Here is a 72,089-nt window from a genome sequence, read left to right as displayed (position 1 = left end):
AACCAATCAATCAATCAATCAATCAATCAACAAAACCGACCAATCAATCAATTTTCACATTTTCTTTTTATATATATTTAATTTATATATTTATTTTTTAATTTTGGGATGAAATATGACCAGGACAGGTTTTTGTGAGAATAACCCTATTACTTTTTATTAAAGGTACAATATGTAATAATTTTGTCCGCTAGAGGTCGCTAGAAGCCTATTCAAAACAAAAGCTTTTAGAGCGGAATCTTGGGACATGTAGTCTCCATCTCAACGGACGGTGCAAAAGATAGGGATTGGAGTCGGGAATAACTCATATTCATGGATTTGATTATTAACGTTACTGTAGTATGAAGAAGAGCAGGAGCGAGTGTTGAGGGAGCTGAACGAGGAGCTGGAGCGATTGCACAACAGAACAGACACAGTCGCCGGTGCCGCTTCCGCTTTTCCGGTCATGAGTATGAGGTAACGCAGCTCTGTTTATCATATTAGATACATTTGAGAGTGTTGAAAATGATGTTATAACGTTACTCTGTGCGTTCGCTCGGCGGCTGCTGTGAGACACTGTTACACACTGCAGTAAGATAGATCCATTTTACAATATCAGATTAAATGCTGGATGGCTTGTGTTGATAAATGGCATGCATTTAATTTAAAAACGTATTGTATGATGGAGAAAATGCTGTGTTACTGTTACTAAAAATAAAGCTGCATCTGATTATGCTATGTTAGCTACTTCACAAAATTGTGTTTTCTCTGAGGCATGGTAAAGCATGGTAAATCGGAAAAAAAGACTAAACATGTTGAGCTATATAACAATAATTAGTTTTCTGTCTATAAATATATCAAAACAGTTGTTCCCTTGTCTATTAAAGCATGTAAATATTAAAGTGTCTTTGGTGTTTTCATGGTTTCTACAAAATAAAACCGGAAACCGAGGGTAACGCGGGTATGACGGAATTGACAGGCGACTCCTCACACGTCCCAAAACCTTGGTTAAAGTTGCAAATTTCTCACGATTTACATAGTTTGAAACATTTGGGATATTGTAAGTACTCAGGTGAACAAAGTATATAACACTGGCCTAGTGGTTTTTGAATATTTTACTGCGAAAATATTAAATATTGTACCTTTAACCTTATTATTATTATTATTATTAATATTTTAATCCACATTATACCCATGTGGTCTGGTTATATTCCAGGAGAAAGTCAGCTCCTCCTGAGAAAAGAGATACAATTAATAAAATGCAACGACCCCCCCAAACAGTTAAGCTATGGGTTTGATAAACCAGCATGACTCAAAGTGTTCTGCGACCACACTGTGCCTCACAGGGGACATACTCCCATATCCAAGGACAACTGCACACCGCAAAATCTCCCCTAATTGCTGACATCTTTCCCAGCTGGCATAAAGTCTCTTAATTAATAATGAATACACCTACAATGCTTCAGCTAATTAGCTTGACTCCTGCAAGCAGCCGCACGGCTTCTCTCCCGTGTGTCGACGCTTAAAGAAAAGGGGCATTTTAGGCGTGTGTGGGCTGAACGCGCATCAACACTGGAAGTGAAAGTAGCGCGCATTCAGCACAAAAGTGCAGCATTGTCAGAGCGGGGCGATAAATGGACGAGCAGTGCACGAATGATCTCTATCCCGATGAGCAGAGAATGCCTTCTGATTTATGGGGGAAAGAGCCGGTCGAAGAGAAAATGCTTGAGGAGGCTGTTCCTTGTGCATTCTCTCGCGCTGCAGTCCTCTTTTACTAGAAGAACATGCTATGTGTGTGTGTGTTAGGCAGTTATGCTTGAAAGGAGAATAAGGAGGCCTATTAGCAGGCACATAACCATGGAAAAGCACACTTCATTGTTCGCCTACAAGCTGCATGTTTTAGAGATTTGACGAGACTCGCTGCAGGTGAAGGCGCATCACAATAACGCACATCCCCACAGGACCCTCTTCGCACCCCCGGTGATGGATTGGGAAGGCTAGTCCTTGGGAGTCAGGAGGGATCTGGCAAGGACAGGATACGGCCCTGTGATCGTCTCAGATAAATACACAGTGAAAGACATGTCATTTATCGCAGGGCCTGAGATGGATGCGCCTTGCTCAATGGCCAGGAAGCATGTTTAAAAACCCATTTCATTATTATACCTCAAAAGAACCTTTGGGAACCATTGACCTTCCAGATGCATTTAGAACAACCGGCGCACTGATGACACTAAATGTACACTAGGGTGGCCATCCATCCGGTTTTAGGTCGGACAGTCCAGTTTTGAAATAACATAACATCAGCCTTGAGCTGGATGCTCATTTGTCCTTCTTTTAATATCATCACTATTCCAATGGTGTATAATTAATAAATAAATGATATTTCAATGGTTCACTTTAGACACTATTTACTATAAGTAACTACATGTCAACTACTAATCATTAGAGCATTAGTAGACTCCCAGTAGACTGTTAGTAGACAATAGTTTAGGGTCAGGGCCTGACGTTAACCTTTTTTGCTCACCAGTCACTGTGGCTAGTGGTTTACCCAAGTTACTAGCCACTCAGCATTTTTTACTGGCCACAATTTTGACTTCGATACCATGGCTGAAAAACTGCCATATGAGGCAGTTAATATTAAAAATATCTATAATTTGGCAGCAGGTATATTAGGCTGAAATTCAAGCCCCGTAACACCTACAGTATTCATTCGGAGCAAATGAAATGAGTGAGCGAGTTTGTGTGTCACTCGCTGTCAGAGAGATGAGACAGAGAAAAAGCGCAGCTGGTATCGTGTATCTGTTCTGTGGAAAATGAGTGTTGGAAGCATTTTAGATTTTTCAATATCGATATGTATAGAAAAATATATATTTTTAACATTACATTGCACTTTTAGTTTATTATTTCAGATGCCTTTTTAAAAGACTACAACTGAAAAATGTATATATTATACAGTCAAACCAAAATGTATTCAGACACCTTCAACATTTCATTTATTAATACAGTTTATTCACTATAGTTTAAAAAAATGGTAATAAAATATGACAAGATCTCAGAGTTAAACTGTGTCAGAAAAATAATAATAATCTTAATTATGCCAGATAACACTTAAGCAAAACATGGTCAGGTCAAAGTGTCTGAATAATTTTTGGTTCCACATTTTTATCAGTTTTACTGGTAGTCCACTGTGTGAAGAATTTTTGGGTATAATATGTCACAGTTACTTTATTATGCTATCCTCACTTACATAAATGAACTATAGTGTCCTGCACCCACTAGGAAAAATATATAAAAAATATCTGAATAATTTTTGGTTTGACTGTATATAAATTTCAACCCGCTTAAGTGGCTAGTAGAAGTGAGTGCATTACATGCCACTGCTGAAATCCACATGCATTTGGCGGGTTGGCGGGGGTGTTAATGTCAAGCCCTAGTTAGGGTTAGTTGTTAGGAATCAGGTTAGTAGAAAAAGTTGACATGTGACAGTATATAGTCAGTAGAATTTCTGTTGGGGGAGCATCACAATGAATCAGGTGAATCAATTCCATTTATATTTCCATTTCAGCTTCACTCTAAACAATAAAACATTGGTTCAACAAAAAATAAATGTTAACAATTTCCACTAGAATTTTTAACTTAAGCCAGTTGTGAGAATTACATTAATTCAAAGCAATACTTTGAGTTGATCCAACATAATGTTTTAAGTAAGGTGAAGACGTTTTTTTTTTTTTTCACAATAAAAACACATTTCTAAGTAACATGGGCTTAAAAATTGTCAACATGAATGCAACTGTTTAAGTTGATCCAACATAATGTTTTAAGTAAGGTGAAGACGCTTTTTGGACACAATAAAATGCATTTGTAACATAAACTTACCGAGCACCGCTTGTCACCATGATAGTAAATCTCCAAAAACCCACATTAACACATTAACTCTTCTAAATTAGCATAACAAAACACTAATTACTGCTAAACCTTACCACACTCTTAGCCCGGATTTTACATTTGCTTAAAAATATAATTACAATATACTTAAAATATTTAAGCTTGGTTGCATAACTTATAAAATATAAGTATATTCTACTAATCTGTGGGTGTATTTGAATGTGTTAATAAATGTAAGTTAAATGCACTTAAATTACAAAGTTTTTCTCCAGACCACGCCTCCTACACGCTGGATTGCGACAGGTAATGACGCCATTTTGTTGTGGTGTGTGTGAATTCAAGGAGGTGTTGATGAGCAGTTGGAACATTTGTTTTGGCTGTTCTACAGATATTTTTTCCAAACATTTACCTTTTTATAGTTTTTCACCAAAGGAGGAAATCACAATCACAGCTCTTGACCCTTGACTTTTTAATATTAGATTTTGTTTGGGCAGTTTTAACTGCATTAAAACCAACCAGACAAGCAAAGTTAAAAGATGATCAGGTGGTGTTGATTATGATTTCACATAATCATTATTTGATCTGAATCACTGAACTCATTTAGAGCCCAATCTCTGAGTTAGATTTACATTACAGCAGCACTGTGATTCTACAGCGGAAGATCAACTTTTACATTTTTTTTTTTAAATATATATATATATATATATATATATATATATATATATATATATATATATATATATATATATATATATATATATATATATATATATATATATTCTTTTTTTAGGCACACACAGACATCAAGAATCAGCGTATGAATCTCAAAAACGGTGACAAGCAACATATTCTGATAAACTGATCAACTCTGAACATTAGAAAACAAGCTACTAAAAAGTCACAGAAAAACAGCAAAATTTAAATAGTGAGAATAAAGAAAATTACTAAGACAATTCAGCTCATAATTTATTCATGCAGCAATGCATGATGGGAGGCATGGATGAATTTTGATTGGTGGCAAGTTAACTTGCTTAGTACATTGAACTTAAATATACTATGTGTAATAACTACAAAGTAATTAATATTACAAAACATTTTAAGTTAAATGAACTCAAATTATTAAGTTCACATTACTTATTCATTAATTAATTGTTAAAAAGTTAATTGTTTCCTCAATTTTTTTAAGTAAATTCAACTTATCCAGGCTAGCAGTGCATTAATCTTGTGCAAAAAAACATTATATAACACTTAACTTTAGCATTTACTCTCCCTTTCAAGTGCTATGGGCAAAGCATGATGGGAAATATAAATCCTAGCCCAGTTTCACTTAACTTAAGTTTGTCTAAATTAAAAGAAGTGTTCATACAACTCAAAACAATGAAACACATTTACATGTCATCAGATTGTATTTTACATTAACAGAACTTAAAATTAAATACATTTTTGATTAACTGAAAATGTTAATCTATGACAAGTCATGATAGTATATTGAATCAATAGGCATAATTTGTGTCATCCAAGCTCAATAAAATAACAATTACAAGTAAAAAGTCCAACAGCATTTCAGAACTTATTGCACAACAATATATATATATATATATATATATATATATATATATATATATATTTAAGTAATGACTAAAGGTCCCCTGAATTAGTTTTTAGAGTGTTGGTTCGGCACTAGTTATACCATTCTTGGCCTGGAATTCGCAGGATGGTTGGTTAACCGTGCTGGTAGAATGCGTGTAGTGATGACGCCACTCAGGATTGGTCACTTGTCTGTTGCCTGACTACCATTTTCTCTGTAGCTGGCCAAGCGCGCTATTGGAGAGAAGTAAACGCAAGTTAATAATAAAATTAAAAGAAATATCTGATCATCCTCCATAACGTGGTCACTATGTACATCTGTAAACTCTTGCATTATTTGTAAATGCCATTTGTTAATGCCAGATCATTTAAAAACAAATGCTGGAATGCAAAATTGGAAATTTTCTGGAACAGGATCCAGTAGGATCTGGCTCAAATTAAACACTGGACACAACCGATGCTGGTAGGTCAATGACACATGACAGCTGTAGTAAGTTTGGATTATATTCATACTACATACTGTACTTAGTATGAATGCAAATAATTACTGTGGTGAAATAATTACAAAAAGCCATCGTGTGCTCCCTCAGCGATTCAGCTTTTTGAAGGAATCTGATAAATCAATGATTCTGAGCTATTCATAAAGACTATCAGTTTCTTCATTCCTGAATCAATCAGCTGTTTTGAACATTTGGTGGAATGAAACAATTAAGCATTTCCCCCAGCATTTCATATTTTCTTATTCAATATATTTTATATTTAAAACATTAATCTCATAACATTTTAAACAACTGTAACTTATGTAAATTAATTCATGGCTGCATAAAACAGTCTGTTTAAATACATCTAAATGCCACTTCACTTACACCTTCTGTGTCACCTCTGCAGTGCAAAGATGGATTTTGTTGATACTGATTTAATTTGATTGGTAACAGCTCTATAGTGTCTTATTATTCTAATTCATTATAAATAAGGATTTAAGATTTTTTTAAGAAAAGGTTTGAAATCTGCCCTTATAAAGGTGAACAAAATACCCCAGGAAATCAATTGTTGCCCTGAATGCTTATAGGTTTGGAGTTATTTTCCAGCTTTTATCCTGGCTTTACTGAATCCTGCAGTGTTCTACACCCTGGTGTTGCTACTGAATACTGACACTATCTCTGATCCCAGCTTGATATGCAGACAAGACGTAAACCGTTCATATTTCCACGAAAAGTGTAACACCGTGGCTCTGCAACTCTGTATATTCATGTGTCTCTTCACAGCAACATTGGTCAAAGTCATAGAATCATAAATGTAAGCAGTTATCCTGAACTGCATTGTGCTTTAGTTGGTGAAGGCTACTTTTTGGTCACTTTTAGCTTAGCTCCTATTCTGACCATAACCTTAAATCCATCCTGCCAATCAACAATTATACTACTGCTTTAATACTGGCAGCTGTTTTTTTAATAAATACACAATTTTTCTTACATTATCTTTCTTTTTTACATTAAGTATGCAGTTTTTTTTATTTTTTTTTTATATATATATCAGAATAAGTATAGTCGTGAAGATGTACTGCAGGCTGATGCAGTTCGGCTAGGTGTTTCTTCTTGTTTTGCTGATGTGTATTTCTGCAAATGTGCCATATGGCTGCTTGCTGAGTTTTCTAAAACTTGCAGAACTGTACACATTTATCTCTTTGTTCTGGCCTCTGAGTTTGAAGAGCGCTTTAATTCATCAAAGACTGTCAGTGTCACAAAGCTGTTTTGTTTTAGCCACAGATACACAAATTACCCCTCCAAATACTGAAGTACTATTAATTAAAGAAAATAATTCAAACTATTTTGATTATTCCTATACACAGCTTGACAAACAGTGTCACTGCAATGATTAAATATAACAGTCAGAATATGTGCACAATGCATAAATGAATGACCACCACCATTTTAGTGTAGATGCAGGCGACACTTTCTACACTGTAAAGAAATATTTTCATGATTTATCACATTTTTTTTTTTTGTCAAATCAACTTCAATAATTAATGTGGTTCAGGTAACATAAAGTTTTGAGATTCTGTTAATTAAACCAATCGCCTTTATTGTATCAACTCAAATTTTTAATTTTAGTGAACTCAAAATTTTAAGGAAACAAGTTAACTTACTTTTTTTTTTTTTTTTTTTTAAGTTAAACCAACAATTCTTTACAAAATAGGGCCTGGAACCATTTTCCATCCATTTTTAACAAGGTTTATCAACATGTTACTAAAATAGTGATACAAATTTAGTTTAAAACCCTGATTTGTGTGATTTTTTAAATTAATTTTTTCTACCAATAAGCATTTGATTGAGCAGAAAATGTGGGACAAAAATTGACTTTTTTTCACAAGTTCAATGTGTTATGGTATTGCTTGATATTTGATGCGTTTAAAAATGAGCTACTTTTAATTTTAGGTTAATTGTGTGTTATTTCTAACATATTTTTCATAAAAATAACAACAAAAAATGCACATCATTTTAAAAGTCCATGCATCAGGTACTGGATAACTATAAATATATTTATTTTTCTAAACTGATTAAAAATAGTAGGCCTATTACTTATGAAATTGATGATCTAAATCGATCATAGTAATCAGTTGGGATTATCTTTTGACTATTAACCATACCGTGTCTTCTATCAGCCTGCTTTAGTGTTAGTCTTCTTTTTTTAGTGTAGGTGTTTCCTATGACTATTCCTGCATAATAAATAAGTAGTTAGTTCTGACTCACCACATCCAGAGACTTTTTTAAATGTCAACACTGTGTTAATAGCTACAAATGTCAGGTAGAGCAACATATAAATATTCTCCTTTCATTCTGGCACATGCGAACGCTTCATGTTTTAAACATGTGGCTTAAACATCTATTAATATGTTCGTCCACTCCTCAGTGTTCCATCCATCTCGAACGGTTGAACAGAGTCGCCGTATATATATATATATATATATATATATATATATATATATATATATATATATATATATATATATATATATATATATATATATATTCCTCATCCTATGCCAGTGTTTGGCCATTCATGAGAGGGAAAAAATGAAGCAGATTGAATACAATGTATGAAAAGCGCCGTGTCTCTGGTTGCGATGTTAGAGTGACAATGCTGCCTTGTTGCTATGGAACCCCTCTGTTGCTAAGCAATGAGTTGATGATTAGAATTTTGAATCAGGAGGAAGAGTGGTATTTTCTTCGCCACTCTGTTTCTCCATGTATGGTGCTGTGCGTGACTGTGTTGATGAAAGGCATGTGGGTCTGTCCTTACTCTAATTCGCTTGCCTTTTTCCAGCATGGATTAAGCAAACATTTACCTATCAATATAGCATTTATTGATATTTGCTCAGAACACCCAAAAAAGAGACAGGATCAATTATCAAAACATAATATATATTCCACTACACTCCTAATGGACTGATATCTTGTCTTTAGAATAAAGCAGATTGCTTCACAGCAAACGCAGGAAGATGAAACAGCCTGCAGGAGCCTGTAGCGCCAAGAGAGGGAGCTCTAGGGCACCTCACATAATCATACCTGCGGTACGGGACTCCTGACCTGTATGTATGTATTTGTTTAGCGCAAACTGAGACGTAGTTATATTATGCTCCTTTATGCCGTGAAAGCTCATCAACTTCTAAACTAATTGGGGCAATAAATCCTTGGCAATCCACTGTTATGCCGAAGACTTGCAGCTATACATCATCCAGATCGACTGCTATGAGTTTCCTTCACCCCCCACCAGTAAGCACTTTCAGCTCTCTCCAAAGGAAAGAGGTTCAACACAAACACTAGGCATTACCGTCATCATTACCTGCAGGAGAGATACATTGCTGTGTCAGTGAAAACCTGCTTAGGGAAAAAGCGGCGGCCCACGAGAATTCAGCCCGGGACGCAGTATCCTTGGCACTTGTGTTCCGTCAGAACTGCTATTTTTGCTGTTTCTACCTGTTTTTTCCCCCTTTTTTTTTGCTGTGTCGGGCCCAGACTCTGTGTGATCTGCCCACAGTTTCGCAAAACAAAGGCATTGGGGGAGCGGAGTGGTCCTCTGAATGGAGTAAGCGTCTCGAGAGATGCCACCTGCCTTACATTTGTCATTTAAATATGTACACAGATGATGATGCCATCTGCTAGTGCAGTCGGAGAGGGAGAAATGGGTGGAAACGCACTGAATTCTTGAGGTGGTTGGTAGTGGGTTGTAGGAAGGGGGATGAATTCAATGAAAAACGCAAATGAATTTAAAATGTCAGGGTGTTCTAAAGGAGCAATGGCGTGAAGAGTCCTATTGAACATCTGACAGCTACTAATTGAAATGATCTGCCATTTTGTGCTCTGTGTGTTTCTTTAGAAAAGCAGCATCCTTTGCCTTGTGCAAGACGCAAGTCTCAGTATATGCAGTGGGAAAAAAAAATCCTGATGAGTGGCCTTGTTTTTGGTCTTTTTTTAAATGTTCAAATAAGATGAAATGTTCCCATCAGTACAAGTTTGTACAAAACCGACAGAATTTATAATGTTGCGTAATGTTGCATCATTTATAATGTGGCATAATGTTGATTATGACAAAATATAATTTCCACTTATTCTTAAAAAAGCTAAATCTGCGTTAAAGTGAGATGTTTAAAATTAAAGTGAAAGGGGCTATTAAAATACTCACTGTTTTAGTAATATAGCAACCTGACTTAAAGAATCAGTTCACTTCAGAATTAAAATTTCCTGATAATTTCCTCATACCCATGTCTTCTAAGATGTTCATATCTTTCTTTCTTCAGTCGAATTTTTTTTTTTTTTTTTTGAGGAAAACATTCCTGGATTTTTCTCCATATAGTGGACTTAACTGGGGTTCAACGGGTTGAAGGTCCAAATGTCAGTTTCAGTGCAGCTTCAAAGAGCTCTACATGCTCCCAGACGAGGAATAAGAGTCTTATCTAGAGAAACAATTGGTCATTTTCAAAAAAAAAAAAAAGGGTAAAAATGTATATAATTTTTAACCACAAATGCTCATATTGCACTGCTCTGCGATGCGCCATGCATTACGTAATCATGTTGGAAAGTTCATGTGTGACGTAGGCGGAAGTACTGATCCAGTGTTTACAAAGTGAACCTACAAAGACTAATTCAAATGGCCTTTACAAAAAAGGTAAAACAACGATGTAGGGTGATTTTGAAGTTGGAGGAGAAAATGAGATGGAGTTTTTCGCCCTACCGCAGTACTTCCGCCTACGTCGCGCGTGACCTTTCCAACGTGATTACGTAATGCATGGAGCATCACAGAGCAGTGCAAGATGAGCATTTGTGGTTAAAAAGTATTTACATGTTTATTTTATTTTATTTTTTTAGAAAATGACCAATTGTTATATTGTTAATTGTTAATTGTTGTAAGACCCTTATACCTCGTCTGGGATCATGTAGAGCTCTTTGAAGCTGCAGTGAAACTGTAATTTGGACCTTCAACCTGTTGAACCCCAGTGAAGTCCATTATATGGAGAAAAATCCAGGAATGTTTTCTTCAAAAACCTTCATTTCTTCTCGACTGAAGAAAGAAAGACATGAACATCTTAGATGACAAGGGGGTGAGTAAATTATCAGGAAATTTTCATTCAGAAGTGAACTAATCCTTTAATAATATTTCCTGTCAAATCTATCAACTTTTGTAACTTTATTTGTCATGAAAATGCATGGCATCAACTTAAACAAAACTAAATTAAACGACTGTAAGATTTATGGTTTAAACAGCTTTACAGCTCAAATAATACACAGTTTTTGACAGAAGAATTAATTTCTTTTTATGAAATTATAAGATTCACATTTCTGCTTCACATACTCAGTTTCAATGTAAATATCTTTTATATTTAAATACATTTCACGAACTTTCCTTGTCTTCTATTGTTAGGACAGATTCCAAACACTTATAGTTGACTCTGCATATTCAACTCGTATAGGAGAAAGTATTTTAACATGAAAACATTGGCATACTTCAGCTTTAAAACACTTTTTTGCATTGCACAAACAGTTTGCTGTATTTCTGGCTTGTGACCAATTTGTAGTATACTGAGTTTTGCTGTTATTATTAGGGGCATTTTAAATATTTTAACATTTAACAACACAATTTCAAACATTTTGGTATGATTTACAGTGCTTTCCTCATAGGGACCAAACATATGTCCCCACAAGGACAAGGATTCTACAAACTGCCATCTTTTTAGGGACATTTTGTGCCGTGATGTGGGGTTTTCCAGAACCACACACACACAAACGCGCATTTAATAATACTCCATCAATTCTCGGTGTACTGTTTGTTTGTGGTGGAGCAAGACTCTGTGTCTGCGGTCACGGGAGCAATGTCTAAAAGCTGTTTCAGGACACTGGCTGGTTGCTTGCTGGCTTTCTACAAAGTCTCACAATGTGCTTGTGTCTTTAAAATGAGTTCATCCTAGGTGTCACTCAGATTGTACAGGAATGTTCCAGGTTCAATGCAACTTCAGCTCTATGTGTATACTCTGACATGCGGTGGATTACAACAGACAATAATTTCAACTCATTTGTCAGTTTGTAAAAACAAGCAAAAATTGTGCTTACACTAATGCACTTGTCTATGAGACAAGACATTGTACCAGGATAAACAATAACATACAAATTTACAAAAGTATAACCACAAAAAATATAAACATGCGTTAACAAAACTAATGTAATGAAATATATGCCTCTACCTCATAGTAAAAAGGTAACTGTGAGATATCGCCTTCTAACCTTCTCGATGTCAAGTCAAGTCAGATTGTGCCAGAGCAGCTTCACAGTAATAAACAAGAAAATAACAGTTTTAATAGAGCAAAATTCGTCATGAAACAAATTCAATTTCAGCTGTAAAGCAGCTCTACAGATGCAATAGTGTCGTTTTTCAGCATAAGTCAGTTCAGTGTTGATTCAGTTTAGTTCAGTATTGGAGTTCATCAATTCAGCTATGCAAAGTTATATCCTAAATTTACTTAACTTTCTACACCATATAAATAGCCAGTTACTCCTGTCATGAACATGCAAAACCAGTAAACCCTCTAACAGTAATACCGTGTTTATCAACATGTTCTCCAACCAATACGCCCATATAGGTCATTTGTCACTTCCCTGAAATACGACCCATAGGAGTGTTTACTAAAGTTGTGTCCCTATCAACAACAGGACACTTTCATTTTAATGCATTGTTCTGCATCATATTTCGGGTTTCGCATAGTTCAATTGGCAGAGCATTGCAATATATAACAATATGCAATCAAGCGATCATGGGATCGTGGGTTCGATCCCAGGGAACGCATGTGCTCATGAATTGCATATGCACTATAAATCACTAGGGTAGGTTTAGGGGTGGGGTGGGTGTAGTGGGTGTAGTAACAACACTGTCATTATTTTTATGCCTGCTACAGGGCGCATGACTTTAAAATATAAATATAGGTCATAATAAGGTGCTTGAAAAATGAACCATAGGGTCATGAAGGACAAACGCTTTGTCGCATCCAGTGTAGACAGCTTTTAGCTGTTGCGACTTGAGCGACAATGGTCACGTCTGATGTAGACACGGTGTAAGGATAGTAGAAAGAGACATCACATAAGTATATGTAACAGATGTAGGCTAGTAAGAGCTGTGCATGTAAACCTCACTCCCCAAAACCTCAAGAGGCGCTCTAGCGACTGATGCTAGAGACTGCAGTTTTTAGCCTATTTGTTAGAGCACCCATCCCACACAGGAAAAGGACTTTGCGGCGGATCGGCCGTGGAGATATCGCGGCTTCCGGAATGTATCCCCAAACGGACCCGTATCTGCGTCTACTTGCGCGCAGTGACGGATCCGCAGCGAAGGCGCTCCACTCTGCATCCGCGATTAAGACCTTACAGGACCGTTCTGGATCCGCAAATTGATACAACCGTTACAGTAAAGGCACATGCATGTCCGTGGATCCGACATGGGTCTGATTGACAGTAGATCCTCTGGGCGGCGCCAAAACGATTGTGACAGTCACGCGGGTTTGGCGACTTGAATGCTGATCCGCCTAGGAGTCTCCTGTTGTGTGGGATGCCAGCGGACCTGGGTTCGAGTCCCACTTAGAGTGGGAGGTTCAAATCGGAGGGGTTACAGTGGTGGCACCATACGGGAAAGGAAGTGATGTTTAGGGGGGTGAGTGTAATAGATGTAAGCTAGTAAGAGCTGTGCATGTAAACCCCACTCCCCTGAACCTCAAGAGGCGCTCTAGAGACTGATGGTAGAGACTTTATTGTTAGAGCACCGACTCCCATGCAGATGGGCCTGGGTTTGAGTCTGCTTAGAACGAGTGGTTTGAGCCGGAGGGGTTACATATACACATAATGTAGTACATCGAATAAACTCCAACCATTTTTTGTCTGCCTAAAAAAGTAGTCCAGCCTTTTTTAGGCACTTTTTTGAGGTGGGGGTTGGTTGAAATCAAGTTCTGGGGATTGGAGGGAATCTCCCCCTCAATTGAAATTGCATTCCAGGGAGTGCATCCACATTGATTAAATTTATGTTCCATTGGCGGGGCAGTCAGAATACCAGCAACGTGAGAAGTGCGAAAAAGTGAGGGTACACTACAGATTACAATATAGAAGTGCTGCTACTGTGTATCGGTGCATACCGGCCCAATACGAGCATTGGTTGTACCGAAATCTTACTCCCCTTGAAATTTTGACTCCCCTCCTTCTGATTGGTTCATTCAGTGGGGAGGCTGTCATCTCACCTAATCCTAATCCTACCCTCATAGGAAAATGCAGTGGAGTTATAAACTCACGGGGAGTCGGATTTTGATACCACACCGGAACTTTCTTTTTAGCTGAGGGAGCGCAAGCGTTCATAAGGAAGATGGCTAACATTCATACCACTTCCTAATGATCAGAGTAGTAGGAGAGAAGGCCGAAACACACTTTCACTCTAAGAGCCTCGGACACGGGTAAGTGGTTTTATTTTGAGCTGTGGCATGGAAGCTGAGGGAGAGCATATCCAGGTTGGTTTCATGGAATCCCGGGTTAAAAATACGTAGCGGCAGGAGCGTGCGGGAGATTTCAGGCTTCGCTGTTTACAACTAGCCAATGAATGTACTTTGACATCTCCTGGGAAAATTCTTGCTGGTTGCCTTCACAAAGCGCACAGGAAAATGGCTCCATTTTTTCCTTTTCTCCACAAGCAGCGTTTCTCTCTCTCTCTTCTGTTTTTATGAGGTGGGGTGAGAGAGTAACGGAACTGCAGGCATTTTAGAAATGAGGCGGGATGCCATGCAAACATGTCAGCAGTGAAAAGATGGGGGTGAAAAGTACCACTGCACAAAGAAGATGGAGAGGATACACAGAGAGATGGAAGACTGCACTCTCAGTCAAGTGCTCAGTTAGTAAATATTTCAAAACTGCGGTCAAAAGAATGATGTTTCATTTTTTCAGTGGGTCTGGATGGCATCTTAGAGATATTTTAAGACAGCACAGAAGATGGATGACAAACAAAGGAAATGTCAGAAGATACGGTGTAAAAAAATCTTAAAGGGACAGTTTAAGGTACAGTAAAATGTACGATAGCAGAACAACATTTAAGTCATAATGAATTGAGGTACGAATGGAACATTTTTGTGAACTGAATGAACTGATTCACTTATGAATCAGACATTCCATTTCTCTCAAGAACTTGTGAGTGTTTCAAGAAGAACTTTTATTTTTTTATTTTTTCTCGATGATTTTGTTCATCTGGACTCTTGGAAAATGTTAACCAGTGGCCAACTCTCATTCGGGAGTTTTCCTGACAAAATGTCACAGCTTGTATGTTCTTCCCATAACCACACCTCTGTATTTTTAATGCAACTAAAGAATTGTTGACATGCACTCCAACAGCAGCCATTTTAGAGTGTATATATTTGTCTCTGAAAATCGCAGTTATCACAACACAGTGGCTGCAAAAAAACTGCTCTGCTTTAGAAAATGTTTTAAAAATACTGTATTATTCAATTTAAGTCGGTATGCTTTTGTAAATGGTTGAACATTGATAAAGGTTTTGAGTTGATTGATTGAAAGCAAAGTATTATGCACAATAAAAAGAGTGTACATGAAGATATTATATCACAAAAGTGATACAATTGAGAATTATTCTTTTTTTATGGTGGTTTTCCATCCACCTTTTTTTCTCTCAGTTGTAGTACTTGACAGGTGTTTTTGTTTACTGTATGTTTATGAAAAAAATGAAGCTAAAGGTTCATTTTAATATTCACATTGTACTGACTGTAATTGATTTCAAAAGCAGCTAACAAGTGGAGTGATCTGACTAACCCCTCATCACCAAGGCAAATGCTCTTTGGAAAAATAGTCAGCAAATAGGAAATGTGTTTTTGAGCAGAAGTTTGAATCTTAAAACCTCAGATTACTGAGCATATTATTAATAAACATTTCTCAGCTTATATGAACTTATTAAAAGAGGGCACTTAAAAAAAAAAAAAAAAAGAAAATGGCAGAAAATGCTTTGGATAAATAATGAATTTCATGACCAATTTGGCTCATTTTCATGTATTTCCTCTTTGTAGCTATTTGGTATAGGCTTTATCCAATTATTGGAGCTTGTGTAACACAGGCGTTCTCACTTGCAAATTCCGCCAATGTTTACAAGGTTGTTTTTCTCATAAATGTCTCAGTCTCAGACAGCACACCCACAGTCTGTTCACTGACCATCTGATGCATATTGCAAAGGTTTTTTTTTCTTCTTCTTCTTCTTTTTTTTCTTTTTGGGATCTGGCAAGCTGTATTCTGATTGGTGAGCTTTACAGAACTTCCAGAAAGTAAAGGCACAGGATTAGGTCTGTCTGGAAACAAAGATTCTTTGTGTTTACTAGTGTCCGGCTTGATCCAATGAGTAGAAAATAAAATAATCAGTGGATTTACTAAAGTTTGCCATGTTCAAAGATTTGTTGGAAGCATGTAGCAGCAAGTTAAATAGATATCCACAAGCTGAAGTGTATGTTTGTGAAAAAGTCTTCACTTTTACATTTAGACAAATAGGCATCATAGATAAACCTCTGATGATGTTGAAGTACAATAATTGTAATTAACTGAACTTTTTTTTCTCTCTCTCTGTCTTTTCTGCAGGTCCTCCGGTCATCGTTGGAATGAGTATAAATATTGCCAGTATTGACTCCATTTCAGAAGTCAACATGGTTAGTAACACTAATTTGGCATTGCTTTTGTTATTATTCTTAAAGGATTAGTTCACTTCAGAATTAAAATTTCCTGATCATTTACTCACCCCCGTGTCATCCAAGATGTTCATATCGTTCTTTCTTCAGTCGCAAAGAAATGAAGGTTTTTGAGGAAAACATCCCAGGATTTTTCTCCATATAGTGGACTTCACTGGGATTGAAGGTCCAAATGTCAGTTTCAGTGCAGCTTCAAAGAGCTCTACATGATCCCAGAAGAGGAATAAGTTCTTATCTAATGAAACTAATGAATCTAATGAATCTTATCTAATGAAACTATTGGTCATTTTCTTTAAAAAAAATACATACTTTTTAACCACAATTGCTCATCTTTCACTGCTCTGCGATGCGCCACACATTACGTAATCACGTTGGAAAGGTCACATGTGACGTAGGCACCGAGCAAGTGTTTAGAAAGCTAACGTGCAAAGATTAATTCAAACAGCCTTTACAAAAAAAAAAGTTAAAACAACAATGATGGACAATTTTGAAGTTCACCCTACACTCTAAAAATGCTGGGTTGTTTCAACCCAAGTTTGGGTCAAAAATGGACAAACCCAACCAATGGGTTAAATTTTTAAATGCATTTTTTAACCCAACGGTTGGGTTTGTCCATATTTGACCCAAATTTGGGTTGAAACAACCCAGCATTTTTTAGAGTGTACCGCGGTACTTCCGCCTACATCACACGTGACCTTTCCAACGTGATTGCGTAATGCATGGTGCAGTGTAAGACGAGCATTTGTGGTTAAATAGTATACCAATTTTTATTTTATTTTATTTTATTTCAAAAATGTCCAATGGTTTCTCTAGATAAGACCCTTATTCCTCATCTGAGATTGTGTAGAGATCTTTGAAGCTGCACTGAAACTGACATTTGGACCTTCAACCCGTTGAAGCCCAGTGAAGTCCACTATATCGAGAAAAATCCTGGAATGTTTTCCTCAAAAACCTTAATTTCTTTTCGACTGAAGAAAGAAAGACATATCTTGGATGACACGGGGGTGAGTAAATTATCAGGAAATTTGAATTCTGAAGTGAACTAATCCTTTAATGTTGCTGATTGTTGTTATATATACAGTACACTAATATAATGTCTTTACTCTGTGGTTTACTCTTCAGTCAAAATAATGCTTTGAATTGTCTTCATTTCTTAGGAAATTGATATTAGGAAAAGCATTCAAATGAAGATAATTGAAAGCAATATTGTGGCCTACAAGAGTATTGAGTCAGTATGTTGTTTGGAAAAACCAAAAACATGTTGCTTTGTTTCTTGCATTATCCTGTTTTTATACAGTATATTTCTAATATATACTGTAAAATAATAATTAGCATGTTTGACATCCTAAGTTTGCCTATTAGGAATAATTTAGCTGTGGTTCCTTAGAAACATACCGTGTTTAAAGGCTGTTCTATTGAGTCTTCATGGTGTTCAGTAAGGAAATGATCAGTATGCATGATTATGTATAACTGCGGTCATGACCAATTATGTAGCACCAGTAGACCTTTTGGCTCTGGACCATCACCTCAAGTTAAACACCACCCTGGAGCCCTTAAAAAGCAGTTTACTTAAAGAGCAGTCGTCTAAATTTCTGCTGACAACTCCCTATACATACTTACTGTGGAGACCCCATGCAGACTTACTGCATTCATCATTTCTTCATGCAGAGTCAGGGACTTTGGTTTTATTAGTGCCTCGGCTTCAATGACTGCGGCCTGAATCCATAAAGTACCCCAGAGAAGAAGTGCTGCACCTGGATCGGTTTTCCTCGGGTTACTGTTAGATAATAATTGTTTGACAGCAGGAAATATGATCCTAGATTAGATTTCGTATTGAGGAACTTGAGAATACAACTAGAAAAAAACTGCTTGCTTGGTCTTAACAACTGCTTCTTGGTGCTAAGCAGAGCATGAGTCGTTCCCGCTTCCCCCCGCATATCTCTTTTTACATTGTATTTTTGAGTCTGAACCATGGTACGATTTAACTTTGGTACACTGAAAAACGACCACGGCATTTATCATCAAAAAAATCATTGACACCATAGATGTGTAGAACACGTACTGGTTAGTGTCACTGGCGACAATATTTATTTATTTATTTATGACAGTGTCTTAAAATTGAGGCATTTAAATTTCTTGTGTTTTTACACTGCTGAACTGTCTCATTTTCAACCAGAGGACCGGTCAGCTTTGGCTTGAGGGCCACTGTCCTACAGAATTTAGCTCCAATACTAATCTAACACACATGCCTGTAATTTTCAGGTAAGGTTTGGTGTGTTTGATTGGGGTTGGAGCTTTATTGGTCCCTTTGGATTTACCACCAAAACTTTATACATTCTGCCACTGATGCGAAAAATGCAAGATAGCAGCGAAAAGTCTGAAGGGGATTTTTTTTAAAGAGACAACCAGTAATGATAAATTCACTAGTGTTAGGAAAGTAAATTATACACCATACATAGCACTTTTCTTTCATAATGTAGCAATTATTAGCAACTGTGAGAGTGGACTTGTGTGCCTCTGTGTAAATTAGATGGCTGAACTTATGGCACTTCTGGGGACTTCAGTTCCCATAGACCCCTGAGGCATGCCTTGTCCTCATCATCAGAAAGGGCCCATCTACAGTCATCACAGGCAGCAGTCTTCACCTCACTAAAATAAACCCAGTCTAGCAGATGTGTGAACAGAAGACACTGTGCTCAGAATAAATTAGCTCCTTGTTTTATAGGAAACAATTAATTTTTTTTTTCTCTTTCTTTCTTTCTTTTCTTTTTTTTTTTTTTTTTTACAGAAAAAGTAGTAACTAAACGTTTCTTTCAAAGAGGTTCTTTGAAGAATATTAAGCTAGTTCATTTTACTGCTCTGCCATTTCTCACTGTCCAGTTTTGCCTCTGAGAAAACGGTTGATGAGACGTTCAAAAAGGGATTTGAAAACTGGCTACTGGTTAAATATATGCTTCATTCAAGTGTTCCTAGGAAGTCCCTAGAAGTTGCAATTATGCTGTGATGTGTATTTGAGTGATTTTGGCCATATATATTGTTTTTTTTTTTACTTCAGGCAGTTCCTTTTTAGTGCAAGTACATTAAAATAAAGAGAAAAAGATGCCCTCTCTGATGATGTCATGAAAATGCAGATTAGCTTATGACACTACAAGAACATGTGGCATAGGGCAAATACACATCATTACTGTTACAAATAATTAAAACAGAATTTCAAAAATATTTTGATACTTATATTTGGTAACACCTTAGATTAAGGAACACATATTCACTATTAACCAGGACTTTTGCCTCAATAAACTCCTAATTACTGCTTATTCGTAGGTTGTTGTAGTTGTTATGCTTAGGTATTGGGTAGGATTAAGGGATGAAATATGATCATGCAGAATAAGACTTTATAAATACTAATAAACAGCCAATATGCTAGTATGTCAGTAATTGCAATTTCGAGAGTGAATCGTGCATTCATATGTGGATGTCACTTCCAAAATGTTACACAGCGTGTAATTGGTCGTCGGTCCTCTAAGCAGCATGAAAATGAATAGCATTTTTTTTTTAATAGATTATAATTACTAAAAAGCTGTCACTCATCTCAGTTCATTGTGATCTCAGAAAGTTCCATTATAGTCAACAAAGCTGTCTACACTGCACAATGAGGCTCGTATTTGCATTGTGTCTACATTTGTTTATTAATGAGAGGATTTGCAAGCATGCAGAACTCAGCACTGAACACAATCTCAGACTTTTTGAGCGGCGAATGGATTCTAACTTAAACATTTATGATTGGCCATTGCATTTGAGAGATCAACCAAAATGTCTGTGATTGGCTATATTGCTCATCTCTGCAAAAACATGTTGCTATTCTGCAAACAGTACAAACAACAGTACAGTACATAAAATGCATTCAAACTAAATTGCACAGCCCATAATTTGAAGAGTTGGAGCTCAAATAAAATCCACATTAGAATATTGTGGTGGCATTCATGTGCACTCATCTCATAATGCAATCATTCTGACATGTACTGAATGTAAAAGGAACACCTCGTATATTTCCTAATTAAAAAAAAAAAAAAAGAATTGTATTTACTAGAAAATAGTTTGTGTTATTAATCTAATTTATGTGAGTTTCACTGCTGTAAAATGAATGGTTCTATTCCCATCTAATATTTTTAATATTATTATTATTATTATTATTATTATTTTATTTGGATGGTTAATAAATGTTTCTTACTAGAAAAAAAATTAAACAGTACAGAAAAATGTTGTGAAAAATGTTGGCCTCCTAACGTTTTATTTTTTAACGTCAACATTTTCTGACCATTTATTGAGAGAGAAAAAAAACTTAAATACTTAACTCAGAGAAAGAAAAAAAAAGAAACATCCCGTCAGGATAAGATTGCTGGGAAAGTTCGTAAGACACTAACAGTTTACAGGCAGTAGACAATTACACTGTAAAAAGTAATACGCTCTATCTACTCAATAAAATTGTGGCAACAGATTACAAGCAATATTATTAATTAAATTCAACATATAATAATTAAGTTAGAATGAATCCAATTAATTCCTTAAAAGTCAGCCATTTCAAATGTGTAAAATTAGCAAACACCATTACGAAAACCCCAAACTGACATAAAAAGCAGATAGTCAAAACACTGATCACAATAACAGTGACCAAATATTTTCAATAAAATCAACATCAACATCTAAACCTCTGTTAATTATTGTGTGTTTCTCTTTCCTTCAGTGATTCTGCTTGTTATCATCGGGTGTATTCAATGTTGGCAATAAAAAATAAAGAGTTCTTTTAATTTGATTAATTCTAACTCAATTCTATTTGTTGAATTTAATTAATAATATTGCTTTTAATCTGTTGTAGGGTCACAGTTACAATAACTTAAGACATTTCCCCTGACTCTGAAAAACACCAGAAAAAAATAAAAAGTGGCCAGGGACCCTAATCATCTGTGTGAACATGCTATAGTCCTGCTGCAGGGAGGCATGAGGCATGCAGATATGGCCAGAGCAACGCAATGTTTGTAATGTAAGATGCCTAAGACAGTGCTACAGGGAGACAAGAAGGTCAGCTGACCTTCCTTACAGTGCCAAACCATGTGTAACCATATGTCCCTCTAGATGTGCTCAAGAACTGCAAGTGCTTTGGTGGAAGAGTGGGGTAAAATCTCACAATAATAACTGACAAATCTGGTGCAGACAATGAGGATGAGATGCACAGGAATAATAATCACAGACTCATTATTCCATTTCTGTTCATCAAATGTCGGTGACATTTGTTGAGTTTATGTCTCAGTTGTTAAATCTTTTTGTTCATACAAATATTTACACATAAAAAGACATTTTCTGGAAAAAAAAAAAAAAAAAAAACAGTTGAAAGTGGGAGGATGTTTCTTTTTTCTGCTGAGTATATTTTCAGGCTCTATTTGCTACCTTGTTTGTGGAAAGTGTCTTTTATTTAACAGAGCTATTAGAAAAAAAGAGTCATAAAAAGATAGATATCAGAGACAAAAAGCAAGAGAGATGGTGGAGAGAGAGACAGTGATCTGATGCTATGTTTTCTTCCAACTGAAGTCCCTCCATTTGGGGCCACTGGAGAATATCCATCTTTTTCCAGGCAGAAGATTTTTATTTTAATTTGTTCAAAGTATTCACTCAAGTATGAGGTTTTTGTCCTTTACTTTTTCCACATTCATATAACAAGTAATTGATTACTGACCAAGAAAAACTGTAGGGTGGGGCTCTATGAATTGATTGTTGATTGAATTTTGAGATGTGGCCATTGCTCTAAAAAGTGGAGGCAGATGAAAACAAGCTTGCAGGGACAAGCCGACCGAGTGGAGAAGTCCTGCATACTATATGTAAACAGAGAGAAGTTCCCTTAAAAGGGTAACAAGAGACTGTGTCTTGGTATTGACAGTATGGGGAATGCCATCAGCGTGACCGGCGTCTGAGGCACGTGTAAACAAGCAGCAATAATCATTAGGAGGTGGCAGTCCATGACGTCACATGCGGAGCGCCCATGAGTATAAAAGAGCGCCTATGTTACATGTGATCAACTCTTCTGTCTGAGGGAGATGTGCAGGCAGGCCTGAGAGCAACGAGGGAGCAGCAACAAGACACAGTATCTTGTCCCCTTTCTCAGGGAACCAAGGTTACAGTAGTAACCCAAGACATTTCCTTTCGAAGTGAAACTTCGATTCTTTGTCTTGGTATTGACACTATGGGAAACCAATATCCACTAAGCCATGCTGATGGAATGTCTGCCTCAATAGGCTGTGAATATAACATATTGGGCATGGCATAAATTGACTACGGGTTACCCAGCTGGAGTCAGAAGAATGTTAATCCCATGGGCGCATCTCATGACTCATATAGTGGCGCTATAAGCCAATACTCCCAGATACTAGGAAAGATCCCCAAGCTTCTGTGCTTTACAGCAAGGAAAGTCCTGGCTGTTACACCTTCTCCCTACCTTGCAGGACAGGCCTCAGCCTTATACGGCCCCAAGAGCAGAGCTCTAAGGGAAAAAAAATCCCCCACATAGCCTCAGCTAAGTTAAGCATATTTAACCAGTATTTGACAAGGCTCTTAGGGAACAGCCTACTGCAGGGGAGCCTCTACTCCATTTTAACAACCCTAGAGTGATTAGGAGAGAATAGCTCATACCCTAACTTGAGTAAAAGCATAGAGATATTTCTCTAGGACTTACTATAATTAATAGCTAAACTATAGAATTCTACAATGATAAGGAGGGATGCTATCTGCGATCCACCTCACTCCTCAAATCAGTGTGTAACACTGACCATCCCAATAGAAGCACCCCACCAAAAGGGAGCATATATCCCTTCTTCAAGACTCAAAAACAGTTGGGAAGGGAGGTACACAAAGCAGAGGGACTCTTGTTCACCCTACTCTACCCTAAGGAGTACTTGAGCATGCTAAAAATCTTTGTAATTAACACCTCCCTTTGGTATTGCCACTCATCCAAGGGGGAGAATGCATCCTTACCCTTTACTCAGGAAAGGGAGGCAAACAAGTGTAGGACATAATGCAGTTTTCCAAATAACTCTCATCATCCAGGCTCTAAACCCCAAGGAAGCCACAGGGGAGCCTAGGCCCTACTTAAAGACCCCAATTAAACTGGGGGAGAGCAGCTCATACCCTGCCTTGAGTCACTCTCAAGGCACTTAAGACCCATTATAGCTAGCGCTTCATCTTTTTCTTTTGGCACTAGACCATAGGCAAACTTCCTCTAATTATTAGCATTATCACACCAAGGGCTATAGTAGAACACCCACCAAAGCACCCATCCAAAGGGGAGCATACATCCCTACTTCTAAACCCAACAGTATTTGGGGAGGGAGGTAAATGAAGTAAAGGGAATCTATACTGCTCTACATAACTCCATTCACCCTGCATAACCTTCAGCCCTCACCACCCTTTGGCAGCACTTCTGAGTGAAAAATGGGTGAGTTCCATGGTGTGCAGAGTCCTACAGGCCTGTCTTGCCTCCGCATATGCCTTGCCATGAGCCGCAAGGTGGTAAGCAGAGAAGGTGGACTTATTTGATAACATCTGCCTCTACTCATCTGTGACCCCACAATTTACGGCTGCTGCGCTGCTTAAGCAGACACGGGGCCCAAACCGTGAGGTGAAAACACCTGACTTTCATCCCACAAGAAAAAAAAAGTCAGTCGAGAGGGGAGCTCTCTCATGCATTGCCATAAGTACCTCCAACTCTCTCAAGACTCAAATGCTTTCTGTGCAAATGCTGGATTTATATCCCTCGAGAGAAAATAGAGCAAAAACAGAGCTTCTTACCGCAAATGCAACGTAAGAAGTGCCAGCTCCCTCTAGAGTCGAACGCATTCCAAAAGACTCTAATATTACACCGGATTGCATGTAACTCAGGTGATCTTTTATACTCACGGGAGCTCCGCATTTGACATCATGGACTGCCACTGATTATTAGTGTTTGTTTACACGTGCCTCAGACACCGGTCACGCTGATGGCATTCCACATAGCATCAATGCCAAGACGCAGCGTCAAAGTTCCACTTCAAAAGGAAACTTTACATGTGCATTTTAGTATGTAAACACATCAAAATAAGCAATGAAAACCACAATTTATGTAAAATTTCAGAAAATAGAATTGGTTTAATTACTTGTATACCCTCTATACAGTAGAAATGGTCCAAACGATTTCCAGGGTGTGATAGTTTTATAAAACATACATACTTTTAATGGTATATTCATTTTAAATGAGATAATAATAGGCCCTTTTGCTTTAAAAAAAAGTAATGGGAAACCAATTTGTATCATATTTATTGAAAGTGACTTGCAAAATTTGAAAAGAGCTTTGACATTATTTATTTATTTATTTGACTCCTAATACATTAATGAAATAAGAAGTAGGCCTACATCTGTTTAGCAATTCTCAGTCTGACCAATTCAATAAGCATCAGTATAATTAACAATAAACACATTATTTTTCTTGTAATATACACAGTATGACATATTGCTGCATGTTTTGATGACAGAAGTTCAGACACTGATTTTAACTTGAATATGATTATTATGTTTATTTGTTTATTATTATTTGTTTATCAGTCATCAACTGTATAAAATGTTTGAAATTGGCCTATGATATATTGTATTGCTTCTATGACAGTTTGCAAATGGGGCCTTGCCGTGTGGGTGGATAGGAAATCAAACACTTCACATATTTGCTGACCATTTCCTTAAATCATCCAGCACAATTAAATGTAGGCTTATTACAGTAGACTAGTTCCTGTGCAGAATGCTGTATCATTAAAGATGCCAATCCGTTTTTCAGTTAGTGTTGAAGCAGCGATGAGTCATATCAGTGGATCTAAGAGTGTCCTCCTTAGCCAATCGTATTTGCCCTACATCCAAAAGTCACTGCTTAAATTGACCTAATCTCATCAAAGCAACGTTGGTACACATCTTAATCAATTGTATAATGTTTGCATTACCTTCTCATTCAATAGAAATGTTGCAGATGGAAATCTTGACTACATTTAAAGGATATTTTATTTAAAAAGGAAAATAATTATAATTATAAATACTTTAATTACACCTTAATTCTCTTTTTCTGTGCTCTTTGCAGGACTACACCATCACCATGTATTTCCAACAGAGTTGGAGGGACAAACGATTGGCCTATGCTGAGATGGCTTTGAATCTCACTTTGGACAACCGTGTGGCTGATCAGTTATGGCTCCCAGATACCTACTTTCTGAATGACAAGAAGTCTTTCCTGCATGGTGTGACGGTGAAGAACCGAATGATTCGGCTCCACCCAGATGGCACTGTTCTTTATGGACTGAGGTAAATGTAACTGCCGCTGTAACATCACTGCTACATATATGTGTGTTGTGCTGTATAATGTCCGGTTTCCCAATAACATTGCAAATCACACTCTTAAAGTCCACATGAAATTATCTCGTGTCTTGTGGTGAACAATTAATCTATGACAACAATTGTATGTCACCATACTGATGCAAAGACAGTCACACCTCTCAGTTCACACAGACTTTACGATGATCGAATGATTTAATTCACTCAATCCAGCCTGATTCAAAGTCATTTAGCCTGAACTTTGCAGCCATTTTGTGAGACATCATTCTTGAATTTATTGTTGAAATCAGTATCGAAGTTCTTAGTTTAACTTTAATTAAAGGTAAAACTTCATGCCACACTTGCTATCACAGTTAGGAGGCAAGGTTAGCTATTGGAAAGCTTCTATTTGGGGTGTGTGAAATATATCTGTTAATGGTTCACAGCACTGACAGACCGTGTTGAAAATGAAGGCGCTAATGATATTGGGATGAAAGTGTGATCACATGAAGAAGCTTTGCCTTTTTTGAGTTACAGCACCGCTTCAAACTTTTTGATTGTTGGTTCTTTTCCTTTTGGCCAAAGTTCTACAGTAAGGTGGTCCCTTACTATCAGAAAACATAGAGCAAATTAGTCAAGACTGTTTCCTGAAACCGTAACATGGTTGCAACTCTGTCATTTGAATCACATTCGTTCAACATTAGGAATGATTGTAGCACTTTATTTTACAGTCCTGTTCCCCATGTACATACTATGTACTTATTATAGTAATTACAATAACTGGGTAATAACTTAGGTACTAACCCTAAACCTAACCTTAAAGCGATATTTCATCCAATAATGAACATTTTGTCATAATTTACTCACCCTTTTGTTCCAAACCTGTATGAGATTCTTTCTTCTGTTGTTCAAAGTAGCTTTTTCGTAGTAACTTGTATGTCACTATCTACATTTTATGAGTAGCTTGTAGCTTGTAACCAGAAATAAAACTGTCACCTACTCTTCGCACCATGCCGCATCCAGTGTAGACAGCATTTTAATGGGATCTGTTTGCTTTTGATGCACCATTTTGCGCTGCTCACGTCCAGTGTAAACACAGTATAATCATCTAAAATCCAGTAAACTTATTATATAAACTCATTTCTCTCTCTCTCTCTGAACTTTTCTGCTAGATGGAGCACAATAGATAAAAATGCTGGGGTATTGAGACAAGTTTTGAGAAGTTAACTCAACACTTAAAATGCAAGTTCACACTCTCAAAACAGAGCAACGTGACACAATGACTAAAAGATGTGTGTATAGCAGTAGTGGTGATGGAAAAAAATATCAACCCTACAGAGATGAAAAAAAATAAAAAATCTAGCTCAACTAGTCCTCATTAATCAACTACATTGTAAAAAAGAATTGTTGGTTTAACTTAAAAAAGTAAGTTACTTGATTGTTCATTGAAATTAAAAATTTGAGTTAATACAATGAGGGTGATTAGTTTAATCAACAGAAACTCAAAATATTATGTTATCTGAATGAAATTAATTATTGAAGTTGATTTGACAAAAGAAAAAATGTTGTGATAACAAATCATGAAAATAATTTGTTACAGTGTACCTGTAGTTGGTTGTTGGATAAAATATCAAAACTACAGAGATGAAAAGAAAAAATCTAGCTAAACTTGTCCTCATTAATCGACTAGTTACCTAAAATCCAGATTGTCCTCAAAAAAAAACAAAAAAAAAACGACCCTCTAGGTCATTTTTCAAGCACCTTATTATGACCTATATTTATGTTTTAAAGTCATGCGCCCTCTAGCAGGCGTAAAAATAATGACAGTGTTGTGTTACATCTGTCATCATGAAATGACGCATGACTGTCGTTACCAATCAAAATGCGTGTTCATTTAAATGCAATGTGTGGACTTTTTACACCATTTGTCCTATTTTCATTTAGCAAAACTCATTTTTTTTATTTACTACTAAACCCACACCACCCCTAAACCTACCCTTAGTGATTTATAGTGCATAAACACTTTATGAGCACCTGCGTTCCCTGGGATCGAACCCACGATCGTATGATTGCATATTGTTATTGCAATGCTCTGCCAATTGAGCTATGCGGAACCCGAAATATGATGCAGATAAAAGGGAACAATGAATTAAAATGAAAGTGTCCTGTTGTTGATAGGGGCGCAACTTTAGCAAACGCTCCTATGGGTCGTATTTCAGGGAAGTGATAAACAACCTATCACGAATCACCTCTAAACATCTACGAACTGTTGTCCCAAATGTTGTCCTCTTTTGGACAAATAAAGGCACGAGCATAAAAACAAACCACTCTCCTTCCGTACTCCGCTATGCATTAACCCAGAGCTGCAGAGAGTACGCTCTGGGTGCTCCACTCAATCAAACTTTTAATAATGAAAGATGACAAACTGTTTCCTCTTCTAAGAATCTCTGGCACAGGTGGAATCGAGGAATAAGCAGTGAGGCCACAGGTTGGTTGCTTTTTTTCCCCTGAGGGTCTCTCAAACCTGCACCGCTGTGGAGAATTTAAATAAGATGAACTACAGCTTGGATGTTTGCAGTATTGATACGTCCACTCTTTATAATGTCTTAAGATGGACCTTTGCTGGCTGTAAATTATTCATGAGTCAGGGCTGTTGTTAATGTTTAATTATCATATCATGCCCTGCCGTGTCTAAAAAGGGATTTTGAATTAATGTGTCTTAGTCAGCTTTAGTACAGCTACAGTATGTATGCAAAGCATCCTCCATATGACCCACAAATGCATAGATGTATTAATATGCAGAGGTTTGTGCTTTATGGGGATTTGGAGGAGAATGCTAATGCTCATGTTGAATGGTTTTAAGCATTATGTTGAAAGCAAAGAAATTTATAGAACGTTAACACTGAACGTCTAAAGGTGTAACTGACTGTTTACTCTACATTTCAAAGAAATGTATAATGAGGAAGAAAGAGTGACATGAAATGAAGAACACAAACAAGCAGGTGTTATTGCATAACGTATGATATATACAGTTTTTCTCGATTGCTAACACACAATTCATGAAACAATTCATCATTTTCACACAACTATAAATACAATCTCATAATAACTACACATACAAACCTCAAAAAGACAAAATTGAATATTTTAGTCAAAAATATTATATTTCGTTTTGCCTCAGATGATACACAAAACATAACAAATACACAGACTACTTTCTTGCCCAGTTAACACAGTAACACTATTTTACAATGCCATTGTTACACGTTACATGCAGTTACTGTGTAATAACTATAAATTATGCATAATTACATGCAATTAACCCTAAACCAAACCATCATAACCCTAACCCTTAAGTACACGTAGTTAACTAATATTACTCAGTACCTAAATGTATAATTACACTGTAATTCTGACACCTTAAAATGAAATGTAACCGTTAACACTACTGAGATCAATTAGATCAATTCAGGAATAATTTTGCAGCTCAATGTATATTACAGTATACAACATAAATGAAAGAGTGCAGATACTGTAAAATACAATAATGAGCTTTAGGAAAAACAATATTTTTCATTGCACTACTGTAAAGTGATCTTACAATAGATAAAAAACAAAAAGAAAAGTTCAAATACCCAAAGAACTGAATATGAACTTGATATGAAACACAATATAGTATACTGTCAATTAGAGTGAAGTAAAAATAAATAAATAAATAAATACATACATACATAAATAAATTCAGCATCCTCTGCAACTTCGGCCAAACGTCATTACTGTTTACGACTTTCTCTACCTCCCTTAAGCAGTTGTTTCTCGGTTCTGCAAAAATTCAGTACATGGCTACAAACAAATTTGACAATCACGAGTTTAAGGGTGTACAACATTTACTGTACAGTACATAGTATAGTGAATTTTTTTAAAAGTGCAGATACTGTATGTGTAAGTCATATAAAAACCCTGTAGCTCTCTCTCCAGCATTAGGACACATTTTCTAAAGCACAAAATCACCTGTGCCCCTATTTATATTATCCTTTGATTCTGATTGGTGTGCCATCAGTTTTGCTACTTACTGTTTACTCAAGTATAAATGTCCGATATATGAGTTCACATTGTGATGCTTTATTTAATTATATTACATGTTTGTGTTTTATGAATGAGAACATGGTTAAACCTGTGTAAAATGAGGGCATTTTGAGAAATTTGTCTTTGTTTTGAGAACTGAATGAATGGGGAACTGAATCAGTGTGTTAGCAATGGAGAAAACTGTAAATAAAGCACATTTATGGGTGGTGTATGCTCCTTAGCCACACATAGAAGCTGCCATTCGAAACGTTCCAGAGCTAAAAACAAATACAACCCTGCATGTTAATTATAGGACGCTCACAGTGAAATGTAGAAGGCAGTGTAATAGCTATGTTACTATGTTACACCCATGCTCCATTACCTAATTTAACTCCACTGACATGTGTATGGCGTGTTCACTGCTATCGTCTTTCGAGGATATATACACTCACCGGCCACTTTATTAGGCACACCTTGCTAGTACCGGGTTGGACCCACTTTTGCTTTCAGAACTGCCTCAGTTCTTTGTGGCATAGATTCAAAAAGGTGCTGGAAACATTCCTCAGAGATTTTTGTCCTCATTGACATGATATCATCATACAGTTGCTGCAGATGTGTCAGCTGCACATCCATGATGTGAATCTCCCATTCCACCACATCCCAAAGCTGCTCTATTGGATTGAGATCCGGTGACTTTGAGTATGGTGAACTCATCGTCATGATCGAGAAAACAGTTTAAGTTGATTTAAAGTCAGTAAATGTATCATTGTTCAATTTCATTACATTTCTCTTTCATGTTGCACCCTTTCCCCTAGACAGGGCGTAACATTTGTGACATGGTGCATTATCCTGCTGGAAGTAGCCATGGGAAGATGGGTACACTGTGGACATGAGGGATGGACATGGTCTGTACCAAGAAAATATCCCCCACACCATTCCACCACCAACAGCAGCCTGTTGATACTAAACAGACTTTTATCAGATAGAACCAGTCTGGCCATTCTCCTCTGGCATCAACAAGGCATTTTCACCCACAGAACAGCCGCTCACTGGATATTTTCTTTCTCTCTCTCTCTCTCTCTTTTTGTTTTGGACCATTCTCTCTAAACCCTAGAGATGGTTGTGTGTGAAAATCCCAGTAGATCAGCAGTTTCTGAAATACTCAGACCAGCCCGTCTGCCACAACAACCATGCCACGTTCAAAGTCACTTAAATCAATCAGCTTTTTCCCCCCATTCTGATGCACAGTTTGAACTTCAGCAGATCGTCTTGGCCATGCCTAAATGCATTGAGTTGCTGCCATGAGATTGGCTGATTAGATATTTGCATTAACGAGCAGTTGAGCAGATGTACTTAATAAAGTAGTCAGTGAGTGTATAACACTACAAGAGATGGGAGGTTTACTTTATGAATGTATTTCACTAATTACTTGCTTTATGGTAACCTAATACAAATATTTCAATACTGAAGTAATGTAATCTGATTACTTCTCAATTTGCTCAAGGCCATATATACAAATAAAGAGAGAAAAAGTTAAAAAGTACATTTGCATCATTTTTTTATTTTTCTTTAAAGCTCAAATCATCTCACAAAATGTAACGTAAATCTTTCATAAAGACATTATGACATACATGTTTGGATTCATGAAAATGTTCATATTTCAACAAATGTTACTTGGTACTAGCAAAATTTTTGTAGCTGAGAGTTGAAAACTGTTCAACTTTGGGTAAAATACAATGTCGGTCGCTCACTTTTTACCCTGCCATCCAATCACAGTGGATGAGGGGCGGCACAAATGCTACACCGACCAACCATCCTACTTGTACAATGACTGAACAGCAATGGAGAAGTTAAAGGGTTACTTCAGGATTTAGCATTAAGCTTTGTATTAGTAGAATACCACTAGTATTTTCAAATTACCATGCTTTCCCCCTTCATATCAGCCCGAGATGAGAGATTTATGCATTTTTATTCTGTAAAAAAGCCTCCAATGATGCAAAAAATGTCATTTTGCGTCATCGGAGGCTTTTTTGGCCAGAGGCTTAAAACTACAGCCAGTAATAGCAGGTAGTTCCACATTTTTTCACCACACCCGTACATATGCGCGTTTGAAGTTACTCACGGACATATGGATTTTATCAAAAGTGGGTATCAATTATATTTTTAAGCTTACAGTAATTAACTTTATTTTGTCTGCACTACATCAGTCGTTCATCTCACAAATGTATAGGTCTCTGCAGTCATCTCAACCAATACAGCAACAGGCTTTTGTGGTAACGTTAGCATAAATAGACTAACTCAGTTTTACAGAACAGTGGCTTTACTTTGATAACTTATATGCAACTTATATGTAATTGTCTATCTAACTTTGCTAAGTTTGCAGTTTTGCTGCTACCTACAACACTACATATAGGCTACTGTGTTATCAGTCTAGTATCAGCGAGTCTTACCTCTAAGCGAATGTGCTTAGTGCCAGATGCCCAGGCTGTTCGTCCTCTGGGAAAGTGAATATCGACGGTATCGCAGTGTCCTTCAGAATGGTTCTCTTCTTTGCAAGGATATTTGGTTCATAGTCCTCGTGCTTGAAATGGAGACTACATATTCTGAGGTTTTTTTTAGGTTTTCTATAACAGTGTCATCTCCAAACTTCGGGTGTTTGATGGCCCGCAGCCACTGTTTACATCGCTCCAAATCTTGGAAAATGATGGAAACTTACTTGTCCTTTCCTGGTTTTGGGTGTACATCCAGGTACAAAGCAATTTAGCACAATTTCGCTGTAAATGTATGAACTAACTCACGATTTATAGAATTAATATGTAACAAAGCAAGCCTAGTTGTTTGAATTTTCCTGGTAATGCCGCCTGTAACCGATAGGCGAGGTTTGGGCGTGGCCTCGCAAGGGCAGCAAAACAAGTGCATTCTGGGAGTTGTTGTCTTTCATCCACATTAGTCAAAAATAGATTTTCTGCCTTTTTTTCAGTCTAGAAAGCTCCAAATTCAAAAATAATTTCACATTTCTACTACATAAATTACCAATTTTAAATACACATTCATCTTTCCAGGGGTGAAGTACCTCTTTAATATTGCTGATTATTGCATTTTATATTCAATAATATTCTTCAAAATTAGATAATAGTTACAAATTACTGTCTGGCATATTCCGTATCATCATAGCAACCAAAGCGTCTCAGCTGAAAAATTGCTGTGCATCCAAAGCGCTCTCAAACGCCACCAGCTGGCCGTTTTCAGAAGAGCCCCTGACATTTTTTTAGTTGGCTAAAAATGCTATGGCGGACACGTTAACTGAATGTTTATTGTTAGGCATATAGGCAATTAGTACCTTGAGCATTTCTGCAATATACTGGAGCCAAACTTGAGAAGGGAGTCCGGAAGATTCCTGGACAGCGTTTAAAAGCAGGCGTCTATCAGTGGCTCCCGTGTGTATCTGTTTAAGCGCTCGTTGAAGAGCATCATTGATGTCCATTTACAACTTGTTTTTGAAGTGTTGATCACTGTAGCCAGACACAGACATATCTGTAGAGCGCGTGAACACAACGGCCAATCAGAGGTGTTTAAGAATCCACTCAATAGAGCTCAAAATGCAAGGGGGAAATGCTGGTATAAGTCACAATTTTTTTTTTTTTTTTGAGTACTGACTTGGTACCGAAGTCGGTACTTTTGAGAACACTAGTGCAAACACCATGACAGAGTGTCGAGTCCACTCAAAAGGGAATATCTCAGGTTGCGAATGTAACCATGGTTCCCTGAGAGAGGAACGAGATGCTGCGTCATGTTGCACATCCTGGCTACGCCTGTCTATCTTCTTCAGATAAATTTAATCTGTCGATGCACATTTCTGGTGTTTATTTATGGACTCCATATGTTCAGCCAATCAAATTGCTGTGTCTCATTCCCCTCTCAGGGAACCGGGTTACATATGTAACCTGAGATGTTTCTATCTTTAAATAGAAAGTAATGGCACAAATTTCATGCAATAAAAGCATGGATATATATATATATATATATATATATATCTATATATATATATATATATATATATATATATATATATATGTATACTAAATGAAATGCTTTATTACAGCCTTTCCATGAATATCTTTCATTTTTAATAAAGAAAATATTTTAATTTTATTTTAATTCTTTTTTTCCCTCAATTCAAATTACAGTTCTGCATCCTGTTTTGCAGGTTTGCAGTTTCATTTCTGTCTGAATGAAAAGCGCACAACACAATACAGTTATGTTTTTGTGACCTGATTACATAATGACCCAGGTTCTAAATGTACTTTGTCGAATGAATTGAGAAAACTAGCCATTAATATTTCTTACCAGCCGTGAAACTGTACTGTGTTTTATTTTTTTATTCATAAAGTGCAATATTTTTGTCCTTATCGCAATATGATTATTTATCGTTTTTCTTGCATATTAGTGACAGACAGAGCAGGTCATTTGTCACTTGTAACATCATAGACGAGATGAGTCAGTCTCCATCTTTCAGCAAAATGGCAGCTGTCTCGAAAATGCGTAGACACATCATGATTTTTCTGCTATTATATTCATCTTGGTGGCTTAAGGTAGATATCACATATGTCTTGTCGCATAGAGTTCAAGAGAATGCTTACACAGTGTCCTAACCAGACAAAATGTGATAAGAGTCTAACGAATTTGCTTGGTCTGTCCACAAAAGACAAAATCAATCACAAATCACAGCCAGCTGTTAAAGCTCCTCCCTCTTCTGGAAAGTGTGCCAGGAGCAGCAGCTCATTTGCATTTAAAGGGACACACACAAAAATGGCATATTTTTGCTCACACCCAAAAGGCAGATTTGACAAGCTATAATAAATGTCTTCTTCACAGACACATTCTGGGGACACAAGAGACTTATTTTACATCTTGTAAAAGGGGCATTATAGGTCCTTTATACATTTTGAAAGTGGACCTAACCAGGATATAGACTTACCTTGTGCATTGTGTTTATTTAACATTGAACTTATTTTGAACTCAGAACATCCTTTAATCATTCAAAGTTTAGAAATGCTTGGTGTCATAAGCTGTTCTGTTTACATCAAGCATAATATAATAGATGTGGCAGGTGTATATTTGCCATATGGAGAGTGAATGTTTTGCATTCAGGAACCAGAGAAAGAAATTTGATGATGAGTGGAAAAGAGTGAAATAAATGTTCTCAGCAGACGAGAACTTGACTTTCGCCATCCCTTGTCACTGGCTTGTTCACTTCTTCTCCTGAATCAAATATGACACGAGCCCCATAAGTGGAAGTGAGCAGAGACGTGTCTTAAAGCTCACGATTTCTCTCTGTTCCTCAGTGCATTTAAGAATGAAAATTCATATTTCAACTGTGACCATAGTGAACCTGACATTTTTAAAGCAAGATGCCCCCAAAATGACCTCTACATGATTATTTTGGATAATGTATTATGGCTGGCACTCCAGAGCAGGGATGCCTGGTCCCAGAAAAATGTTCAGCCCAAAATTAACTCAAAACCTTCCCAAAAGGAATTAAAACTAGTCCAATTTTTCCCCACATACAATCACAGTTGGATTCTCATAAAGACCTGGAGCAATCATGAAAGGGGACTAGAGTATTAATATTTCAAAATGGACCCAAAATCACCATAAAAGTATCATAAATGTAGTCCATATTACTGCTGCCTTAGGTATTAGTATGTAACATTCACAGGTACAAAAACATACTTTTTTGTACATTTGGATAGATGTACAATATGTACAGTGCATATACATATTCATAAATCACATTGAAATACAACATGTATTACAACAAAACCTTTGTCGCAACGCTTCTAGAGGTGAACAATGTTGACTTTTGTAAAGATTGTGAGATTTGACAATTACAATCGCTACTTTTTTTTAGCTACAGCATACTGAGAAAATGTAGTTTGTCCTATGGCAAATAAAATTAATATTACTTGTTAAGTACTGGTTAAACAATTACAAAAAAAAAATATTCCTTTTAAGGTTTTAAAGTGTATTCATGTTTAATGCCAGAAGTCACACTGAACAGAATAAAGAGTTATAATTTCAAATTAAGTAAATGGGTGAACTCTGTTAAATGTGACTGAAAACAAAAACTCGATCCTAAATTCAATAGTATCAATCGATTAATCCCATGAATTCAGTATTGTATGTTTTATTATCCACTGCAGACATAAGAAAATTTTCATGTGGCACAACTACACTTTACATAAAATACATTGGATACTCATGAGATCACGTTGTCATCCATAGATCATAGAAATCTATAAGAAGATACCATATTGCTATACACATATGCAGAATTATCTCAACATACTAATAAACTAAATCCTGTGAAAATTAGCTGCTAAAGAGAGATATAAACATTTGTCTATTTGAGACGGTTGATCTGGTTTCATAAAATCACTTGCATATACATTTCAGTGTACATTTTGTTTAATGCTCTATTCTCTCTAATAATCATTGTCTGTTTTCATAAATAAGTCTAGACATAGTCATGCTAGCCATGCGATGGACTGGCCATCCGTCCAGCTTGTTTCCCTGCCTACGGCCCAAGACTCTATGCATCCCAGCGGCCCCACTTAAGACAAGATGGAAGATTTGGAAAATTAATGAAAGGATGTTTTTATGCTTGTCAATATGTGGTTAAGGCATCTGCCAATCAGTCATCTTCTCATAAATCTATTTCATAGAGTGAAAACTATCCACTAATGCTCTTTGTTACTTCATTATGGGAGTGGAGCTTTGACTGCTCTATCTGTCATTATACTTTAAAAGCAAAAGCAGATTGAATAGAAAATGTCTAGCACCAGCATGTCAGCACTCTCAATGATATACATACAGTGTGTGAGTGAGTGAGTGAGTGAGTGAGTGAGTGAGTGAATGAGCAAATGTGTGAGCTAGTGAGTTAGTGAGTGAGTGAGTGAATGAGAGATTGAGTGAGGAAGTGAGTGAATGAGTGAGTGAGTGAGTGAACGAGTGAATGATTGAGTTAGTGAGTTAGTGAGTTAGTGAGTGAGTGAATGAGTGATTAAGTGAGAGATTGAGTGAATGAGTGAGTGAACGAGTGAAGGATTGAGTTAGTGAGCTAGAGAGTGAGTGAATGAGTGAGTGAGTGAGAGATTGAGTGAGTGAGTGAGTGAGTGAGTGAATGAGTGATTAAGTGAGAGATTGAGTGAATGAGTGAGTGAATGAGCAAATCTGTGAGTTAGTGAGTGAGTGAGTGAGTGAATGAGAGATTGAGTGAGGGAGTGAGTGAATGAGTGATTAAGTGAGAGATTGAGTGAATGAGTGAGTGAGTGAACGAGTGAATGAGTGAGTGAGTCATTAAGTGAGAGATTGAGTGAGTGAATGAGAGAATGAGTGAAAGAGTGAGTGAGTGAATGAGTGAGTGAGCGATTCACTCATTGTTAAGTGAAAGAGCAAGTGATTGAGTGAGTGAATGAGTGAGTGAGTCAGTGAATGATTGAGTGATTGAGTGAATCAATGAGTGATTGAGTGAGCGAGTGAATGAGTGAGCGAGTGAATGAGTGAGTGAGGGAGCAAGTGAGTGAATGAATGAGCGAGTGAGTGAATGAGCCAGTGAATGAGTGAACTAGTGAATGAGTGAGTGAATGAGTGAGTGATTCACTCATTGAGTGAAAGAACAAGTGAGTGAGTTAATGAGCGAGTGAGTCAGTGAATAAGTGAGCGAGTGAATGAGTGAGTGAGTGAATGAGCGAGTGAGTGAATGAGCCAGTGAATGAGTGAGTGAGTGAGCGAGGGAGTCAGTGAATGATTGAGCGAGTGAGTGAATCAATGCGTGAGTGAGTGAGTGAGAGTGAGTGAGTGAGTGAGTGAGAGTGAGTGAGTGAGTGAATGAGCGAGTGAGTGAGAGTGAGTGAGCAAGTTTAGTGAGTGAGTGAGTGAGTGAGTGAGTGAGTGAGTGAGTGAGTGAGTGAATGAGCGAGTGAGTGAGTCAGTGAATGATTGAGCGGACTGAACGAGTGAGTGACTGAGTAAATTTAGTGAGTGAATGAGTGAATGATTGAGTGAGTGAATGAGTGAGTGACTCAGTGAATGATTGAGCGATTGAGTGAATCAATGAGTGATTGAGTGAGCAAGTGAATGAGTGAGTGTGAGTTAGTGAGTAAGTTTAGTGAGTGAGTGAGGGAGGGAGGGAGCAAGTGAGTGAGTGAATGAGCGAGTGAGTGAATGAACTTTACAATCATATCAGAGGGTCTCTCCTTAACCATATCCGATGTGCAGGATCCACCTGGATGATTCGACAGCAGCCACAGTACAATGGTGCACGTATACTCACCACACACTGACTATGGGTGGAGAGGAGAGAGAGTGATGGAGCCAATTCAAAAGAATAGGGATTATTAAGAGGCCATAATTGATAGGCGCGTGTGGAGGGAATTTTGGCAAGGACACCGGGGTTACACCCCTACTCTTTACGAGAAGTGCTATGGGATTTTTATTGACCACAGACAGTCAGGACATCAGTTTAATGTCTCATCTGAAGGACGGTGCTTTTCTCAGTATAGTGTCCCCATCACTATATTGGGGCATTAAGACCCACACAGACCACAGGATGAGCACCCCCTGCTGGCCTTACTGATTCATCTTCCAGCAGCAAACTAGTTTTCCCAAGAGTTCTTTCCACTGACCTGAGACATGCAGAAACTACCATAAACAAATAATGTGAGCTTTTCTAACTTCTAGAGTCTTGACAGTCAAGTGGGCTTGGACACCCAAAAATGAAAATTATCCCATGATTTACTCACCCTCAAGCCATCCTAGGTGTACATGACCATCACAATCGGAGATATATTTAAAAATACCCTGGCTCTTCCAAGCTTTATAATGCTAGTGAATGGCACGATTTTTAAGCCCAAAAAAGTGCATCCATCCATCATAAAAGTAACCCATACGGCTCCAGGGGGTTAATAAAGGCCTTCTGAAGTGAAGCAATTGGTTTTTGTAAGAAAAATATCCATATTTACAACTTTATAAACTAGAATAACCATCTTCAAGCAAACATCCTTACGCCAGTCGACTTATGGCTGAAGCGTAACTTCTGACCCGATGCATGACATTTGACGAATGTGGAAGCACAGTGGATAGAGCAAAACAAAACACTGGTCACAAATTAATTTTTAATAGAAATGTTGGAGGATTTTATATATAAGAGTAGAGGAGTTTGAGTTTGTTGCCCAGCCTTATTTGTTTGAACCGCAAGAGGCATCTACTCTCACCTACTCCTATGTCATAGGTTATGCTTCCGCCATAAGACGACTTGCGTATGGATGTTTGCGTACGGGATATCTTCATATCTGAATAGCATGGAGGCATGGGGGTTTCTGTATATACTGGCAAGCAGCTTTTGCAGTATCATCATTGGCATCCACCAAGCCACTCCCTAGCAACCAAACAGAGTACTCTAGCAACTGTCTCTGCATCAGAAAATCGTATAGAAATGGGTGTTGGCTCTTTTGACTCATGCTAGCAAACAGGACTTCCAACATGCTATACATGCTAGCAGTGAATAGCTACATGCTAATAGTGATTAGCTAAGTGCTAAAATATCCCTGCGTTCCATTCGGAAGGGCTCACCCCTATGCCCTAATCCCTTCAAAGGGTTTACCCTCTGGAGTGAGAGCTTCGAAGGCATAAAGGGTGTACACTCTAAAAACTGCTGGGTTAAATGTGGACAAAACCAGGGATTGGGTTGTTTTCACCCAGCCATTTTTTTCAACCAATTTTCGATTTATTTTTTTAGCCAGCAATATAGTAATATAGTAAAAGGCATGTTTTTGCTTACCCCCAAATAGGGGCAATTTGTGGGGTATTTTAAGCTGAAACTTGACCAGACCAGAGACTTAAGGCCCAATCCCAATTCTACCCCTTACCACTTCCCCTTTCCCCTTTGTTTCGCGCGTTCACGTGAAGGGGTAGGGGTGTCCCAATTCTCATTTGGTTGGAGGGGAAGGGGTAGGGGGAAGGGCCAGGTAGCCCTTCAAACGAAGATTTTTTCGGAACCACACTTCAGACGAAGGGGTATGATAAATTTCCAACATGGCTGACCAAGCGAGCAGAGAGACCCATAAATGTAAGTATTTTTTTTTTTTTCGGTAAACAGTATTTTAGTAATAAATAATCACTTGTTTTATGTTGCCTTTAATCTTGTGTTCATGTATACGGTTATGTTCTCCGAAAAAAGATTTGATGAAATCGCTATGAAAACAGTTCGCTAATGTTTTTTACTTACAATATTGTTTATATTTTATTGAAACCCGCGTTGATTTGACAACATAAATTCAAATCCGGTGGCAGCTAACTTGTCTTTTTGCCGCATGCCTCATTAATGTATTGTTTTGTTGTGGTTACGTCCATAAATACGTGTACCTTACATGATATAAACAAAACGTGCATTCAGTTTGCATGCTTATTCATCAGTATTGTATGTTCTGTATCAACCAGGGACTCCTGAGGAAACACGCAGGTTCGTCTCCTTTGTCTTATGCGAAGAACTGAAGACAAATGCAAAAAAAATAGCTTTCGCCCAAGCAACAGAGATCACTACAGCTATCGATGGCATCTTAAAAGGCCAATTCACACCGCACCAACAAACAATTTTTTTAGCGCGACCCTTTTTATTAACGAGACCCATAAGTGGTCTACCATGTAGCTAAACAAGCCAAAACTAATTATTAAAAATGAAACTGAAGGTAAACCTGCGTTGCTCTCATAGTGGTTAACGTTACCTCTCTCTTTTGGTGAAGTGGAGCAGCTGCTCTTGCTCAATGGCACGGATTACACTATGGACTATTGTACCTTTTGTATATTTTATTTTTTTAACAGTATTTTATTTTTTATAATGAACAAGCTGCGATGTCAGGTTTCCACTGCTTTGTTGTGTCTGTGTGAGGCGCGGGCGCGATCAAACAGCTGTCTTTGCAGGGGACTTGCCTCATCGTCATGGCAACAGTTCGTGGCCAGGTCAGATTACGTCAGAGTTTGTTGCCGTCTGTTGGAAAACTGTTCACACCGCGCAGACATTCCACGACCCGACAAACACCGATTAAACATGTTCAGTCGGGTGAAAACCGACTCCAACAGACGCCAACAGGGGTATCACACCGATCCAACAAACTCCAACAGATGAGTGTTGTCGGTGGGGTATGAATTGGCCTTTAGAAGTGTGTGATAAACATCGGCGCATCTATGACGTAGGAGCTAGCGACGACTTATGATGACGTGTAACGGTCTAGTAGTGGTGTCCCATTTCTTAGGGAAATATTTTCAGCCCTACCCCTTGACACTCTGTTTCAAGGGGCAAGGGGAAGGGGTATAAAATAGAATTGGGATTGGGCCTTACATTACATCTTGTGAAAGAGGGCATAATAGGTGCCTTTTAACCCAACCTGCTGGGTTTGTCCATATTTTACCCAGCTTGGTTTGTTTTTAACCCAGCATTTTTTAGAGTGTAGGGGTCAAAAAACCTATTTTTTTGGAACTCACATCTGCGTCATCTTAACGAGACAATCAAAGAGGTGCCTTCGTCTTTTTCCCCCTGGTTAACTCTTTGTATTAATACGCATTCATTTACTGTAGTAACATTATAAGCTACTGCCGGTCTTTTACTTTAAATATTTGAATATAAGTACAATGTTGTTTTGACCATAATAATGTACCCAATCTAACTTGTAAAAATATTACAGTAGTATAGAAAAATACTATACATACGTTTATAGGTAAATTCGAACTCCAAGTTTCATGTACCCATTCTGTGACTTCAAACAACTTCCCTGTGCAAAGGATCATGGGGGCCCAAAGTGTCCATCAGTTGTACCCTTTGAAATCTTTCATTCCGAAGGGCCCTTTGAAGTGGCCAGTTTTGAACACTTCGGTTTGGAACATCCCTTCAATATGGCGGCCATGATTGTTTTCACTCCGAAGTGCCCTTCGGAGGGCGATATATCCTGTTTGGAAAGCACCGTCAGTCAAAAACCTTAACTAAAACATACTAGCAACATGCTAATCATGTTAGCACCATGTTAACAACATGCTAATCAGGTTAGCATCATGCTAACACATTCAGACAACATGTTAATCATGTTAGCATCTTGCAAAAACATGCAAGCAACATGCTAATCATGTTAACATCATGCTAACAACATGCTTACCATGTTAACAACTTGCTAAAAACATGTTAGTAGCATGTTAGTAGCTAACAATAATAGAATTAGCATCATGCTACCAACATGCTACTCACATTTTCTTCAGAAAATATTCATATCTAGTTTTCCTTTATCATACATTCCAGGACATTACAGGAATAATAAAAACATGCAATATATCTTAGGTTGCATCCAAGTGAAAGAAAAAAAGAGACGTCAAACACCATTTCCCTAGCAATGATTGCATTTTCCCCTTTTTTATTTTTTCTTAGAATAAGAGAATAGATGGCAAACATTACTCATGACTCAGATATTCACATGGCACAGTCAAGGCTAAGCTATGATTTCCTAAAGGTTACCAAGGTAACAGTGTCTCTCATTCTCTTTCTACTCTTTTTTTTTCTCTACCCTCCTTTCCCCTGTATTTTTCTTTTTTCTTTTTTTCTTGCTGTACTTTTTCCAGAATAACCACTACAGCAGCCTGCATGATGGACCTGAGACGGTACCCCCTCGATGAACAGAACTGCACCCTGGAGATTGAGAGCTGTAAGTGAAAGGAAATGTGAACGCACACACACATAGGCTTTGTTCGAAATGCAGTACTAGAATACTGAATACTGCACCTATAGAGAAGATAATATGTTCTACACACTTGTCTCTGCATACAGTATGTTAAAAAATATGATAAACAGCAATGTGTGTCCAAACGTGGCAGTACTGTAGAGCATACAAGAGATGCCAAACAAGGAAATCAGGAACCAGAAGATGATGTCAAAGAACCTTTTTTTTTTTTTTTTTTTTTTTTTTTTTTTTTTTTACCCAGTCATTCAAACAAACTGTCAGAAAACAGAAAGACAAAAGAATCATAATTAGAGACCTATCCCGGCCAGAGGGGCGTGTGAATGTATGCATTATAAGGGAAGTTTGCAGTAGACAACAGACTATAACAGACTGGATGCTTAGAAGATGTAATTCAACATCGATTAATGTTTTAGAGCCTCCTCTAAATAAAATCACAAAAATATTTAATTACACGTATAGTTTTAGAGATATCCTAAGATTTGAAACACAACATGGTAAGACATTGTAGTTGCAAAGTTACTTGTAGTTAGTAAAATGTCTAAAGTGGACCATTGAAATAAAGTGTTATCCAACAAACTGCCAAGTGCGTTCTTTCAAATAAGACTACAATTATACTTGTAGTGCCAAGAATGGCAACACTTTATAATAACTTTCATTAATACAGCATTAACAAACATTATATAATGTTTAACAGATCATTAGTTAATATATATTCAAAAAGCTACAAGTACGAGATAATGTGCTTGTAAATATTTACTGAAGAATTTGATTAAAATCTTTGATTCTTGTAAATTAAAATTGTATTAAATATTAAATTCAAATATGATCATGCATTTAATGACATTTCTAAGCATTCAAAACCACATTAATAAATACTGTAAGCAGTTAATTAGTGTATAACATTTGTTAAAATCATTTGTAGTTTTTATAGTGCATGATCATATATAAATTGAAAGTTTAATAACATCTATAAGCATTTTAATTTATATTAACTAATGATTTGCATCTCATATGTGTTGCTATGTGAATGCATGCTAACTAATGATATGCTAATCATTATATAATGTTTGTTTATTAATGAAAAATACCCCCCCCCAAAAAAAAGGGTTAACAGTTTAAAAGAACAATTTTGAAGAAATAAATCATACTAACATGATAATCTAATCTTAAAAAGTATCAAGTTCCCCTACGCTGTGCAAACGCCAACTCTTCCTCACATTCTGAGCACATCACCTTGAAGAAATCGTGACCGTGAACAACAGCAGTTTGAACTCGTCCAGCTCATCAATTTCACTATTGCTTCTTATCTCTGTCACACTCCACAGATACCTAATGTAAGCAAACATAATCATTAAGCCCATTTAGAGCAATCATCCAGATCTGCCGTCCTGCCCACTCTGTCTTTGGGTGTCAGTAGTGATAAATGCTCTTGGAGGGGTTTGACACTGAGGGCTCGTGGCACAATTGACAGACGTAGGTAAGATTGAATGTGTTTGCCGGTTCATCAATGAGGTGCCCTGCACTATTGATCGGTCAGTCGTACCAGGATGTTGTGCCCTGTCCATCACGGGTACATCAGTGGAGCCCAGACAAATAGCTAAGGTCATGTTTCGAATGATTTCGCCATGTACATTGTTCCATACTTGCTGTTTTTGCTCGTGCAGATCGATGGGTGAGTTGCTACCTGCTGAGGCATGAACATTTTTTTTTAGATTTGCTTGTATCAACATTTCTTTACTTTTGGAACAATAATGTTTGCTATTCCAATAACTGAATGCGTTTGGTGTCACCAACCGCACTGTAGGCCTCATTCATGAAACATGAGAAGAAATTTCTTTGTAAATGGTTCCTACATAAATTGTCACAATCAATATAGAAAAAGTTTGCAAAAACATTCTAATGTAAATTGTTGAATTAATTGTGTAAACCATTCATAAAACTTTTCTTACGCATATAATTGGTCTCATTTAATACAAAAATACTGTTCAGAAAACCATTTTCACATAAATGACCTCATTCAATGCCTTAATTTTGTGCTTAGCAGAATAAAGTTTGGTGTAAATTGTCTGTAAAATCATTCTTACATAATTTAAGAATGTTTTTATGAAACATTTGCACTGATTTTCTTTTTTTTTAATGATACCGAGCTTCCATGTTATATATATTTCCGTATGGAATAGTAGAGATAGAGAATTATTATTAATATTCAATTCATTTCATTTTTATTTTAGAAATGTTGACGTTCAGTATTTCACGACAAACTATTTCTTGCAATAATCTCTCCTCATTAACTATGTTTCCATCCAAAGGTGCAAATTTAACTTATGCAAAACTAAAATAGCACATAAAACATTTGCGAATCAAGCAAATAAAGTTTCCGTATAGCGAGACGAAGAGAACAACATTATCACTTCCTTTATTTTTTTTTTTTATACAGTCTGGAGCAAAGCATGCTGGGAATTAAAATCTGCTGCAACTCAATCATGTTAAGTTCAGCTTACTACCATCAAATTTTGAGTTCACAACTTTTTCATATTAAGTTCAAAGAACTTTCATTATTATTTGAGTGAAATGAACTCATTTCATTTAATTAATTTCACTGTTCAGTTTTACAGTGAAGACACTGTGGGTCTAAATTACTTGCGCCTCAGAGCGCGCAGATGAAACGCAATAATGATATCCCGAAATGTGGACAAAATTAGGTGGATGGAAACATAACTACTGTGACAGCTTATCACACAGGAAAGAGGAAGCACACGAAACACTCATCAAACACAAATGTGTGCAGCGACCCACTAGATAGCAAACAGCAGAACCATTTACTGTTTGCAATTAATGACATATAACGCAGACAAATTTACACATTGATCAGTTTGTCCTGCACCTTCTGTTAGGTTGCGCAGTATCACTTCATAAAACAACTTGTTTGCTAGATGTATGTCACATATAGTTCTGGGCTTTTATTTTGAAGTTTAATCACAGTTCCTGTTTGTCATGTGATTACTTGCCCTCATGTGATCATGTCATGTGCTTCCCAGTTCATGTCTTGTTCTTATGCTGCGTTCACACCACCTCATATTTACCGGAATCTTGAGATGACAACATGTGATGTTATATTCGGAGCTGTTCACGTCCTTGGACTGGGAATTATGCGTTTCCATGGCACCACTATCAACGCCTATGAATCTACAGCGGTCAGGTGGTACAGCAGCCACGTGGTACATCTGGGAGCTTTCAGAAAACCCCTAGCTTACAAGCTGTAATTACGAGCTCTACGAGGACGTGAACGCTTTTTACAAGCTAGAATCTCGTAACTACAGGAAATACGCAGGAAATATGCACCTTTATTGGTTGTTCAGGTCATGTGTTTCTCTGTTCTGTTTTATGATTGGTTTATTATCTTGATTATTCACAGGTATTTCTTGTTAGTCCTTAGTCTTTATAACCCGTTTTTGGTGAGTCTAGTCAGTTCAAGGTTATGTTTAAGTTTATGTTCATGTTATGTTCTCAGTCAAGTCAAGTTCTAGTCATTATCTTGTTTTGTTTATCTGTAATTTGTTTAATAAACCGCACTTGGGTTCGGACTATTCACCTTTAGTGGGCTACATTGCAATGTAATACTGTTGTTGACCAGTGCAATGGTTGTATCTATAAATTCTATACTATGTGAACATTCATTACACTTTCTGCCATTTCTGCAGATGGGTACACCACAGATGACATTGTGTTCTTCTGGCAAGGAGGGGACAATGCTGTAACAGGTGTGGACAAACTGGAATTGCCTCAGTTCTCCATCGTGGAGCTACGTCTTGTGTCCAGGGAAGTGAGGTTTACCACAGGTATGGACGATTCACTTATGTGCAAAATGGCCCAAATACTGTACTTCACGTCACTTTCAAAGCAACCTACATTGCAATCATGGTATCTATTTGATCAGTTTGTGTTTTTCCTGGGAATTTAACCCATTGCTAGTGTCATTGTTTCAAATCATGAACAATAATGTTAAAGATCGATGTTAGCAGTTGGGGTTTTTGTAGCTCAGCTGCCGTTCACTCTGAACGTTCTTTTTCAGGACCTAGTAACATTCCTAAGATCAATCCCAGAAAGCGTTACGTTTGAACAAAATGTGTGATGTTACGTTAGATATCATGTAGTCTAGCGTAGCCAGATCTTCAGACTGACAACAGAAGGTCTGGAGTCTATCTCAGCTTTCATTGGCCAAGGACCGCCCAAGGGGACGTTTGACTGACATGTAACAAAACCAATCACAGTTTGTTTTGTTCTGCGTCATGTTTAGGAGCACGGAAATGTAAAGTCGATGTCCCTACAATAACAGACCGGCGTGTATAATAAATTATTCATTTAAGAACATTGTGCAAGTTTACTGCAACAATGGAGCCGGACACTTTACATAGTTTTGAAAATCCAGCATTTAGTTGATCCTGGAAAACGCTCGTTGTCACAGTTGTAAACAGGACTGCGTTCCTCTTCCATGAGGAGGGTTGGCGTCACAGCATTTGTTTCTAGGTGGACCGTTAAAGAACACGACACACGCATCTCCCAGACATCCTGTAAAATTCAACCAACCAGATGACGACTTCGAAAATCCTGAAGTGTTTCCAGATAAGTGTGCCTTGCATCAGATGTTCAGCCAATGATCCATGGGCGTGACGTCTGAGGCTGAGACTAGTTATCATGTGCCTGTTTGCCTCGGGGAAGAAGGAGGATAAAGACTGTATACAGACAAAGACGTGAACAGGAGTGATACAGTGACCAGGGAGCAATCACCTTCCATGCAGGCAAAAAAATAAATAAAAAAAAGCTGTATACTGTACATGATGGAATTATTTACAAAAAATAAATAACCAGGGCTTCTTGGCAATACATTGGATGTTACTTGTCTTTATAGGACTGTTGTGAATGAAAGCACAGAACAAGGGAAGATCTGGCAGTGTGAATGAACAAAATCATGCAATTCCAAAACAGTTACTGGAACTTTTCCAGAATCTCTTTGTGAAAGGACCATATTAGATAATTCAATATATTTTCTACAACAATGTGGATTTTAATTGCAGGGAGAGCCTTACATTTACATTATATAAAACCAAGAAAATCTTATATAAATATAATTCTATAGCTAAACTGCAAGTCTGTCAATCTGGCGCTCAACCTGTGAATCATTTCAGTCTGACAGTTCATGTAAATCAAGCAGTTCACATAAAGTGATGTATCAATTTATTTTGTTAAAGTGCGTCACATGGCAAAATTTCATGAGCAAAATCCAGTCATTCCAATAGAAATCTATGCGATCAGGAATTTTAAGGGTGAAAGATTTGACAAATTTTTAAAGTTGGTCACATGATTTATGTGCGAGCTGTGATTTATATGTCACTCTGCTATTAACAATAGACAGTGGACTTTTTTTGCCCATGAAGTTGTGTGACCGCACCTTAACACCACTTATTGATGGAAAATGGACATTGTTTTAGAAAATCATTTTAAGTGCATTTGCCCTTAGGTAATTTCATGGAGAGATCCATGGTGAGGTGTCCGAACAAGTGTGAAAAATAAAAAATAAAAGCGCTATTATTGATTTATCAGTTTTTGCGAGCTGTGATTGGCATCAATTGCAACTCATATCCAAATGCTATTTAAGTTACAGCCTGAAGTTATTTCCCTTTCTCTATGATACAATTCTAGCCGAAAGGCTTCCAAAGGAATTTGTTCCATTGCATCTTTATCCAAAAAATTAAGCCCAATTGCAGGGAGATTGGAAATGCAGGGAATTAACAATTTCACATTATAAATTCACATCAGTACATTGAACAAGTCAATTAATCATGCCACACCTGACATTTAGCTGCATAGTTTTTAAACAGGCAAGTGCAGGCTAATCTTGGAAAGGCTTTTTGAAACTTAACTATGCTGCTTACTATGGAAGCTTGTTTTAAAAGATAATTGAGACTTTTTATCTTACAATTCTTACTTTTTTTCTTCACAATTGCGAGTCTACACCTTGCAATATTGGCTTTGGCTTCAATTTTGCTTGCGATTGCAAGTTATAAAGTCAGAATTGCAGGATATAAAATTGCAATCACAAGAAATAAAGTCCGAATTGTGAAACTTGCAATTTAGATTTTTTTTCTCGCAATTGTCAGATTATATCACACAATTCTGCCTTTTTTTTGTCACAATTCTGACTTTTTTCTCAATTGCGAGTTTATATCATGCCATTCTGAGGAAAAAAAAAAGTCAGAATTGTGAGATTAAAAAGTCAGAAATGCCTTTTTTCTTTCTTTCTTTTTTTTTTTTTTTCAATGATGGAAACAAGCTTCCATAGCTTACAGTTTTCTTAATCTGCACACCAGATTTTACACATTAATGTGACATGCTCTTCAGTTACTCCCCCCCTCCCCCCTCAAATTCCCTGTATTGAAGGGCTAAATGGGGAAAAAAAGACACTGCAGGTTTTGTGACAATTCTCAAAGGGACGCAGACATTGCCTGCTGAGAAGGGGGTTTCAGAAAAATCTGCCATGTTTGCGACTTTCTGCCATGTTTAATTGGAATGGAACTAGTCCCTGGGAAGGAATCCATTGCTTTGGGGAAATTAAATGCTCCATCTGAACAAATGGGAAAATGACTATCTGTTGTCAAAGTGCAGACTTTGACAATTGCAAATTGTAGATCTATTTTTCCTGTGCTTGCTCTTTTGTGTTTCCACTTACATGTTGACATCTCTTTTTTTCGGCTTCTGCTGTGTACTTGTGTCTCCCCAGGTTCATACCCTCGGCTGTCGTTGAGTTTCCGCATCAAAAGAAACATAGGCTATTTTATCCTGCAGACTTACATGCCCTCCATCCTGATCACAATCTTGTCCTGGGTCTCCTTCTGGATTAACTATGATGCCTCTGCTGCTCGTGTGGCCCTGGGTAACCTTTAGCTTTTGTTCAAAAAGCATCCTGTTTTTACATATCAATCATTTTGAATGTATTTTACTCCAAATATTCTTATATACATCTTCTTGTCAACCATGATTAAAGGTGTTACCCTTTCACATGACCTACATGAGTGTTCCCCAATGCAATAAACTTATGTGATGCTCAAAGTTCAAACAGTTTCAACTTTGACTCCATTTGCCACTGAAAAAAAAAAATGCATTGAGTATCATTATATGAGTGATGTAGGTACAGAAATTAAAACAATATGGATTTGGACTGATCTTATATGCAGATGAAGTATTTCTAAAATGAGAGAACTGCCAGTTTGCGTTCTATTTATCTCACTTACAATTGCTTAGCTGGCAAAGAACTCTTTTGATTTAAACTTTTTTTTTTTTTTTTTTTTTTTTTTTTCCTAAGGTACTGTATGGAAGCTTGTTTCCGCCACTGAATAAAAAATAAAAAAATGTATCTCACAATTCTGATTTTTTTTTCCTTGCAATTCTGATTTTTTTTTTTTTTTTTCTCAGAATTACATGATATAAACTCTCAATTGTGATAAATAAAGTCATAAATGTGTGATATTAAGTAGCAATTCTGACTTTTTTATGAGTTGTCTCGCAATTCTGACTTTATAACACGCAATTGCGAGTTATAAAGTCAGAACTGTGAGACATACACAACTGATAAAAAAAGTCAGAATTGAAATTTTATATCACACATTTCTGACTTTATTTCTCTCAATTGAGTCACAATTACCATTTTTATTTTTTATTCAGTGGCAAGTTAAAGTCAGAATTGCAGGCTATAAACTCGCAATTGCAAGAAATAGTCAGAATTGGGAAAAAATGTCTGAATTGTGAGAGATAAACTCGCAATTCTGACTTTTTTTTCCTGCAATTGCAAGAATATATTCCACAATTATGACTTTTTTCCACAATTATGACTTTTTTCATGCAATTGCGAGTTTATATCATGCCATTCTGAGAATAAAAGTCAGAATTGTGAGATGTAAACTCGCAATTGCAAGAAAAAGTCAGAATTGTATTAAAAAGTCAGAATTACCTTTTTTCTTTTTTAATGGTGGAAACAAGCTTACATAGCTTACAGTTTTCTCAAACCTCATACCAGATTTTAAACATTAATCTGACATGCTCTTCAGTTACTTTTTCCCCCCTTAAATTCCATGTAGTATTGAAAAGCTATTGTGAGTTATAAAGTCAGAACTGAGATATAAAATCAAAATTGCGAGTTATAAAGTCAGAATTGCATGATATAAAGTTGCAATTGCGAGAAATAACATCAGAATTATGATATAAACTCACATTTCTGACTTTTTCGTGCAACTCTGACTTTTTCTCACAATTGTGTTATAAAGTCAGAATTGCAATTGCAATAAAGTCAGAACTGCGAGTAAAAAATAGTTTATATCTCGCAATTCTGACTTCTTTTCTTAGCTATAAAGTGAGTTATAAAGTCCAACTCAGAGGAAAAAAATACTTTTTTTCTCAAAATTACAAGTTTATATCTTGCAATTCTGACATTATAACACGCAATTGTGACATTATATCACATAATTGTGACTTTATAATTCAAACTAATATCACGCAATTCTGGAACCCATAACAGTAGACTGCCATGTCTCATAATTCTTTTTTTTTCTTCTGTTTTTCATGTCTTATTTCCAAAAACAGGGGCGTGATGTCCATGGTCCATTGTAGCCCTGTTTATTCACGGTTTATCCAAATGAGTAACATGGCTTCTTTGCAGGTGTAACTACGGTGCTCACTATGACAACCATCAACACCCACCTGAGGGAGACCCTCCCAAAGATCCCCTATGTGAAAGCCATCGATGTCTACCTCATGGGCTGCTTCGTCTTTGTTTTCCTGGCCCTGCTCGAATATGCCTTTGTAAACTATGTGTTCTTTGGACGAGGACCCCAGCAGCAGAAAAAGATCAACGAGAAGCTGAACAAAGCCAACAACGAGCGCCCCCGCTATGAGGAGAAGCGTCTGAGGGAACAGGTATGCAGGATCTCTTGTAAACTATTTATAACGGTTGCACAGTTCATTTTTGTGCTAATTAAAACCTAATTTAATTGAATTTAATAAGCGTTGACAATGTTCATGCATGTCTAAATCAGTACGGATTTGTTTAGTTTGTAAGCAGAACAACTTCACTCATCAAAATAACTATTGCCTGAATGAATCGCTTCACATCACTGCTAAAAACGAACATTCAATAGCCCATTAACCATCACTTTACTTAATCAGTGACGTATTTCATTTGATTGAAGTTGCATTTCATTATTAAGAGAGGTTCCTCTTGCTCGGAAAGTTACAAATTACATTGTCATTATGTTATCAGATTCTAGTCTGCTTTATTGCCGCAGGCTTCTCTTTCAATCCAAGTGCCATGATGTACCAAGAGATAGACCGATTCATGTTTCCCTCCTCAAAATGTGTCAGCCATTTTCATACTTAGGATTAGTTCACTTCAGAATTCAAATTTCCTGATAATTTACTCACCCCCTTGTCATCCAAGATGTTCATGTCTTTCTTTATTCAGTCGAAAAGAAATGAAGGTTTTTGAGGAAAACATTCCAGGATTTTTCTCCATATAGTGGACTTCACTGGGGTTCAACGGGTTGAAGGTTCAAATTGCAGTTTCAGTGCAGCTTCAAAGAGCTCTACACGATCCCAGATGAAGAATTACGTAATCATGTTGGAAAGGCCCCATCTCATTTTCTCATCCGACTTCATTGTTTTACCTTTTTTTTTGTAAAGGGCGTTTGACTTAGTCTTTGGACGTTCACTTTGTAAACACTGGATCTTACTTTGTCGCACGTGACCTTTCCAACGTGATTACGTAATGCGTGACGCATCGCAGAGCAGTGCAAGATGAGCATTTGTGGTTAAAATGTTTTTTTTTTTTTTTTTTTTAAATGACCAATCGTTTCTCTAGATAAGACTCTTATTCCTCGTCTGGGATCATGTAGAGCCCGTTGAACCCCAGTGAAGTCCACTATATGGAGAAAAATCCTGGAATGTTTTCCTCAAAAACCTTCATTTCTTTTCAACTGAACAAAGACATAAACATTCTGAAGTGAACTAATCCTTTAACAACTGTGTTGCCTAAGCTCAGTTACTAAAATAGAATTAAGCCATTTGTGTCTGTGTACAATGCAGGCTCTTTCTTATTCACCCTCGTAAAATGCACTTTTGTATTTTTCAAAAAATTGTTGCTTGATTGTCATTGAGTTTATATGGGCGTTTTAATGTTCTCTTCATTTTTTTTTTTCTTTCACATCGCAAGGACTCCATTTCAGCGCCGTTTCAAAGCAACACCCTCAGGTCATATACACAGCGAAGAAATCTGTATCTCGAGGAACAAAGAAAAGTTGGGGTACATGCATTTAGAAATCACATCAGCTGAAACAGTGGAGATTTAGAATGAGAAGTTGATGAAATATTGTCATTGTGTGTGTGTGTGTGTGTGTGTGTGTGTGTGTGTGTGTGTGTGTGTGTGTGTGTGTGTGTGTGTGTGTGTGTGTGTGTGTGTGTGTGTGTGTGTGTGTGTCAGCCATCGCATTTTGGATGAAGTCTTGTAAATCTTCCCGAGTGAAGTTTGTTATAGCTGTGACATCACATGATCATTGCATCCGCATGAAAGGTTGAACGGAAGCAAATGCTGTTTGAGACTAGTTTAGGGCTATCCGTTTGCTGTGGCCGCTCATGACCACCCCTCTCTGTCTTTATAGGTGGATGCGTACGGAAACATTCTTCTCACCACTCTGGAGATGAACAACGAGGTGATGCCATCCGACGTAGGCAGTAGCGTCAGTGACTCACGGAACTCCGTCATGTCCTTTGACAGCTCCGGAGTGCAGTTCCGCAAGCCCATGGCTTCGCGGGACGGGTTCAGCCACCACTCGTTGGACCGCAGCGCCATGCGCAGTCGCGCCAACTGCCGGCTAAGGAGGCGCTCGTCCAAGCTGAAGCTCAAAATCCCCAACTTGACGGATGTTAGCACCATTGACAAGTGGTCCCGGGTCATTTTTCCTATCACTTTTGGATTCTTCAACCTTATCTATTGGTTGTATTATGTGAATTGATATGCGTTCCCCTAGGAAACATGGGCCATATTTTGAGAGCACATTGAATTGGCTTTGATACAATTGGAAAATATGTGTACACATATAAAGTTGATACATATGTATATGCATATTTCTATATATTATATTTCTATATACACACACGTGTGTAAAATCTAAAGGACTTTTCTGGTGTAAAAAACGTATTATATAGAATGACTTGAATGTTTAAGAATAATACAAGAGAAACATTTCAAGTATTTGAATTTCTTTTCCTTCTGAAACAAACGACAAATAACAAACGCCAGTCCCTTGTTCGAGGGTACGGAACTAAAGACTGCATGATATTTTCGCTAAAAGAAAAGATCGCAAGAGAAAAAGGACACATCTGAACGTCTCATCGGCTTTTTATTGATACTGTAATCAGCCTCTCGTAACCGCAGCTCATGAAATCAGAAGTGGCTTGTGCATTTCGGGGAGAGTCAGCCGAGCAGGACCCCAGACCCGATCCACTGCTTTCCCCCGTCCTCACGGAATTGTCCGTTTCTACACTGTACAGCAACCTCTTTTGCAATTGTGTGTCATTCCTTGATTTTGCAAGTGACAAGCATTCTCTTTATCGGACCTCAGCTCTGGTCAATGGTTTACACTGGACGGCCATCTTGAGTTTCAACCAGTGCATCCAGCCCAGTGTCAGTACATTTCATTCCCTCTCGACCATTTTTCGCAGATTCTCTTTTCTTTCATTTTTGGGCTATAATCATATTTTTGGAGGGCGGCACCTAAACATGCTCTAGAGGTAGTTCATTAATAGATAATAAGCCACTGGTATGCTTCATTCATCAAGAATTTAAGAAAATGAAGAAAAAAAAAAGAGAGAGAGAGAGTACATTCATACATTCAGTAGCCTTATTGCCATGGTCAGGTAGTATTGGTGTTCTTTCTTTACTCTTGTTCCTAGTGCATTTCATCTGTTCTATTGATACAGTATTCATGAACATCTTGTAGAGCTTTGTGTTGTTTGGAATGGAGGGAAACCCTTAGTGAGCTGTAATGTTTCTTTAGAACTCGGATATGAAGTTAGTCCATCAACTATGTGAAAAATGTACAAAATAAGGAAAGAAAAGAAAAGATTCTTGTGTATTCAACAGGGGATGTGACCATGTTTTTATCTGTTTCATGTTTAAGTCAACCACTCTGACCATAGTGTGACCTGATATTGTATATATTCAGTCATTGTAGTGATCCATCCCAAGAATGATATACGCTGATGTTTTTAGTTTCTCTAAAATGTGCCTGTCTGAAACCTGAAGGATGTGTCCTCAGTTCATCAATCAGTGAAAGAGGGCCAGATGACCCTTGATCTTTGACCTTTCACTTTAAGCACTGCAGACCCACCCACAGCTCTGACGTTTTGCATCTTGGGATTGAATCTCAAAGATGAATGACATCAGCATAATCAGGAAAAAGAAAAAAAAAAGAAAAAAAGAAAAAAAAAAAGCTTCTGAGTCTTTTCGGGGCAAAATGACATGTACGATAAAAGCCATGAACTGAAGTGACAACCAAAAAGGCCTATAATCCATTTCTCTTTTTTACCATTTACCTCTCGCCACCAGTTCTTTTGGGCTTCGCCTCATTTTGATTTACCTCAACTTCATTGACACTTAGGTCGCCAGATCTCCATGTGACCGCGAACTCAAATCCATATCAGTCCATCCACCATCCATATTCATTCAAATCTAATTTCTGGTAGTCTCTAGATGTCTCAATGCTCAGAGTAGATCGATGAGTAGAAGCATCCCAACAAATGCTTCTCAAAGCAATGTTGGATCAGTTCTCGGAGATGCGGATGAGAACTGCGTTGCTGAATAACTGGGCAAGGGGACATTTAAAAGCGAGGAGGGTCCGGTGGTGCCTTGGGAACACGAGAGCCCTAGACTTGCTTGAGTTCCTTGAGGAGGATATTCTGAGCAGGCCTCAGACCTCAGAGCTCAACAGAGTCCCTTGGCTCTCGAGCCCCACACCAGACCTCACAAGAGTCTTATAGGTGTGAACCAACCACCAAATCACCAACAGATCACCCATTCCATTGAGAAACAATGGAATAAGGGGAAACTAGAAAGCTGTACCTCAGGGTACTTGCGAGGTCCTGTTACATAGAAGCATATTTGAGGGATTTCCACTTATTGTGTTATTATTATTTGTTATTGTGAGCATGACCATAACACCTGTGCAAGGGAGCCAGTACTCTCAAGTGCAAAGTGAGACATGCACAGTTGCATGCACAGTGTAGCAATTAAGTTAAGCGCAAATCTGCACTAAAAGAGGATGGAGGTCAGAGTGCTTTTCACGAGTAACCCTAGTTACTATGAGTGTAATGGGGGTGCCTTGGCCAATTACAACTCCCAGTTGGCATTCAAGATGCTGCAATGCTTTGCCAATGAGGGTTCAAAGGCAGAGTAGTTAGTTACTGATTTGGTATCATTAGTATACACATTTAATCGATACTGTTTAGATATGAATTTACAATGTAGGTCAGACCTTTTAAGCTACAATATCAATCCAACGTTACTAGTGCAGTGTTTAGCGATAAGTTGAAAATGCCAACTCAACCATTAGCCAACGTTTCTCTTATTGCATTCAAGGGAACCAGATCAGTTAGAAGGAAGAATGTTTTTTTTTTTTTCAACTGGAAAATAGTTTGTTTTGCCTTTGATACATCGGAAAAGGTGGGATATACATTGTTTCACTATTAACTGGTAGGACTGCACAATTAAAATGATGCTGATATATTTTTGTATTAGATATTACTGCTCTAAGTTATCAATCGGTGTTAATATGCGCTCTAATTTTTATCTTTGAGCGACTAATGATAGAGCAAAAAAATTGCATACAGTATATCATAATCATAACCAGTGGTTAGGTATTATTATTCATGAGAATAATTAGAAATACTTAGAAGTAGTTGGTACAATGCACATAAGTTAGCGCCCATTTACTACATAGCGTTCTAGTAGACTTGCTGGCACTATGCAGTCTTTCTCACTAATGATCAGTTTATTGTTCCACAGGGTAACCTGAATCACTATTGGTCCATGCGTCCTGACCAATCACGATAGGCAAGGATTGAGTTTGTCAATAGAGAGGGGATTAGCAACATGCTAATGCAGCCATACTGTGCCACTGAGACATGCTGGATGTTGAATTTGTTCAAGTGGATATTGTGTTGATCATCAACATGTTCTTGTAGCACCAGCACTCTGTTAATTCACAGTGAGCTTACAACTAGAACAGCTTTTTGGAAAGATTCTGGTTTGTGGGCATTTGTCCCTGCAGGATTTGCCTTAACAAGATCACTAAGCATTTTCATGAAATATTTCTGAGCAATACAATGCAAATACAACAAAGTTCATGTGAGAGTGATTCTCTTTTAACTCAATTCAAGCCTTAAACATGGTTATAGAGCATTATAATTTGATCATTGGACATTTGGGGTACAATTCACTTATCAGTTCTAGATCCTTAATAGAAAATATAGTGACAAAATAGTTCCCTCAAATGTCTCACCCAGGTACTTTGACTATGTTTCCACTGCTTAACCTCAGAGCCATGAAGTGTAGAAGCAAATATTTATCCAGGTTTAGCATTACGTTGTCTTTCCATTTGTCAAACTTCAGAGCAAAAAATAAATAAAATAAGGTAATTGTGGCTTTATTCCTCGTAATTTCCCCTTCGCAGGGAGTTTGATTGACAGGTGATCTAACCAATCATTTCGCCGAATCCGCCATTTAGTTCGACGAAGCAGTCAGGGAAGTTAGTAGAGGAGTCGGTGGACTTGAACTTAAAAAAAAGGTGTGTACTGACATTTTTCCGCCGTTGAAACAACATTCCTTCTGATGTTCATTCATGTTTATTTGATGCTATTACTTAACTAGTAGGAAGAGATGATCGGTTTATGAGCTGCTTGAACTGAGGCGCTACAGTGATCTGTCACGACACATTAAAGAGACACCAAACAGTATTTATTGTCTTTTAAAAATTACAAAATTTGAAATTTGAGACTTTGTTTCATACCAAAGTAACCTGCTCTCCCGTCTGTCGATGCGTTGTCAGTGTCCTCTTTGCTCCGCAATGTATTTTTCACTCTTTTTTCATTTTTTCACAAACGGCATGGCTTGTTGGACGTAGCAACAGTAACTAAAGGGGGCGGGTCTTTGCGAATTGCATCTTAATATCTCACTTACCTAGATATATATCTTGTTTTTTCTGTTAATTGCACATTTATATCTAATGTTATTCATAATTTAGCATAATTGTAACATTTATCTTACAATTTCAACTTTATTTTCTGTAATTGTGCATATAGTTCTCGTAATTGCAACTATATCTCAAAATTATGATATTTTTTCTTGTAGCCTAACAGCAATCTCGCATCACTGTAAAAAAATATTTTCAAGATTTGTTATCACAACATTTTTTTTCTTTTGTCAAATAAACCTAGATAATGTGGTTCAGATAACATAATATTTTGAGCTTCTGTTGATTAAACCAGTCGCCTTCATTGTGTTAACTCAAATTTTTAATTTCAGTGAACTCAAAATTTTAAGGCAACCAGGTAACTTACTTTAAGTTAAACCAACAGTTCTTTTTTGCAGTGCAGTTGCGACTTTATATTTCATAATATTGACTATTTTCCGTAATTGCACATTTATTTCTTAGAATTGCATCTCGGTGTGTGTCTCTCTCTCTCTCTCTCTCTCTCTCTCTCTCTCTCACACACACACACACACACACACACACAAATGAGTTTTATCCAAGATATCTGGTTCTGAGTTTTGTGAGTGGAAACATGGCTAGTGCAGTAGTTCACATTAGAATCTGATATGAATAAAAGTGGATTAGATGACAAGTAGCAGAACAAAATTTTCCTAGAAAATGGACACACAGCCTAACTACTAATTTATTTATAGTTAGCCTGCTTGCCCAGTTTGTTAAGGCTGCTGTATAAAAACACTGATAGCTGTATCAGCACAAGTTGTTGTTCTTGAAATACATTCTTAGCTATCAAGGTAATTATACACTCTCACATATGTTTCACTGAGTTGGTGCATGCAACAAATCATTCTAGCATTTTAGCCTTTTATTTGAAAGTTTATTATTTCACCATAGTGCTAGGATAGATTAATTGTTGTTAAAACCAATTTGCCAGTTTACAAGGGTCATTTGGCCAAAATACTCAGATAAATGTAGCAGCGCTCGGTTAGGGAGGGTGACGGTAGTTGATTCATGGCAGTCTTTCTTTCTTCTTTCTTTCATGGCAGTCTTTGTTCTTTTTTTTATTAAAATAATTTAGTTTTTGTTATCTTAATTTCAAAATCACATGCAGACTGAATCAGCATGGTTATCTATTTTTTATTCCTACAACTTTTGCTGTGTCTTTTGTTGTGTATTTGTTTTATATGATAATAGTTGATCATGAAGGCTGGTGAATCTGTTACAAGTCTATCGAAGAATTTGTCAGATGGGTTTAAATTTGTGACAGAAATTGCTGCTAATTAGCTAGTCATGAGCAAATCAGGGTTCAATCGGGACCATCTTAAGATACATGTATAATTTCTAGCATTTGGCCATTATTTGCCACCTTAAAACTGTGTTTGAAAAGAAATGGGCCCTTCATGTCTATATTTGTGACAACTAATCTTGCACACTCTCTGAAGAATAGTGGCTCAGCCATAGATACACTGTTACAAAAAGGCAGACTCCATCTATTGCGATGGACGTTATTCAGGAAATAATGGAAATTTAGGGCAGTCGTGAACAGAATTGTGTAAAGGTAGCATACTCTTGAGCGTGGATGGCCTTTTTTTGGAGAATGTGACTCTTCGTAATACTAAAGTATGATTTCTTCAGTGTAATTTGATATCTGGTTAGGAGACAGGGGACGCATTTTCCTTTTGCCTTGCACTTTGCTTGAGTTTTAGACAAATATATTGTTTTTGTTCTTTTTTCAAAAGAGCTTTGCACAACTTCTATTGGGACTCAATGCTAATGTGTTCTGATGAAAATGGAGGACATAATTATCTACGCACTTCACACAAATCACCCCATATGCTCACTTCCACATTTTCATACCATTAACATAACTCAACAAATCATCGAATAGCTTTTACTCGAGTACATTGTTTTTGTCTTTTGCTACATCCACCCATGATGCAGGAGAAAAGGAAGTACAAAAACTGTTGAACTGATTTTAATGTGAATTTTTCTTGCCTCTTGTGTATATGTGTAATTACATGTGAATTGTATTGTAAATATGATATCTTTCACTTATATTTCTTAATGCATGAACAAAACAGGGCAGTTGGTAATAACAGCTAGCCTCAATGCTACTGGCATGGACAGCTTTTGCAGCACCGGCATAACTTCTGCAAATGGAACCTATCTCTGAAGAAAAAAAAAGAAAAAAGAAAAAGAAGAGGAGAAAAACTCACAAAAAGATACCGGTTTTGTTTTGCATGTCTTACGTTTTCGGAAAGGTTTATTTTCGTAATTTCTTTTTCTATTCTAAAATTGGCAATTCATATCACCCTCACATACAAGGAAGGGAAGCGTTTTCTTCTTCTTGTACACAGAGATCGAACCAAACACTGTAAATCCTAAATTAAATATAGAAAAGAAAATGAAAAATACTATCTATATCAGAGAATTATGGAGAAAATGATTCATGGAATTCATCCTAAAAAAAAAATATGCGAAGAATATGCACATTTTCATCCTCTCTTGCTTTTTTTGAAATATATATATCACATAGAGTTGAGAGTAGATAGACACACCTATTAAGCCATTAGTTCAAACTAGACTAGACCTGCTTACATCTTGTTGAACAAAACAGCAAGTTAAAGTCTCATGCCATGAGAATGCACGACTGGCAATGCAAATTCTCAGAGTTTGTTAAAATGTATGGGCCAGTAACTTTGCTGTGCTGACTTTCTTTGCACCAGGATACTGATATAGCGAATTATAACACATAAACACAGCACACACACAAGTAAAGTACTAACCTGAAGTGAAAAATCCCCCCCAAAAAAGAAAAAAGAAATTGGCAAATATCTAGGGCAACCGCTTCATACCTAATTTGAGAGTTCAGTCGCTATTCAGTACTGTTTCGTTTCATTTCTAGTTGCCTGTGTTTGTTGTATTCTTTAAATGAATGGTTTACTCTTATTGTTGATGTTTTCTCATAGAAAGGAAATATATTTCTACTTTACATCCTGCCCTGAAAGTAAAATGCATTCTGTTTATGTGTTGTACTGGTTTTGTTCTCATTAAGCTCTTGGTTTGATTCTGTTGAACTATTGAGGTGTGATGATTTTTGATGATCCATTTGGGGGTATGATTTGTCTTCATGAAATCAACATTTGTAAAGTAAAAGGTTGTATTTTCTTCTTTACTTTTTGGTTTCCTTTTCTTTCTTTTCTTTTTGTCAGTGCCAATTAATGTAATGGTGTCGGTCAGCTTTTCTAGGTGTTTGAGCAAAATGTGTTTTTTACTAATACAAGATGTTACAGTATGTGGTACAAAAAAGGGTTATAAGTAACCAACTGACTTTTTACAAATAAAGGCTTATACAGTAAAGAACGACAACGCAGAAGTCTTTTCATTTGCCATTTGTGGACTATCGGTTGCATTTCTTTTCTTTTGACTGTTGGTTTAAACTAATTAGTCCCCAAATGGTAAATCATGTATGTTTTTAGAACATGATGTGAGGAGAGACATTCAAACTATTAGAACAAAAGTGGTCTTCACATTGTCATTTTCTTTTCCTTCTGTTTTTTAAAGGGCTGCAGAGAAGTATATATATATATATATATATATATATATATATATATATATATATATATATATATATATATATATATATATATATATATATATATATATATATATATATATATATATATATATATATATATACATATATATATATACATATATATATATATATATATATATATATATATATATATATATATATATATATATATATATATATATATATATATATATATATATATATATATATATATATATATATATATATATATATATATATATATATATATATATATATATATATATATATATATATATATATATATATATATATATATATATATATATATATATATATATATATATATATATATATATATATATATATATATATATATATATATATATATATATATATACATACACATATATATATATATATATATATATATATATATATATATACATACATATATATATATATATATATATATATATATATATATATATATATATATGAGTGAAGACCATAGCAATGTCTTGTATGTTCACTTTCAATTTAATTATAATCGTGACACATTACTAAAGATACACCTCGCGTCAAAACCCTTGGTCCTGAATAAAATACCATCAGAACACCAGCTGGAAGAGTGTAATCTTTGCCCCATAACAACAATAGTCTGGATGCTCATATTTATCAAAATTCTGCAAGAGAATCAGGGATCCCATATGCCGCAAAACAGTATAAATTCAGGAAATACCCGTCTGCAATGCAGTGAACAGTAAAGACTGTGTTCTTTCATTTCACTTGTCCATTGTTTGTGAAATCTGCTAAATTTAACACTGATTATTGGAGTTCCTCTTTACTATTTTAGCGCCATTGTGTAGATATCTGAAACGTTAAATGAATAGGATACGAACTGGTGTCTTATTACTTGTTTTAATCATTAGATGCACCAATTCCATTTTTGTAAAGTTAGAACACATATGTTTGATAAACTATCATCTAACAAAATTCTGGCCTGTCCAACCTTAGAAGTCTTGATGTTGTACAACAATTTCATCATTTTGACATAAATAAGTTTCAAAATTTATTCAAATTTAATTGAGTAAATTTCAAATTGTATTCAATGCATTAAAATATTAAATATTATTTATGATCAGAAACAATGTTTAACATTTCGTGCAAGACCATTACCACATGATTTACCCTTACAACATTTTTAATAAGTATACAGTAATAAAATTCTTACAAATCAGTTGCAAACTATTAGTTTATAGTTAATTCATAGTTAATATATTGTAGTCTCTACATTGTTAATATATTGATAGGCTCTATACAAATAGTGAGTTCTTCATTCATTATCACTGTAATTAACACAATTATTATTGTTTATTTAGCTCATTATCAAAAGAGTTAGATATTGTTTTTGTATGCTTTGTTAAATAGTTCTCACTTTAGATTAGGTCATGAAAAATTTTAAAAATGTCATTATTGAAGTGCTTTAAACCAACCTTTATTAGACATTAATTGCATTATTATTAAGTGTTCCTTAAAATGTTTACAAATGCATTATGCATATATATATATATATATATATATATATATATATATATATATATATATATATATATATATATATATATATATATATATATAATGAATCTAAAGCTAAACATAACCTAAGCATGTGTGTGTGTGTGTGTGTGTGTGTGTGTGTGTGTGTGTGTGTGTGTGTGTGTGTGTCAAGATTTGAAGTGGATCAAGACCTTTCATCAAAGTTGCCCTAAAACCTTCTTCTTAGGACAACTTTGATGAAATGTTTTGATCCACTGCTGTATTTACTCTTAATAACTCTTAATAACAATTTCTTTACTACTTGTTTAAAATTCTGTACATTTTTTATAAACTAAAAAATGCTGGGTTATTTCAACTCAAATTTGAGTCAAATATGTACACACCCAAATGTTGGGTTAAAAATTTAATGTAAAAATTTAACCCAACAGCTGGGTTTGTCCATATTTGACCCAAATTTGGGTTGAAACAACCCAGCATTTTTTAGAATGTAGTTTTTTAGAATAAGTTATCAAAGCATAAAAAAACCTAATATTTTATGAGCTAATTAAACAATAATAACTTAATTAATTGCAGTGACATGATTGAATGAAGAACTCACTATTTGTATATAGCCTATTAATATATTAAGAGACTACATTATATAAACTATGGATTTAACTATAAACTAATAGTATGTTAATGATTATCTTTAAATATATATAAATATGCATGTTTTTGAATACAATAATTGGTAACAGGGTTTCAAAATGTGCAGACCTCATTTAAAACGTATTAAAAATACAAAAGCTCATGAAGGTTAAGCACCTCCTTTCACTGGCTGTTTGTTGTAAGTTCCAGGCACTATTTTATACCCTATTCATGGACGGTGCCAGCTGACATTACTAGTGAATCTCTCAAATGGTACAGATGTGCCAGTACAATTTCACTTCAAAGACACTGACTTCTGTGCATGCAGAGGTTTGGAATCCCACACAGGACAGGGGAGCCAGGTCAGGTCTCTCTTGTAAAAGAGATCATTTGATCTCAATAAGACTTTCTGGTAAAATAAAGGTATAATAAAATAAAATAAATTGCCATTCTGCCCCTGAGAGGAACATGGTTTCTCCCCATCTACTGTACTTACGGCAGGTTGTATACTTGACCGATGTGCAAAGCACAACGCTATCCCAAAAGAATGCAGTAGTCAAGACTTTTTCTCAAGACTTTGTTCCTTATATCTAGCTATCTTCTTTTCATGTCCATGTAGTTAACCAGTGACGCATTAAAGGGAGGGGGATGCAAGACGGAGTAAAAGAAAGATCCTATACAGAATCTTGAGGGAAATACAGAGTTGTTGTTTTTTGCACACCATCTTGCCTTAGTAAACTTTGAAAATGTTCCCAGTGGAGGAGAGGCACTTATGGGGCTGGGAGTGCAGAGATCTGTTGGGAAGATGGAAGCGGAGCACTGAACTAGATCAGCGAAATGTGCTGGCCATTTCCTTGTTCTATTGTCAGCACTCCATAAAAAAACATCAAATATTGAGAGGGTGCATTAACATGGGCCAGAAATTGATGGCTGCTCCGATGAGGGGTAAAAAAATCAGATGAAAACAGTCAAAGAGGTGGAAGATGCCATCTTGGCTCAACTGCTGGACAATTTTCTCCATCTTCAAAAGCAGAGGTCTGTCAGATTTGGTATGTGAAAACAAGTAGAAATTCTGTTTATTTATTCTCTTTTTTTTTTTTTTTTTTTTTTTCATTTTTATTGATAGTATTAAAATAGATGGATGCTTGATAAATACACAATAATCAAATTTTGTGTTTCCTAACATATTAATGCACCATTTGCAACATGAAATGGAATGGCAAAGATTGCAATTGTTTTCAAACACATTTTCCCCAAACTGTTCCTCTGTCTTCCAATGGTCTGGCAAACTTATAAATCTTATGAATCAGAATGCAATACTTTCTTAAGGGGGCCTTGATTATGATTTCACTTTTTTAACTTTAGTTAGTGTGTAATGTTGTTGTTTGAGCATAAACAACATCTGCAAAGTTACGACACTCAAAGTTCAATGCAAATGGAGAAATTATTATTTTAAATAAATCTCTTTAAGTACTACGAAGAGTTGTTGTAGTAGAGTGTTGTTGTCATGCTGTCATTTTATGCCGGACTGCTTCACAAACGAGGGTCAATTCAATGCTGGATTTGTACAGATGATTAACATGACGGCACATGCTAGTGGATGAGTTGAATCAACTCCACAGCAACTACATAAATTTATCCAGTAATCATTCAGAAACGTCCAGTTTCATTCTAAAAGTTGTAACTTCTTCCTGAGTCTCTCCATCAGTGTCGACTCCGGTTTGAACAATGTAAGGCTGAACACCGTTACTGACAATCCTCATTTTGGCTGCGTGAGATTCTCCAGCTTTGTTGTTGTTGAGCTGTTAAAGCTCCGCCCTCTTCTGGAAAGGGGGCTGGGAGCAGCAGCTCATTTGCATTTAAAGGGACACGCACAAAAATGGCATGTTTTTGCTCACACCCAAATAGGGGCAAATTTGACAAGCTATAATAAATTATATGTGGGATATTTTGAGCTGAAACTTCACAGACACATTCTGGGGATGCCAGAGACTTAGATTAGACATTGTAAAATAATATTCATGCCATGTCATAACCGCAATTACGAGATGGCAATCCGCCATGTTCTACCCTGAGCTGCCGAAATGAATCTGCAGCAGTCAAATGGCACAAGTGAGAGCTCTGTAAGTTGTTTACGTTCAATATTATTGTAATGTTATGTGCTTTGAGACATGAGGTAATTTAGCGGCATCTCTCATGACTCTTTGCAAACTCTGCTGTGTGCGTTCGTGTCTTATGAAGGAGGCGTGGCTTTGGAGACGCTGTAAAGGGAGGGCGGGATCTTATGCTTTCACAGCTAGTTTGCTATTGCTAGCCTCTCTGAAACTGCCTACCCTACCTTTAAGTTGTTGTTTTGATATTTCTGATGGAAAACAAGACAATTTTTCAGAGGATTACTGGGTTTTATCAACAGTAAACATGTTTCATACAATTTTGAGATTTCTGGCATCTTATTTTGTATTGTCATTTCATTTTGCATACACATGCTTTATCAACCACTGGCCATCTGTTCTCTGAATATCTGTATTGGTGGCATTGAAAAACCCATCTAGCACTAGTGTTGTGATGACAGACAATTCATGGAAAAGCATACGGTGTTGTTAGCAGAAGGACTGATATTTCACTCGATGGTCAAAGCTATTGTTATGTTGTGCCTTTCAATTCAAGTAATGGTGTCTGCTCAAAATGTAAAAGAGAGGATGAAGATTTACTTTGGGCAGTATGACTAAAAATTACGTGCCTTAGAGGTTGTCCCACATATCTCCAATGCACACATTACACGCATGCATAAATATTCGCGCGCACACACACACTCACATGTACATGCACTCACACACACTCTGTAGTCAGGGATGAATAGATGAGGAATGCGTCTAATAAAATATTAAGACTTGGTGCTCTTTTATCTATATCATATGACCATTGATGCACAAGTGAATCTATTTCTCTCTTTCTGCATTTTCATGTCTATCTACCTCCACTTCCTCCCACACATACTTATTTGCTCATTTTATTCTCAATTCACAAGTGATCCTCCAAAAATGTCTGCCAATCGCTTCATGTGAAACATAATTGCACTAAAGGAGACTAATGATTCCTAGTAATTCCATGGCAATTTCATTGTGTGATTCAAACAAACATGCATTCCCTTGTGGATTGCATGTAGCCAGACAGATGCCTTTGCATTACACACCTTATTAATCATTTTACTGCTCCTTTGTCAAATAAAAGCAGTTTCACTGGCACACGTTTCCATGAAAAACACTGTGATTTTAATATTTTTGTTGTACACATTGCTCTGGCATGTCACTCGTGTTTGTGACATGCTATGGCACAGCATAAGGAGAGCGAATATGGCTGGAATATAATCACAGCTAATGTCTAGGCTGGTTTCTCTGGAGAACAGGAGATGTGAGCCATTTTGTTGACTGAGGCACACACGTCTTTGTCATCACTTGGCTCCAACTCCCTGCAGCTCTGGCTGCAGATGGTTGACTGTGTTCTTTTAATCAACACCACCCTCTATTGGCAAGAACAGTCGACTGCAACTCATTTGTATTTTTCTTACCAGGAGACATTGAGGGTTCCTAAAAAACACACTGGTAACACTTTGGTATGGGGAACATATATTCACTATTAACTACGACTTTTGCCTCAATAAACTCTTAATTTTCTGCTTATGCAACGTTAATAAGGTATTTGCTGTAGCATTTAAGTTATAGGGTAGGATCTAGGGATGTAGAATATGGTTATGCATTAATATGTGCTTTATAAGCACTAATAAGCAACTAGTTAAAAGAACTGTTCCTTATACTAAAGTGTTAACATATTAAATTTAAAATAACTTTCCAACACATCCACTGGATGATTAAGAGCACCTACAAACTAGAGAATGCACAGATGGAGTGTTTGATGAATGTGCAAGATGCAAATAGAATTTCCAAAAATAAATAAATAAATAACACTGGAACGGCTCTATTAAATTTGTGTTGGGTAATGAATGACTACATCAGAGTTTGATGCAGCAAAGGTTTGGAATTTTAGTCACAGTAAGAGAGAGCACCACTTTGGCAAAGAGTTTTCTTCTCTGTGTTGATCTATTTACTGTTTAAACATGCATTTTGAAGGGATTTGCTTTTGAACTATGATTTGCAACTTGCTAGAGGCAGCCGGTATTATGGAGAGATGATATTCACCTTTTTATTTTTATTTTTATTTTTTGTGCTGATCAGTCAATATACTTATTCCAATGTGCTGGAGAATAAAGACTAATGATCTGCTAATTTGTTTTATGCTACACTGGGTTAAAAACAACCCAAGTTGGGTTGAAAATGGACAAACCTAGCGATTGGGTTATTTTAACCCAGTGGCTGGGTTAAATGTTTGTTATGTTGAGTTAAATGTTAAATATTTAACTCATATTTAACAACTGTTTAAAAATTACTGTAATGCTTGCTTGAAATAAGCCCAAAATATGTTGGAAATTAACATTTATTAATATGTTTAATGAATAATAATTAAACAAACATTTATTAAATTGCTTATTAATAAATTTTCACATTTTGATGATTATTGTCACCTCTAGTAATTATGTCTGATTTTTAATTTTAATTTGGGCTCATTTTAAGCCAGCCATATAGAATTATTAAACAATATTTGGGTTAAAGGTGCCGTAGAACATCTTTTTAAAATAAATAAATGTAATATAAGTCTAAGGTGTCCCCTGAATGTGTCTGTGAAGTTTCAGCTCAAAATACCCTATAGATTTTTTTTTATTCATTTTTTTAATTGCCTATTTTGGGGTATCATTAAATAAGCACCGATTCAGGCTGCGCAGCCCCTTTACATCTCGTGCTCCCCTCCCCCGGAGCTCGCGCTTGCCTTAAAGGGATAGTTCACCCAAAAATGAAAATTTGATGTTTATCTGCTTACCCCCAGTGAATCCAAGATGTAGGTGACTTTTTTTCTTCAGTCGAACGCAAATTATGATTTTTAACTGCAACCGCTGCCGTCTGTCAGTCAAATAATAGCAGTGATTGGGAACTTCAACTATAACAATAAATAAAACTTGCTTAGACAAATCAAAATTAAAACCTGCGGCTTGTGAGGACACATTAATGTCCTAAGACACGAAACGATCGGTTTGTGCGAGAAACCGAACATTATTTATATAATTTTTACCTCTAATACACCACTATGTCCAACTTTAACAAGATTTACCATTCACCTGAACTGTGTGCATGCATTTTAACGTTGTTGTTGCTCCGTTGATGCAATTAATAACCGAGTCCTTGTATGAGCTGAGTTTTCTATTTACTTCAATTGCTCAGTGCTCTGGCAATATCAAGTATGACCCATTTCAGGAGCTGCCAAAATTTTATTTAAAAACAAAATATAGCCATAGTTCACTTACATTTACTAAAATACTGAAACGTTAGCGATACTGATTCAAAACACAAGCAAAAGCGATTGAATGGCAAAGGGTGCTTTGAACGTCCAACCCCCCAGATGAACTGGAAGTTTTGATTGGTTTTGCACCTGAGTTAGACTTGTTTGTTTCATTGTTCATTATGTAAAAAAAAAAAAAGAGGGAACTGTGTAGATCATCTGTCTTCCCAATCAAGAGCTTCAGCAAGGGATACCATAAGGGTCCTTGGCACTGCTTTAGTTTAATGTCTGAGATGATACAAGATATATGAGTTAATATTAACTGAGAGTCTTCTCGACTGTTCTCAGGCTCCCGAGAGTATTTTTTTCATTTGCATTTGTAAACTGCTCTTACATTATAAACATGATTCATGAATACATTAAACACACTGGTGCTTAGAGGCTGGAGTGCAAATAAGTAAAGGTTCAATCACAGTAGATTTTGTGTTCCATTCATATCATGGTTCACACTAACCAATCTTTCTTGGGAAGAACAGATTTGTCAGTAACCAGGCTTTGTGTGCACCTGTGCAACCCACACGTCCAATCTCATCTTCTTAATTGAAACCAATTAGATTTGGAGATGTCGTAACACAGAGGTTCACTTAATTTCTCCACCCCACACTGTGAATGTTTACTCAGTGTATTCAATAAAAAATCTGAAAAGTACAATTGTTTGTGTGTTAGTCATATTGTGTTTGTCTATAATTGTGATTTAAATTAAGATCAGACTAGATTTATGAGCAAGCAATGCAGAAACCCAGATGTTTTCAAATGGTTCACAAACTTATTTTTGTGACTGTAAGAAAGAGAAGTAATTTGGTCAATATAGAGAATATAGACATTCCCAATTGATAAATACTCCTATGTTGCAGATGTCACATTGTTTTTGGGTTTTGTTTCATATTTATCTTTTCATGTCTTTTATTTTGTAATTTTGCCTGTTAGTCATGTGCTCCTCTTGCTCCTCATATTATCCTGCAATGTGCTTCCCCTGTTTGTGTCAAGTCAAGTCCACTTTGGATTATATTGTTACTTGTTATTAATCCTTGAAACCAAAAGATAGAAAGCCTAGAGAGACATCATGTCCTGTTGCACATATTCATTGTGGGGTCAGAAGTAATAATTTACAAATCTCATAGAGTTATATTTTATTCACAATAGAATATAGATAACATATCAAATGTTAAAAGTGAGACATTTTGAAATGTCATGCCAAATATTTGCTCATTTTGGATTTCATGAGAGCTACACATTCCAAAAAGTTGGGACAGGTAGCAATAAGAGGCCGGAAAAGTTAAATGTACATATAAGGAACAGCTGGAGGACCAATTTGCAACTTATTAGGTCAATTGGCAACATGATTGGGTATAAAAAGAGCCTCTCAGAGTGGCAGTGTCTCTCAGAAGTCAAGATGGGCAGAGGATACAATTCCCCCAATGCTGCGGCGAAAAATAGTGGAGCAATATTAGAAAGGAGTTTCTCAGAGAAAAATTTCAAAGAGTTTGAAGTTATCATCATCTACAGTGCATAATATCATCTAAAGATTCAAGAATCTGGAACAATCTCTGTGTGTAAGGGTCAAAAGCAGAAAAACATGTTGGATGCCCATGATCTTCGGGCCCTTAGACGGCACTGCATCACATACAGGAATACTAGTGTAATGGAAATCACAACATGGGCTCAGGAATACTTCCAGAAAATATTGTCGGTGAACACAATCCACCGTGCCATTCTATAGGTCAAAAAAGAAGCCATATCTAAACATGATCCAGAAGCGCAGGCGTTTTCTCTGGGCCAAGGCTCATTTAAAATGGACTGTGGCAAAGTGGAAAACTGTTCTGTGGTCAGACGAATCAAAATTTGAAGTTCTTTTTGAAAAACTGGGATGCCATGTCATCCAGACTAAAGAGGACAAGGACAACCCAAGTTGTTATCAGCGCTCAGTTCAGAAGCCTGCATCTCTGATGGTATGGGGTTGCATGAGTGCGTGTGGCATGGGCAGCTTACACATCTGGAAAGGCACCATCAATGCTGAAAGGTATATCCAAGTTCTAGAACAACATATGCTCCCATCCAGACGTCGTCTCTTTTAGGGAAGACCTTGCATTTTCCAACATGACAATGCCAGACCACATACTGCATCAATTACAACATCATGGCTGCGTAGAAGAAGGATCTGGTTACTGAAATGGCCAACCTGCAGTCCAGATCTTTCACCCATAGAAAACATTTGGCGCATCATAAAGAGGAAGATGCGACAAAGAAGACCTAAGACAGTTGAGCAACTAGAAGCCTGTATTAGACAAGAATGGGACAACATTCCTATTCCTAAACTTGAGCAACTTGTCACCTCAGTCCCCAGACGTTTGCAGACTGTTATAAAAAGAAGAGGGGATGCCACACAGTGGTAAACATGGCCTTGTCCCAACTTTTTTGAGATGTGTTGATGCCATGAAATTTAAAATCAACTTATTTTTCCCTTAAATTGATACATTTTCTCAGTTTAAACATTTGATATGTCATCTGTGTTGTATTCTGAATAAAATATTGAAATTTGAAACTTCCACATAATTGCATTCTGTTTTTATTCACAAATTGTACAGTGTCCCAACTGTTTTGGAATCAGGTTTGTATATACAGTATCTCACAGAAGTGAGTACACC

At 36.7% G+C, this 72,089-nt stretch overlaps 1 protein-coding gene across 1 annotated transcript; it reads left to right on the top strand.

Annotated features, from left to right (window-relative positions):
* Window positions 1-16,600: 16,600 nt before the first annotated feature.
* On the top strand, window positions 16,601-53,978 carry gabrb4 (gamma-aminobutyric acid type A receptor subunit beta4). The gene is made up of 7 exons (XM_067375451.1): window positions 16,601-16,663; window positions 25,845-26,065; window positions 42,803-42,885; window positions 46,623-46,760; window positions 49,700-49,852; window positions 51,632-51,888; window positions 53,625-53,978. Exons 1-7 carry the CDS (start codon window positions 16,616-16,618, stop codon window positions 53,976-53,978), a joined length of 1,254 nt encoding a protein of 417 aa, XP_067231552.1. The 5' UTR covers window positions 16,601-16,615.
* Window positions 53,979-72,089: the final 18,111 nt, after the last annotated feature.

This window comes from Chanodichthys erythropterus, chromosome 22 (genome assembly GCF_024489055.1).
Source record: "Chanodichthys erythropterus isolate Z2021 chromosome 22, ASM2448905v1, whole genome shotgun sequence".
NCBI lineage: Eukaryota > Metazoa > Chordata > Actinopteri > Cypriniformes > Xenocyprididae > Chanodichthys > Chanodichthys erythropterus.
Note: the sequence above shows the minus strand (reverse complement) of the source record. Positions and strands in the feature narration are given on the sequence as shown.

Excerpts from the sequence above, each read along its gene's own strand:
- gabrb4 (XM_067375451.1), top strand. The coding sequence starts at position 16,616 with ATGAGTATAAATATTGCCAGTATTGACTCCATTTCAGAAGTCAACATG. Across the intron at positions 42,886-46,622 it reads CACCCTGGAGATTGAGAGCT|ATGGGTACACCACAGATGAC; the intron begins GTAAGTGAAAGG and ends CCATTTCTGCAG. Across the intron at positions 51,889-53,624 it reads AGAAGCGTCTGAGGGAACAG|GTGGATGCGTACGGAAACAT; the intron begins GTATGCAGGATC and ends CTGTCTTTATAG.